At 30.7% G+C, this 59,692-nt stretch overlaps 3 protein-coding genes across 17 annotated transcripts; 2 read left to right on the top strand and 1 right to left on the bottom strand.

Moving 5' to 3' along the window:
* Nucleotides 1-10,044: 10,044 nt before the first annotated feature.
* On the top strand, nt 10,045-10,431 carry LOC148581870 (uncharacterized). Its single transcript, XM_088494225.1, has one exon. It carries the CDS (start codon nt 10,045-10,047, stop codon nt 10,429-10,431), a length of 387 nt encoding a protein of 128 aa, XP_088350351.1.
* Nucleotides 10,432-14,952: 4,521 nt separating this feature from the next.
* Nucleotides 14,953-32,079, top strand: LOC107622396 (paired amphipathic helix protein Sin3-like 2). 15 transcript variants are annotated; one of them, XM_021112843.2, is made up of 26 exons: nt 15,062-15,200; nt 15,331-15,421; nt 17,222-17,301; nt 17,434-17,509; nt 18,633-18,818; nt 18,922-19,102; nt 19,185-19,283; nt 19,412-19,585; nt 19,664-19,946; nt 20,155-20,291; nt 20,648-20,723; nt 20,822-20,851; nt 21,043-21,233; nt 21,322-21,476; nt 21,699-21,820; nt 21,925-22,179; nt 22,376-23,032; nt 23,174-23,256; nt 23,385-23,649; nt 24,560-24,921; nt 25,006-25,103; nt 25,240-25,378; nt 25,469-25,621; nt 25,734-25,897; nt 26,066-26,177; nt 31,557-32,079. In XM_021112843.2, exons 4-26 carry the CDS (start codon nt 17,436-17,438, stop codon nt 31,695-31,697), a joined length of 4,137 nt encoding a protein of 1,378 aa, XP_020968502.1. In that variant the 5' UTR covers nt 15,062-15,200; nt 15,331-15,421; nt 17,222-17,301; nt 17,434-17,435; the 3' UTR covers nt 31,698-32,079. The 15 variants fall into 15 exon arrangements, 12 of the variants coding, with proteins under 12 accessions (XP_020968504.1, XP_088340048.1, XP_020968502.1 ...); XM_021112844.2 differs by having other exon boundaries at nt 17,425-17,509; XM_021112845.2 differs by lacking the exon at nt 17,222-17,301 and having other exon boundaries at nt 14,953-15,200.
* A 9,036-nt stretch (nt 32,080-41,115) lies between these two features.
* On the bottom strand, nt 41,116-42,150 carry LOC148581869 (uncharacterized). Its single transcript, XM_088494218.1, has one exon. The coding sequence runs from the start codon at nt 42,148-42,150 to the stop codon at nt 41,116-41,118; it is 1,035 nt and encodes a 344-aa protein (XP_088350344.1).
* Between the last annotated feature and the right edge of the window lie 17,542 nt (nt 42,151-59,692).

Here is a 59,692-nt window from a genome sequence, read left to right as displayed (position 1 = left end):
CGGTAAAGAGTTTGAGCTCTATGATTATAATGACTGAGATGAATAAAACCTTGGCCAAGGGGATTGAATGAATGAAGAAATGAGTTTCTTAGGTCATTCACAGTTCATTATAATAATGGTAACAAGTTAGAGTTTGACAATTAAACCATACTCTAAGAGTTAAACAAGAGCTGAAAAGATGGAAGGAATTATACTTTGTTCTTCTAAGGTTCTTAGTAAAAATATATTACTTCATACTATCAGGTCGTTGAGGAGTATTGCTAGACGCCAACCTTGATTAGTAAATTTAGTATGACTAATTTACTACCCGCTTAGTATTGAACCTATGGGGTCACACACTAACGAGTGTTCTAATCTTTGCTATAGAATTATTTAATTATTATTTTGATTTGATCAAATAAATAATTATATTAATTCAAATAGAATTATTATATTCTTTGCTAGCACCAAGAATATAATAATAGTATGATAATTGAGAATATTAAATGAGATTTGAGAATAATTAGTTATTCTATTTCTAAATTTGGATGAGATCCTAACTGATTCTATTTTCAAATTGAGTTATGATATGATTCATAAATTTGAAGGATTCAGATTTAGAATTTCAAGATATGATTTAAATTTGAATTGAGATTCAAATTTAAAAATCAATAACAAATCTCATATGGTGTGCAAAGAGTTGCAAGAGGTTTCTCAATTTAGATCAGATATCTATTGGTCAAGGAGTTGCCAACAAAGGTTAGTCTCGGTGTGAATACGTATAGAGTCTTCGTACAATCGAAGAATAAAATTTTTACTAAAGCGTCTAAAGATATTTAGATCTGATCTATATATTAAATTATTAGAATAAAATTTAAACACAAAATAAATCTTTAAAATTACTTTTTTTCTTTCGCTGCGTGTTATGAAGATATGGTAATCCTTCGAATTCGATTTACATAAATTTGAGCTTTTGAACATAAACAGAATTTGTATTATTCGATTTATGGGTATATATGCAAGTTGAGTTTAGCTTATTCAATTTATAAAAAATTCAAATAGGACGGAAGTGTAATCAAATTACAGTAAAAGACATATGTGTCACTTTATTGGAATTTCTGTCATTTGTTAAGATAAATTACTCTTTATGCTTCATATGCACGTAGTTTTTTTAAAAACACGTTATCTTTGCGATGGATTTAGAATTTTGCTTCAAAGTTATTAAAAAAATTCATAATATAATTAAAATAAACTTCATAACAAAAAAAATCTTAAAAAATACAATACTAAATATACTATTTTATTTTGATCAAATATCAATGTCTCATTTCATTTCATTATAAAATTAATATCATAAAAAATTGTTAAATTAAAAGACTCGTCTTCCCACAATAAATATATAGTTCCGTTCTAATTTAATTCAAAAACTAAATCATCTATATTTTTTTTAAAGCATATGTAAATTCAACTGTATTACACGTATAATAAAATAAAAGAAATCATATATAAGAGTATATTTAACATTTTTTATAAAAAAAAAATAGATCTTACTTGTTATTAAATAAATGTAAAAAATATTTTTGTCCTATGCTTGTGTAACTAAAAAAAGATTAAAAAAAAACATTATAGTAAAAAGAAGAAAAATCTAAGAAGATTTTGAGAAATCTTATCGTTTTTGCTTTAGATTTGAAAAAAGAAACCATGAGTTTAAATAAATAATCCACATATCCATAGACAGCAGAGAATACATATACAAAGTGTTAAAAAAGAAACAATAAACGAAACCAAACCAATCCAACACAACAACAAAAGTAAGTTTTCATTCTAGTTTCGTACCTAGTTTCCTAAAAAATCTCCTTTTTTTTTACCGAGTAAATAGTCAAATTGGTCCCCGAAAGATAGCCCATTCTTCAAACGAGTCCCCGTAAAAAAAAGATAATAAAATTTGTCCCCGAAAAATTTAAAATTGGTAATGTTAATCCTTCCGTCAAATTTCCGTCAATTCCGTCAATGATGTCGTTAACTGTTGCTTAGGTGGCTGTCAGTGTGGCATATGAGCATGCCAACTTGGCGCAGAGTGGCTGGTGACAAGATATGTTTCCATATGTATGTCAAATTAGTCCTAGGTCTGTAAACCCTAATCCCCTCTTCGTTTAAAATTGCTATTGTTGCTGCAGCTTGAGATTGATTCTGCAGAGGCCGAAAATTCATGACCGATTGCACGATGGGTAGCGTAGGTGGGGTCGCAGTCGACAAGTGTCGCAATCACACGGAAGCCATGCCTCGAGCTCTTCGCTGCAGTGGCGGAGGAAGAACTCCGACCAAGTTTGCTTTTGTGGGCTAAAGACAGTGATCAAGAAGTCTGGGACAAGAGAAAATCCTGATAGATTGTTCCATGCTTGTCCAAGATACCGGGTGAGTTATCAATGTAGTCTTCTTGAAACTTCAAATTATTTGAGTTGGATTTTGATATTTTGGTACCCTGATGTTGTGCAAAAGGGCAGCCAATGCAATTACTTTAGGTGGGCTGAGGACGACGAGTATGAAGGATTAGAGCACTTAGGAGAAGTTAAAATTGATGCACAAATGGAGAGTGATGCTGCTTTGTTGAACCATAACATGTCTTGGAGAATGATGACGTTAGAAGCTGAAATAAAAACACTTAGGATGCAACTGTATTTTGGATTAATAGTTGTGATTGTGGTTTTTATGATTATGTGTATGTTCTTTAGTGGGAAGTGAAGCAATTACTGTGAAAAGGTGAAAAGGATGATGTTGTGAACCTTTACAATTTTCTGTTGTTGTGAAAATCTTGTATGTTCATGTTTCTTTACTAGTAAAAAGGTTATTTACATGCAACATTGTTGTTGATCATAACATAATGTAAGCAAATCAGAATAAGCAGAATTAAAATTAAGTGAACTAGGAATAGCATAACATCATAACATCACCAATGGTGAACTAGTTTCCATTGTGTCAGACTCAAATAAGAACATTGTTTTAACATGATAATAATCCAAAAGGTAGTAGCTGACAGTTGAAAGCAGTATACCATAAAGGGCTATACAAAAAACAGGGCTATTGAAGATACCACAACTACCACATTGTTTATAAATGGTAAAATTTAGCTCTGACAAAATAACAGATACTAATTGCCCTATATTTTATGTCTTCAAGTCTTGAAGTCATTCCATCTCTTTTTTTCTGGGAGGTTTGAAACCCGGAGTTGGAATAAATGTCATGAAGCTGGCAAGTTTCTTGGTTGTTGCGGAGCTGCTATCCTTGATGGTTTCAGCAGATACAGCATATGCTCCTGGAGAGGTATTTCCCTTTGCCCTGGCCCTGGTGACATGGAGTTTTGGAGGCCTTTCTCTTTTTCTAGTATGTATCAAACAGTTATCATCATTGTCTGAAATCAAAAATAGCTACAAGTAACCAATGCTAAAATTAAAAGTCATGGGCAAGATTACTTGAGTGACATTGGTTGAGGTTTGGGATTGTTGTGTCAGTGGAAGCTGAGCATGCTGAGTAACAGGAATTTCAGTCTGTTCATCTAGAGCAGCTACTGCTACTACAGGTGGTGTCTGTATGGGCTGAGTGTGATCTTCCTTTTCTGCTTCTGGACCAGGTGCATGTTGTGGTTGTTGAACAGCAGCAAGCTGCAGTTGCATCATCCTTGCTTTCTCCTGAGCATCGTCTTGCTTTTTCTCAACATGTCTGATATGAAACACAATTTCTTTGCCTCATATTCTCCCAGGTCTGATAAGAGCAGCTCCAAGAACCATTTCCAGTTCTCTTTGTTCTCAACATCAACAATTGCGTATGCAATCACAAAAATGTGATTGTTTGCATCCTGTTCGCATGCAGTGAGAAGCTGTCCTCCGTGTAATGTTTTCAGGAATGCCCCATATAGACCTATCAATGGTCTACAGCCTGCTTTGAAACCCTTCTTACAAGCATCTAGACAGACATAAAATCTCTCGAACTGAGGCAGATTATCAGTTATGGGAATCACACCCACCTGAACTGTGGAACCTGGGTTGGCAGTGAGCAATTCATGTGCATAATCCCATATCAACCCATATTGAGCAATCTCATTCCCTTCAACTATCTTCCTAGATGCCTTAAGAGCTCAGGTAATGCATGAACTATTCAGCTTCACGTTGCACTTCCTAACAAACCACTCATACACCTCCATATGCTTCATCTTAGGGTGCTTCCTAAGTTTTGGGTATAACTTGTTCACAGTCCATTCCAATGTAGCAGCTATATTTTTTCGCTTTCTTGCGCAAGTGTGATTGTCAACTAGTGTTTTTATCTGCCAGGAACCATCACTGGGATTGTGTCTACAATATACTACCCATAGACAGTCTTCACACTTACAAACCGCCCTTACTCTAACTTTGTCATTCTTACAGAACCTAATATTCCTACCCCATTGTATAGTGTAATCTCTAGTGGCAGCCATAAAATATTGCTTGGATTTGAAAACCATACTTACCTCAAACTTCAGATCACCAAATTTGGCCTTGTCATTATAATGTGGATACACAGCTGGCCCTTCATCTTCAGAGTCTAACTCATGGGCAGAATCTTCTGACTTCCATTCATCTCCATCTGGTGATTCTTCCCAATCAAATTCGTCATCTGACTCTGAAATTACATGAAAATATCATAAGATTTGTGTAGAAAAAATAAATTATTTGAATCAGATCTATTAATATATTAATACCTCCATCAGAGCATTCATCAGATTCAATGTCCTCATAGCTGGAGTCATCAGTGTCAATAGCTTTGTCCATTGTTCTGTCAGCAGCAGGCCTATGCTTCTCTCTGTGATCTACTTTCTTGGCCCAAGAAGACTCTACTCCATCAACTCCACTATCACTGTCACTACTGTATATGGAATCTCCTGCAACTTTTAGAGGCTTGTACAAACTGTCTTCAGCACTATCATAGGAATCATGAGATTGACTATCATCTGCAAGTGGAGTTGCCTTGACCTGCCTTCCAGATCTTGTACTGGTTGTGGATTTCACCTTCTTGCTGATCTTGTCGGCTGTTATAGCCTTGCCACTCCCTTTAGCAGCCTGGGGTTTAGTCCAAGGTTTGGGCTGCTGGACGGGCTTTTGCATGGCCTTGGTTTTGGGCTTTGGAGTGGGCTTAGGTGTGAGCGTACATGTGGGTTGGGGGTTGGGCTGAGGAGTAGGCTTAGGTGTGGGCTGAGGAGTGGGCTGAGGTGCGGGCTGGGGTGTGGGCTTAGGAGTGGGCTCAGGTGTGGCTTTAGGTGTGGGCTGAGGAGTAGGCTTAGGTGTGGGCTGAGGAGTGGGCTGAGTTTTGGCTCTTTTTGGCTTAGGTGATTTTTTGTTGTCTTACAGTAATCTTGGGACATTGCATCATTGTGGTCATTGTTCAGTTTCTCTGCTTCTTGAGGGATGGTTAGCAAACAAAGTACTTCATCATCATCCTCGCTCATGCAGTCAACCACGTGTGGCTTAGACACTACATGCTCAAAATAGATGTTGATGAGGTGATGATTCCTCCTGCAATCCTTAACCAATTCCAACAGATCAGTGTCATTTTCTAGCTTCCTCAACCCACTATCCAGCAGCGCTCCAGGAACTTTCCACAAGCAATTGTTCATCTCAGCATATCCCAGCTCCTTGTAGTATCCCTTCACAAAGAAAACATCTAGAGTGTCTGAATCTACACCCATAATACTTCAGTATTATCTGGTTCATAACACAGATAGCCTGATTCATCTGTTTAGAACTTCCCACCATGGTGAAATACAAAGGTCATTGGGGGACCTTCCATCTGAAACCAAAACAGCAACACACACAACTGATGCAAATTTATTTCATGGAGAGGCAATGCATATTCAACATCAACTCCCAAAATAAATCTAACACACACACATGCAGCTACACAGAGCACAAACAACGTTCTCAAGAATCCAAAAACAGGGTCATATAATGGATAATCAACAAAGCCCTAAGCCTGAACACATTCTCCTAAACCCTAACATTGCAAACAGTAACAATGGATTTCCAACGATAATACAACCACATTGATTAGGATATAAAACCACAACCACTCTCACAAAATAAGAAAAGAAAGCTAACCTACCTCTCACGCAAGGCGATGGAGTGTCCTTTTCGGTTGACCAACGTGGTCGCAAACTAGTCACCAACAACTCCAGCACACTGTCGTCGTCGGTCAAGCCTGGTCGTCACCGTTCAATGCTTCGTCTTCCTGGAGGAAACAACTAAGACGAAGGGATTGCAAGGGTTCTTTCTTTTCAGAAGAAGGATACAACTTGAGAGAGAATACGAAATAGGGATGAAAACCCAAACGTTGTAACGGGGAGCAAGGAAAACAACGCCGTTTCATCCTTCGCTGACGTGTCACACTAACGGCCAGGTCAGCATATGTTCACGCCGTTACTCAAACATTTGACAGAAGGACTAACGTTACCAATTTTAAATTTTTCGGGGACAAATTTTATTATCTTTTTCTTACAGGGACTCGTTTAAAGAATGGGCTATCTTTCGGGGACCAATTTGGCTATTTACTCTTTTTTTACCTCTTTCTTTTTTTTTTATTACTGTTTATTACGGTAAATTTTAGAAAGTTAAATTTAACAATGTTTGTATAGTTTTTTGAAGTGTTTGAAAATGTTCTAGATGGTTCTGGAATTTGTAGAATGTCCTACAAGGTCACGGAATACCCTAAAAGGTTCTAGAAGACTCTGGAAGATCATGGAGTATTCTAAAAGAATGTAGATGTATATAGAAGTATGAATAGTAGTATAGAATAATCTATAAATATTTAGAAGGTTGTGGTATGATAGATATTTGTAATAAAGGTTTTAGATGATTAATCTAAACCATTGATTAGATTTAATCCTAACCATCCATTGAGGAGGTGGATGGCTATCAATAGGAGATGATGGTTAGAGTTTGAGTGAATCATTTGTAATAAACACTTGAGTAATAAAGTATTCTTTCCACCAAAGCTTCCTTTCTCTTATGTTCTCTTGTATTCTTAGCTTTCTTGATAAATATTGAAGGTTGGGCTGACTTGGTCTTAGCTCAAGAGGTTTAGTAAGTCCGAGTGCCGACACGGTAGTGTTAGAGTGTGTCCAAGGCCGTGACAAATTTAGCATCAGAGCAAGGTTCGAGAGGGAGCACAAGTGGTTTGTGGATATGGCTTCTAGTATCACCACGGAGCATGTTGAGTCTCAAAGGGGAAGGAATGCTATTCCTTCTCAATGGGGAGCCAAGAAGACCCGTTCTTTAAGTGAGCCTAGAGGTAAGGACTCTAACTTCTTAGAAGAAAGAGTTTTTATGTTGGAGAATGTTCTATCCTCTATCGATGAGCATTTCCAAAGGATAGAACATGATAAGGAGACCCTTCAGGTGTTAGGAGAACTAGATGATTTCAAAGAAAGCATGCTCCAAATTGAAGAGAAGCTTGAGAATTCCTTGAAACTATTTGAGGAAGTTCGAGTTTAGTTTTATGAGGTAAAATCTCGACTAGCAATTATAAGAAAGATGACAAAGATTGATCTCCCAAATCCAAAGGAGTTCAAGAGCGTGAGGGACGCTCGAGAGGTGGAGAACTTTCTATGACAAATTGAGAGGTACTTTGAGGGCCAAGGGGTGGTCGAAGAAGCAATAAAGGTACGCACTGCAGCTCTCTACCTTTCTGATAATGCTACTTTGTGGTGGAGGAAAAAATTCGTAGATATGAAAAATGGTACTTGCAACATAGCCACATGGGAAGATTTCAAAAGAGAGTTGAAAAGACAATTCTTCCCTGAGAATGTGGTCTATGAAGCAAGAAAGAAGTTGAGGGGGTGAAACACAAGAGTACGATTAGCGACTATGTAAAGGAGTTCACTATTCTCACGCTTCAAATCCCTAACTTAGCATCAGATGATGCATTGTTCTTCTTCATTGATGGACTCCAACCTTGGGCAAAGCAAGAACTACAAAGAAGGAATGTTAAGGATGTCGATGAGGCCATCGTGGTGGCCGAATCACTCACTGAGTATCATAGGAGAGACTCTAAACCCAAGTCTTCCTCCAAACCTAGTTTTACTAAAGGTGGGGGAGATAAGGGGAAGAGTTTCTCAACCAAGAAGGAAGGAAAATACTCTTCAAAGAAAGAGTACGAGTAAAAGAAGAAGGCTTTCGTGCCCCAAGGAGGATACTTCGTGCACAAGGGACCACACCAAATGAAGGATTATCCCAAGTTAAGGACTCTGGCATCTATTGTTGAGGAACGAGAGGCTCAATTTCAAGTAACTGAGTGTGTTGGATCTATCCAACTCATGAATGCTGTGAAAGGCAAAGAGACAAGCAATGCAGAAAAGAAAGGCTTGATGTATGTAAAAGCCTTTATTATTGAAAAACCCGTCATGGCTATGATCGACACTGGTGCTACACACAACTTCATCACGCCTGATGAATCAAAGAGGATTGAGTTGAAGATCACCGAAAAGAATGGCTGGTTCAAACCCATGTATACCAAGGGCGGTGAACCCCTTAAGGGAGTAGCAAAAGGGGTTGAGATGACTTTTAGTTCTTGGAAGGGCCTTGTGGATTTCTCAGTAGCACCCATGGATGATTTTAAAATAGTCATCGGATTCGATTTATAAATGAAGGCAAATATAATACCTATGCCATACTACAACATAGTATACGTCATTGAGAAAGGGTCTCCATGCATGGTCCCTACAATCTCAAGAGCTGGAGGAATCCCGATACTTTTGACCATGCAACTCAAGAAAGGTTTCAAGAAGGGGGAGATGACGTCTTTGGCTCTACTACAAAAAGAGTCAACATCCGAAAGAGAAGTTGTTCTCCCTGAAATCAAAGAAGTCCTTGAAGAAAATAAGGATGTGATGCCTTTCAAGTTGCCAAAACAACTACCACCTAGGAGTAAGGTGGATCACAAGATTGAATTGGAGTTAGAAGCGAAACCACCTATCTCAGCACCATACAGGATGGTACCCATTTCCATGGTCGAAGGAGATATTGTGCATACCATCAAGGAAGGTTGCATCATGATCCATTAGCCAATAAGTTAGTGGAGTTGGCTAGAGAAGGTAAGACCAAAAGATTTTGGCTAGAAGATGACCTTCTTTACACCAAAGGAAGAAGACTATACGTCCCTAAATGGGAAAATCTAAGAAACAAATTAGTAAAAAAATGCCACGACATCAAGTGGGCTGGTCACCAAGGTCAGCGACGGACTTTGGCACTCATTGAATCTTCTTATTATTGGCCTCAAATGAGAGATGAAATGGACAACTATGTGAAGACTTGTCTTGTGTGCCAACAAGATAAGATTGAAAACAAGACACCAAGTGGATTGTTGGAACCTCTGCCTCTTTCAGAGTAACCGTGGAAAAGTGTCTCTCTAGATTTCATCTCTGCTTTACCGAAGTCCAAGGGGTTTGGATCTATTCTTGTGGTAGTGGATCGATTTTCGAAGTATGCTACTTTTATACCTGCCCCTACTGACTGCACTGCAGAAGAAGCAGCAGGACTATTCTTTAAGAATGTGGTGAAGTACTGGGGATTGTCTAAGACCATCATTAGTGATCGAGATCCACGCTTCATAGGACGACTTTGGACAGAGTTTTTCAAACTCCTTGGGTCGGAGCTTTATTTTTCAACAAGCTTCTATCCTCAAACTGATGGGCAGACTGAGAGAGTGAATGTCTTACTCGAGTGTTACTTGAGGCATTTTGTAAGTGCTAATCAGAAGGACTGGACAAAACTCCTCGACATTGCTTAGTTCTCATACAATTTGCAAAGGAGCGAGTCCACGGAAAAGAGTCCATTCGAGATTGTGACCGGACAACAACCGCTTACACCACACTCTCTTTCTTCCTTTTACTCAGGAAAGAACCCAGGAGTTTATCATATGATTCATTCATGGGAAGAATAAGCAGATGTCACTCGTTCTTACCCCAATAAAGCTACACAGAGGATGAAGAAATGAGCAGATAAAAAGAGGAGGCATGCAAGCTATCAAGTGGGAGACAAGGTAATGATTAAACTTCTTTCACAACAATTCAAAGCCTTTCGCAAGGTTCATAAGGGCTTAATCCGCAAATACGAAGGGCCATTTGAGATCATTGGACGTGTTGGGGAGGTTGTTTACAAAGTACAACTCCCTCCCTCTATGAAGATCCACCCGGTCTTTCATGTGAGTATGCTTAAACCATATCATGAAGACCAAGATGAACTGAGTATAGGTGACTCGATTCGTGCTCTGCCTGTGGTGATTAGATCCTTTGATAAAGAAATCAAAGAGATCTTAGCTAATCGCGTCGTGCGACGAAGAGGAGTACCACCAAGTATCCAATACTTGATCAAGTGGAAAAGACTCCTGATAACCGAAGCTAGCTGGGAAGCTCGTGAAGATCTGTGGTGATTCTAAGAACACGTAGAGCGCTATCATGAACAAAATACGACGAGGACGTCTGTGTGTTAGGTGGGGGCAGAGTATTACGGTAAATTTTAGAAAGTTAAATTTAATAGTGTTTGTATAGTTTTCTGGAGTGTTTGAGAATGCTTTAGATGGTTCCGGAACGTTGTAAAATATCCTAGAAGGTTCCGGAATGCCCTAAAAGGTTCTAGAAGACTCTGAAAGATCATGGAGTATTTTAGAAGAGTGTGGATATATATAGAAGTATGAATAGTAGCATAGAATAATATAGAAGTATTTAGAAGATTGTGGTATGATAGATATTTGTAATGAAGGTTATAGATGATTAATCTAGACCGTTGTTAGATTTAATCATAACCATCCATTGAGGAGGTGGATGGCTATAAATAGGAGGTGAGGGTTAGAGTTTGGGTGTGAGTCATGAGTGAATCATTTGTAACAAACACTTGAGTAATAAAGTGTTCTTTTCACCAAAGCTTCATTTCTCTTGTGTTCTCTTGTGTTCTTAGCTTTCTTACTAAATATTGAGGGTTAGACTGACTTGGTCTTAGCTCAAGAGGTTAAGTAAGTCCGAGTGCCGGCACAATAGCGTTGGAGTGTGTCAAAGGCCGTAACATGTTGCCCCTTCTCCTTCTTTCTCTATATCCCTCTCTCTAAAAAATTTTCGAGTTTCCATTTTTTTCTGTTCTCTTTTCTTTTTCACTTATTGTTCTTGTTGTTCTTGGTATTGCAACCTCCGATCAAATTGGTCACTATTGTTTTCCGCTTCAGAGATCTCTTCTCCTCGACTCGTGTTTTTCCAGCATAACTTCAATTTCCTGGGAAAATTGACAAAGTAACATTTTCTTTTCCTTTCACTTTCTTTTGTGTTCTTCTTCTCATGCTTTCAATGAATGTCTATTTTTATCTTGTCATTCACATTGACAATTTAATAGTATTCTTATAAGTAGTGTAAAATTTTATAATAGTAGTGTCCAAAGATTTAGCAGTGATATGAATATTTTATTTGGAGTATTTACTTCGTGGTGTTTGAAATTAAAAGATTTCTTCCCAAAATCAATTGAAGGTCTTAAATTGTGAAGTTAAATGAAAATAGAGTACAAGAATGTCTTATTGAAAAGAGATGGTTGAAGAAAAATAGAATCAGGCATATGATGGTAACCGAAACAGAAAAGATTGTGAAGAATAGGGTGTTTTCAAATTGAAATTTTTTTGTTTTGTTTTATGATATTTTAAAACTTTAAAAAAAAATTCTCATATTTTTTATATGTTAAGATAATATTTTTTCTATTGATTACTTAAACTACTATTTTATATAAATTATGTATCTTGTCAATTATATTTTATTTAAAATAATTAATTTTATATAAAATATAGCACTTTATTTATATTTCTCATTCAATTAAAAATTTTATTTTTATTATAATATTTATGACATAAAAATAAGTTTATTTTTCTGTCTTCCTTCTTTTAGAAAATTCATTTTTATTTTTGTTATAATATTAATTTTCTTTTTTCTTGGTTAAATACTCACACACATATATATTACGCCACATAACTATTAATTAAAAAACAAGATTCTGATAAAAAATTAAAACTTTTAAAAAAAATTAATCGAGATAATTCAATTCAGTTTAAATAATAACTATAACTATTTCAATCATATTATTGATATGTTTAAAATTAACTATATATTAAAATTAATTTATACATGTAAATAGTATCTAAAATATTTTCATATAAAAAAATTAAAATTTATTAAATACTTTAATATATTAAATTATTTGATATGATTAATACTTTTAAATATTTAAAGGATTTATTCAAATTTCTATAATTAGTGAAATGGTCCTAAGTCTTACTCTTCTCTTAGATGCTTTCAAGTTGAATCTTAAATAGGCAACGCAAGACTAAATCGAATTAAAGTGGTAATAATATAGACAAATTTTAGTAAATCAAATTGGGATAATTCAAATTACTATTATAAATTAAATTAGACTCTTTTGATTTTTCATGACCAAAATTCTAGATTTTTAAAAGCAAAGTACTATCTCTTTTACACTACTAAATTAAATTGACTTAATTCGATTTACATAGATACGAGCTTTTGAACATAAACAGAATTTGTATAATTTGATTTATGTGTATATGTGCAAATTGAGTTTAACTTATTCAATTTACAAAAAATTCAAATAGGACAGATGTGTAATCAAATTCAGTAAAAGACATATGTACAATTTTATTTAAATTCCAGTCATTTTTAAGACAAATTACCCTTTATGTTTCATATGCACGTAGCTTTTTTTAAGAGTAATACTAGGAGATCAGCAACTTTTATAATTGGTAGCCATTAAATAGCCATCAATGATGATTTAATGGTGTGAGATTGGTGTGAGATTTCATCTAATAATTCACCTTTCTCGACTGGTTACATGCGGGCCAAAATTCAATAAAATTGCTGACCCCCTAGATTTTTCATATTTTTAAAAACGCATTATCTTTGTGATGGATTTAGAATTTTGCTTCAGAGTTATTAAATTTTTTTTAATATAATTAAAATAAACTTTATAACAAAAAAAATCTAAAAAAAATACAATACTAAATATATTATTTTATCTTTATCAAGTATCAATGTCTTATCTCATTTCATTATAAAATTAATATCATAAAAAAATATTAAATTAAAAAACTCATTTTCTGCGAAAAAGTATATAGTTTCATTCCAACTTAATTCAAAAATTAAATTATCTGATATTTTTGTTCTTTTGAAGCATATGTAAATTTAATTGTATTACATATATATTAAAATTAAAAAAAATCATATATAAGAGTATATTTAACAATTTTTATAAAAAAATTGATTTTACTGGTTATTTATTTTATTTTTTTTGTCAGTATTTTACTGGTTATTAAATAAATGTAAAAAAATTTTTTGTTCGATACTTGTGTAACTGAGAAAAAGATTAAAAAAAAAAATCCATAATAGTAAAAAGAAGAAAAATCTAAGAAAATTTTGAGAAAACTTATCCTTTTTGCTTTAGATTTGAAAAAAAAAAAACCATGGGCTTAAATAATCCACAGAACCATAGGTAAAAGCATAGTTGTAAAAACCGAACCGGACCGGCTGGTTCGACCGGAAAACCGGTAAACCGGACCTTATACCGGTCCGGTCCAGTGTTTGGACCGCACAAGGAATTGAACCGGTCAAACTCGGTATAAACCGGTGCGAACCGGTCAAAATCGGTGAAGTGGTCTGACCGAACCGTTTGGAAGAAAATATTTCCAAAATGCTTGAGGTAGGGTTCGAACCCTTGTCCTCAAGGAAACCAAAATGCTCTACAACCACCAGACCATTATGTTTTCTATTAAAACATATGCAAATTATAATACATATAGATATCTTCTATCAAATAGTTTACTTTATTTAATTTATTTTAATTTTAATTATAAATTCACTCCTTCTTAAATTAATTATATTTTTATTTAACAATAATGATAAACTCACTTATTTTTTTATAATTATATAATATCTATTAATATTATTTTTTAATAAATACTTGTAGTATATAATAGTATAAAAGATATAAACTAATTAATAAATTATTAAAATTTAAAAATAATAGTTATTTTAATATAAAAACAAAATAAAAATATTTATGATAGAGTAAAAATAATAAAATATTTATTGTTCATGTTCCATATTGTTTTAAAATAACTTGATATTTTAAAATGTTAGTAAAAATATGTATTTTAAATTTTAATTTTAAACTTTTAACTATTTTTTATTTTTTATTTATATAGGACCGAGTCAACCGGTTCAACCAGTAACCCAGCGGTTGAACCAGTAACCCAGTGACCCAGTGACCTAACCGGTTCGATCACCGGGTCGGTTCTGACAACTATGGGTAAAAGAGAATACATATGTAGAGTCTTGAACAAAAAAAAAAAAAAAACAAGCAATAAATGAAACCGAACCAATCCAAAACAACAACAAACGTAAACTTTCCTTCTGTTTCGTACCTAGTTTCCTCAAAAATCCACTTTTTCGAACCTCTTTCTATCGATAGTCCATCAAGTTTTTTTAATTATTTAATGAATCAATAATTCATATATTTTTATTTTTAAATTAAATTTTTAAAGTTAAAATTTTTATTATATTTTTTTATTTATTTAAACGTTATTAAATTAATAACTTTTTTCAATAAAAAATATTTTTTTTTATTTTTTAATATATTTAATAAATTTTTAATAATAAAAATAAAAATATTAAAAAAAAAATTTTATTTTAAAAATTATTTTTACATAATAAATAAACATAAAAATATTTTTATTTTATTTTATTTAAATATTAAATATAATTAATAATTTTTTTATGAAATATTTAAATATAAAATTATTTTTATATTTATAAAAATTTTTTTAAGAAAATATCATTAAATTTTTTTTTTTCAAAAATGACTCGCCCCTTTATATTTATTATACCTCTTCGGCTTTAAACTAAAAAACACTTTATATGTGCCCTCTTTCTCAAATTTCTCTTGTAAGTTCTAATCACATCCATCATCGCGCCGTTCACCACCGTCACCGGCATCTCGTTCAACGTCGCATCTCCTTCATCATCTCCGTTAGACCACGTCGCCGTCTCGGAGCCACTTCGCCTCGCTGGCTTAGTGTCCCGCAGGCCGCAACTGTAGCCGCGTCGTGGCTATTTTCTCTTCACAGTGGTTACTCGCTGCTTATTTCTCCCCCGTAGTGTGAGTGGTGAATGCTAGGGCCTAGGAGGCTAAGTAGTGTTGAAATTCATTCCTGACACTTGTGTTTTAATTATTTCTTGCCTTTGAAGAATGTGTAAAGAGTCGTTATTCTTTTCATTTGTTGCCACAGAGAAAGTGGAGGTGGAGGTGTGGATTTTCTTGCCAGATTTCTTATGGGAGTTGCAATTCTTGGGACTGCAGCTTATATCTTTGTCCCCCAGGTGATTGTTTCCCCGAAATTTCAAATTTATTGTGTCTAGCAAGTGTGTGATCTATGAGCTTGGTTTATGTTATTCAAATGAATCCAGAAAAGATGTAGAGGAAGACGGATTAACTATATCCCCGATATCATTGATATTTAATTATTTTTAATTGCACAACTGTGATGTATGTCTTTCAAAGCACGATATTAAAAAATTTCGGTTTCCAAATCACTACTTTATGCTGGGTAATATCATACACGTCTCTTACAAAACCTTAGATGGTTAAGTTTGTGCTGTTCATGCTTCTTGTAGCATTTATTTTCTTTTCTTGTTTTTTAGCTGTATCATTGGTGATACTGTTGCATAAATGTTATTGTGCTTCTCTACTGGCGTTCTGCTTCTACTTTCCTTAGCCATGTTTTTCTTTTTTGGTTGTTCTGTTTAGTCTATCTTGAATCTGTTCTTTTATTTTGGATATGTTCTTGTTTTTGTTCTTCAAATTTTTATTTCAAATATAATGTTTTTAGAATGTTTTGGAATTTTTACCCCCTATTTTAATTGTTCTGTTATTCACTTATTCTATTCTGGATATTTTCCTAAGCTGTTATTCAATTTTTGCTCTTATTTTAATTGTTTTGCTCTTCTATTTTTGTTTTTATTTTAGTGTTTTAAATTAAAATTCAAAATTTTACTTTCTTAACTCATATAAGTGTTCTAATCCTAAAAGAATATCTTAATATTTAAACTTAATATTAAATAATATATTTGATTCTATTAATTAAATTCAAATTTACATTCCCATATTGTTTCTTTAATATTTGATAAATTAAAATTTAAAATTATGTTTTTTGATTCATTTAAACAAATTTAATTCTAAAATAACTTTTATTATTTAAATTTCTAATTTTTTGATGCATTTAAATAACATCAATACCAACAAAATATTTTTGTCTTTTTATTAATATTTAAATAAATATTTTAGAATTTTTAAATTAATATTTAAAAGAGATAATTTTATCTTTTAAAATTTAAATATAATTTTTTAGTTTTTAAAATAATTAAACAACTCTAATCCTAAATGGTATATTTTTGTCTTTTTTATAATTAAACTGAAATGAGTTTTACTCTCTTTAAAAATAAATTAAATTTCTAATTTAAATTAAATAACTTTAATCTTAAAAATATTTTGGTCTTTTAAAATTAATACAAAAAAATATGTTTGACTTTTCAGTTTTTTAAACCTTTTTTAATAATGTTATTATAATATTTTTTTTATTCAAAAATGTTATAATAGTTTAATATGATAATATTATTCCAAAAATATAATGGGCTTGAAATGGCCCAAATTAAAATAATAATTTAGCCCAAACAAATTTTAAATAAGAAAACCATAAAATAAAAGTAAATGTTAACTCTGTCCAAAAAAAAAATGTAAATGTTAACTATTTTCTAACTCTTTAAAAGGAGTTTTAATATTCTAAAGTTTCGAGGAGCATTGAATAGGATCCCATCTCTCTCTCTCTCAAAAACTCGAAAATTTTTGAGTTCCAAACTCTCTCTTCCCTTCTTCTATTGAACGTTCCACGGCTTCTTCTTCTTCTCTTCCCTCATTCACCCCCAAATTCATTCTTTCTCTTCTTTTCACTGTTCCTTTTTCTTAATTGTTCCTCTAACGTAGAAACGCGGGAGAGAGAGGCACACATAAAATTAACCTATTTTCCTTTTTTTTCTTACCCCTTTTTTCTGCTCTCTTTTTTTTTTTTCACTTATTGTTCTTCTTGTTCTTGCTGTTGCTGCCTCGGATCAAACCGGTCACAGTTGTTTTTCGCTTCAGAGATCTCTCTGCTCGACTTGTGTTTTTCCAGCAAAACTTCAATTTTCCCGTGAAAATCGACAAAGTAACATTCCCTTTTCCTTTTCACTTTCTTTCCTCCTCTTCTTCTCATGCTTTCAATGAATGTCTATGTTCATCTTGTTATTTATGATCGGATTGCGTTTTAATGGTTTGAATTTTTTTCAAGTTGTTGCAGAGATGAAGAGGACAAGGGATGATGCTTACTCTGGCTCTCAATTCAAACGGCCCTTTGCTTCCTCACGTGGTGATTCGTAAGTTCTTAACCCTATTTTTTTTAGTTGATATTATTTTTTATTCTCTATCTGGCAATATTTTTTTGTTTTACTGTGTCATGAATAACTTCTTGTTAACACTTTATTTTTCTTTATTTTTTTATTTTAATTTTTCTTGCTTCGTTGCTTCAAGAATTGAGCCTGTGTGTGTCTCTTTCTTCCATTATGAATAATTCAGTTGTGCATGTGTGTGTTTTTCCCCATTCGCGTTGGATTTTGTTAGGGTTTGCTTTAATTTAAACTAAATTGACCGTTGAATGGGTTTTATGGTGGGATCAATGGTTAAAAGGAAGGGGTGTGTGTAGATAGGACCAAGAGGTTGTGGTTTGTTAACGTTTTTTTTATATGAAACTATGAAACTTAGCAAGCAAGTAACATGAGTATATGTCTAATTCACCTAATGATTACCTTAGAAGAACGATAGAATAGAGGCGCTGTTTGCTTGTATATGTGTGGACATTAATCTTTTGGACTGATGATGTTCTAAAGTTCGGGTAGTACGAAATCAGTGAAACATTTGTTATCATGTAGAGATTAGCTTTGTATAATATTTAGGTTGTGTTTGGCTTAGCGTTTGGAGCATCAAACACACGTTTACTTTCTTGAAAGCTTCACTTGTTCTTTTGGCTATCTTTTTTCTTCCTCTAAACAAAAACGTGATTCTACCCTCCAACCAACCCACGTTTACTTAAAGCTAAAAATTCTACCTTTTGCGTCCATTTTTTCCGTTAGATTGAAATTTATTTCTTATCTACCAATTTTGTCCTTCATTGTTTATATGACGAATTTTGTTGCTTTTCTTAATAATTGTTTTTTTTTCTAATGCGCTTTCATGAAACATTATTATTTTTTTATAGAGTTTTTATTATTTTTTGTTTATATGAGTTTTTTTTACCGTTATTGTTATTTTTATTTTGTATGGACTAATTTTTTTGCTTTGTATTATAATTCTATTAATTCTATTAGAGTACTAAAGAATACCGAGAGTATTAGAAAAAAGAGTATTAAAATCTATTTACAAACTCCCATTTACAAACTTTAATCCAAACATACACTTAATATTGTGGGCATCTAAAGTCGTGGTTGCGTTCTGTGTATGAAGCTATGGCCAAACCCAAGGGGCTGGAGGAGGAAGTGGAGGAGGTGGTGGTGGAGGAGCAACCCCGTCTCAGAAATTGACAACCAATGATGCCTTAACTTATTTGAAGGAAGTGAAAGACATGTTTCAGGATCAGAGAGAAAAATATGACTTGTTCCTTGAGGTCATGAAAGATTTCAAGGCTCAGAGGTAGACTCTTAACCCCTTTTTATGCTTTGTACGGTATTTCTGGAAATTGGAGTTTTATGCTTAAAGGTTCATTGGCCTGTTTTTTTTTTTTTTTCCTTTTCAGGACTGACACTGCTGGTGTCATAGCAAGGGTGAAGGAGCTATTCAAAGGGCACAACAATTTGATATTTGGATTTAACACTTTCTTGCCTAAGGGATATGAGATAACACTTGATGAGGAAGAGGCTCCTCCGAAGAAAACAGTTGAATTTGAAGAAGCGATTAGTTTTGTGAACAAGATAAAGGTGAATGTGGTTTTCAGTTTGCGAGTTATTTTGGTTTTTTTTTTTGTTGGCTCTTAGGTCTAATTGATGAGCTTTTCCACAGAAACGATTCCAAAATGATGAGCATGTTTACAAATCATTCTTGGACATTTTGAACATGTACCGCAAAGAGCATAAGGACATTGGTGAGGTTTATAGTGAGGTAATTTTTCTTAACACATTTTATTGACTCTTGTTCTCTCTTTCTCTCACTCTCTCTCTCTCTCTCTCTCTCTCTACATAAGGCAAGGACTCTGTTGAAATGTATACTCTATTTTTTTTGTTCTCTAGGTTGCTACCCTTTTCAAGGACCATACAGATTTGCTCGATGAGTTCACTAGATTCTTACCAGATACTTCTCAAGCACCTTCTGCACAGCATGCTCCATATGGTCGAAGTTCATTGCAGCGATTCAATGAGCGGAGTTCTACAGCACCCATGATGCGACAAGTGCATGTAGACAAGGTAGTAAGTGTTAATCTTTCCCCCCTCTGAATTTGTAATCTGCTTATTAATTCTTGGGTTACAAATTTCATTCTACAGCAACGTTATCGACGAGACAGGATTCTTGGCTCTCATGATCGTGATCAGAGCGTTGATCGAGCTGATCTGGATGATGACAAAATAAACATGCACAAGGAGCAGAGGAAACGTGAGAATAGGGATAGAAGAGTCCGTGATCATGATGAGAGAGAACAAGATCTTGATAATGGCAGGGATTTGAACTTGCAACGCTTTCAAGACAAAAAGAAATCTGTCAAGAAGGCGGAAGGGTTTGCCATGGCTTCTGACTTTCCTTCATATGATGACAAAGATGCGTTAAAGAGTAAGCCATCATGCTAAGCTTTGGACAGATTGCATTCTTCTAAACATGATTTGTGTTTCTTACTTTCTTCTGACTTTTAGTCTTAGATTTATAAAGTCGATAACTTTGCCAAAAGGTGTAATGTAGGCACTGAAAGTGGAAAAATAGTATTGACGACCTATATATTTTTTCTAACCTTTTTTTATTGGAATTGTTTGCTTCCTACCAGCCATGTATGGTCAAGCATTCAGCTTCTGCGAGAAAGTTAAGGAGAAGTTGAGCAGTTCTGATGACTACCAAGCATTCTTGAAGTGCCTTCACATTTTCAGCAATGGGATAATAAAAAGGAACGATTTGCAAAATTTGGTATGTGCTTTCTTTCTTCTCTTTTTGCCTTTGCTCCTAATCTCCTATCCTGTAATTCAGTTTTGGGTATCTGTGCCGACATTCGACTTTTTCATTAATGTTAGTATGTTTGATGCTATGCATAAATAAAGTATGAACACCTTTTAGTTCTTTAGGAGTTTTCTAAATATTCATTGATTGAGGGTACCTGGTAGTATTTGTGTCTAAAGAATCCCATAAACAATCTACGAAACAATGCTTCAGATTATTGACTACCAAAAGCTTTCACGGATGGTATATGCTGCTTTAGACACAAAATAGTTGGACCTTTTTTGGTTCCTGCATTAATTTATGCCATTTTAAAATTCTTATTTCAGGTAACTGATTTACTTGGAAAACACTCTGATCTATTGCATGAATTCAATGATTTCCTGGAGCGTTGTGAAAATATTGGTAATTTTTCTTCCAACTATCTTCTTTATCTTGTTGGTAATATGTTGTCATTCATTTAGTCATACCTTAAGTGTGTGTCATGCTTATTTTTTTTGCAGACGGATTCCTTGCTGGTGTCATGAGTAAAAGTACGGCAACACATAACACCTCTCGTTTGACCTTTTTTGTTTCTTCTTTTCTTACTTGGGGATGAGGGATTCAAACTTATGCTGCTTTTCTTCAATGAAATAATCTAATGCTGATGAACATGCTGGTGATTTAAATAATATTAATTCTGTCCATATATTGATCAATTTTGATGCTGCAAACATGTTGGCAGAGTCTCTGTCTACCGATGGTCATATATCAAGATCATCAAAGTTGGAGGACAAAGATAAAGAGCACAAGCGTGAGATGGATGGACCTAAAGAGAAAGAAAGATACAGTAAATACTCGGGAAAATCCATTCAAGAACTCGATCTTAGTGACTGCAAACGTTGTACTCCAAGCTATAGGCTGCTGCCTGCAGATGTATGTAACTTCTTTTTGTTTTCTCACATGCTGGGTTTGTCAACATATGATGTCCTTGTGAACTCTGTTGTGCTGTCTAATTTTGCAGTATCCAATTCCTGTGGCTAGTCAGAGATCTGAACTTGGAGCTCAAGTATTGAATGACCACTGGGTATCTGTGACTTCAGGGAGTGAGGATTACTCTTTCAAACATATGCGCAGGAATCAGTATGAAGAAAGCTTGTTCAGATGCGAAGATGACAGGTATGTTTAGCTTCTCTTTTTGTTTTGGTTTATTCTATTCTTTTTTTTTTAAATTTTTTTATGTTTGTTCTTTTCATTTGTTGCACTTCTTTTCGGTAGTTTTAAATTTATGATTATTATCATTAATAATTATAATTTGGCTTCTGGATGATTTTTTATTTTGGAGTCAATGTTTTGTCAAAGGGATAATGATAGATAATGATATGGTTATTTCTTATGTAGATTTGAGATGGACATGCTATTAGAGTCAGTGAGTTCTGCTGCGAAACGTGTAGAGGAGTTGTCTAATAGCATTAATGAAAATAAGATGGAGAACCTGGGCCGTATTGAAGATCAATTTACTGGTTTGTATCTCAACGATGTCAATCTAAACTGTTATGTTTCTACAATTGTGATCTGTTGTTAGAGTATATCATGACCTGACTTTGTCTGAGTCTACGTATTGCAGCTTTAAATTTAAGGTGCATTGAACGTTTGTATGGTGACCATGGTCTCGATGTGATAGACATTTTGCGTAAAAATCCAACTCATGCTCTGCCTGTAATATTGACTCGACTTAAGCAGAAACAAGAGGAGTGGACTAAGTGTCGTGCAGATTTCAATAAAGTTTGGGCTGAAATTTATGCTAAGAACCACTACAAGTCACTCGATCACCGTAGCTTCTATTTCAAGCAACAAGATTCAAAGAACTTGCACACGAAATGTAAGTTGAGCTTAAATCATATGGTTGAATTGTTACATTATATGACCCCAGCTGAGCTTAAATCCCGTTCTTAAGTTTGTTTGGTAACAATCATACAAAAACTCATGCTATATCATAAAGTATTGAACGTCATTGCTAGTTTTTGTAGTATGATCCTTTTAACGTGTTCTAATTTTTTATGTTGAATAATATACAGATTTGGTGACCGAGATTAAAGAAATTAAAGAGAAGCAGCAAAAAGAGGATGATATTCTTCAGTCCATTGCTGCTGGAAGTAAACAGCCTCTAACTCCACATCTTGAGTTTGAATATCCTGATGCTGCAATTCATGAAGACTTGTATAAACTTATTCGGTATTCATGTGAGGAGATTTACTCTAGTAGGGAGTTGATGAATAAAACTATGAGGCTCTGGTGTACCTTTTTGGAACCGATGCTTGGTGTTCCTTCCCGATCTCATGGGACAGAAAAGGTGGAAGAGAGGAAAGCAGGGCCTAATGTTGGCAATGCAGGCAATGGAAGTCCTCATGGAGACTCCATTTCAATTAATTCAAGGTTACCAAAATCTGACAAGAATGAAGCAGATGGTAGAGTACCTGATGTAAAGAATGTTCACCGGACTAGTGCTGCAGCTAATGATAAAGAAAATGGATCTGTTGGTCGTGAAAATGTCTGTAGAGATGAACTCCCACTGGATAAAGGGCAGACAAATATAGAGTGCACCGATAAAGTCTCTGGGATTAATAAACAATTTTCTGCTGATGAACAAGGAGCTAAAAACAATGCATTAATTTCAGTTAGAGGAGAAAAATTAGAAGATAATCCTAGCAGGAACAACGAAGAATTGACTCCAGGTCTGTTTATAGCTGTGAAATTAATTTCTCATGCCTTAGGTTTTTCCAGTTTATGTGTTTTCAATGTTTAGTTCTTTTTTATTTGTGTTTGATAACTGGATTCCGTTCTTATAAAGAATAATGTTTTGTTTATATTAAAAGGCACTGTCACTACTCCTTCTCGACCTACTGACGCTGACGAATCCGTACCTAAACCTCAGGAAGTAAATGCTACTTTGGTAGAGGTGTGAATACTCTTAATTCGCAATTTGTGGCAAATTTCAAGTTTTACCTAGTTTCTTTCTGCTTTCTTCTGAATCAAGTGCTGTTTTCAATTGACTCTGATATGTTTCTCTTCCTATCATTGTCTCAGGGGTCTGATGTTACAGCTCCAGTTACAGTGGCCGATGGGGTACCAACTCAGAGCAGTAAAGTTAGAAGCCATGAAGAATCTGCTGGGCCTTGTAAAACTGAAAAGGAAGAGGGCGAGTTATCACCAAATGGTGATTCGGAGGAGGATAACTTTGTTGCTTATGGAGATTCAAATGTGCAGTCAATGTCTAAGTCAAAGCACACTATTGAGAGAAGAAAATATCAGTCCAGAATTGGAGAGGATGAGTCCTGCCCAGAGGCTGGAGGTATTGTTAGAAGTATCTATCTTTATCATTGTCATTTTGCTGTTGTAATGTGGATTCAAGTCCCAGTTCTAGCATTTTGTGTTTCTCATTTTAGATGTTATTCTTATACTTGTTGCTTGCCATCTAATATAATTATTTGTATTTTTATCAATAACAACATTAATATAACTTTACTAGTTTACTTGTTATTATCTATGTTAGTATTGTTTTTATACATTACTTATTTTTAAGAATAAAAGTTTATAAAGAATAGTATATTTAGTTTTATAAATTTTTAAATTAAATGTATTCTATTTGATTTATTGTTGATTTATTTTAAATTCGTATAATAATAGTGTGGGGATCTTATCTCTCTCTCTCTCTCTCTCTCTCTCTCTGAGACTAACCCACTTTTATAAGCTCACCTATTATTGCTCTGATTAATTGCTAGAGTTGTTTACTATTGTATATTATTATAATATCATAATAATATACGAAAAGAATGAGGCTATGTAGATTTCATACAAATTTGAGAATTTTTTTTTAATCATACATCACAAAAGTAATTTGATAGGCCATTAAAACTAGTCTAGTTGTAAGGAGTTTGGGTAGTATGTATGAAATTTTTGGTCCCCTATAATATGATTTCCGGATTTGCCAGACCTCCTTTTTGTCTTATCTCCATTTCCTGTCTGTGTATTTTAAGATCGAAGGCACCTACTAGTCATAACCTTAAGAGTGGTTTCCGATATTTTCTATTATGATTATTATTTTATGATTATTTCCTTATTTGATAAAGGTTAGGGTTTCCAATTATTATGATTGCTTAATGTCTTATCTCGTGTAAAGTACAACATAATGATTATAGTATTATGTCATGCTATCTTATATCTTCTTTTCTTCTCTTATTCTCGTTATCCCACATTCTCAGCAGGCGATAATGATGCAGATGCAGATGATGAGGACAGTGAAAATGTGTCTGAAGCTGGTGAAGATGTCTCGGGCAGTGAATCTGCTGGTGATGAATGCTTCCGAGAGGACCACGAGGATGAGGAAGATATAGAGCATGATGATGTTGATGGTAAGGCTGAGAGTGAAGGTGAAGCAGAGGGTACATGTGATGCACAATCTGCTGGAGGAGATGGTTCATCTCAGCCACATTCAGAAAGGTTTCTTTCGTCTGTGAAACCTCTGACAAAGCATGTTTCAGCAGTGTCATATGTTGAAGACATGAAGGATTCAAGGGTGTTTTACGGAAATGATGATTTCTATGCACTTTTTAGGCTTCATCAAGTAAGGATGATCTTAATAGTTGGTGTTTGATGTTGAACTTTGTTCCCTTAGTATTGAATTCATTACCTCATTTTGAACTTGCAGCTTCTTTATGAAAGGATCTTGTCTGCAAAAACCAATGCCACGAATTCAGAAATGAAATGGAAAGCCAAGGATGCCAGCTCCCCAGATCCTTATTTGAAGTATGTTTTTGCGATATATACACCCCTTCCCTTTCTCTTTCTCCTCTCTTCTTCCCATTCCCTTTCCTTCTGTTCTGCTGGTCTCCCATGAGAGTGCCGAGTGATGTTTTGGATCCTATTGTTGCTATGCTTTCAGATTTATGGATGCATTGTACAGCCTTCTTGATGGATCTTTTGAGAATGCAAAGTTTGAAGATGAATGCCGAGCAATTATTGGCAACCAGTCATATGTGTTATTCACATTGGACAAATTAATATATAAACTAGTTAGACATGTAAGTTGGTTTAGTTATCTGTATTAGTTTCTAGTTATGACACCTTTTTTCTTCTTGGGTTGGTTTGAAGGTTCTTTTTTTTTATTGTAGCTTCAAAATGTTGCAACAGATGATATGGCCAATAAGCTTCTCCAATTGTATGAGTACGAAAAGTCTCGGAAACCTGGGAAACTAAACGATTCAGTATATCATGCAAATGCACATGTTATCCTTAATGAGGACAATATATATCGATTGCAATGTGTAGGTTTTATTGAACCATTTCCTTCACCTAAAACTAAAAATTCCAGAAGGAAGCACAGACTTAATAACTTATTGTTCTCTCTTTCTAACAATTTTCCTGACCTTATTACAGTCCTCACCACCCTCTCGGCTATCCATCCAGCTCATGGACAATATGAATGAAAAGCCTGAGATGTTTGCTGTTTCTATTGATCCAAATTTTTCTTTTTACCTTCACAATGATTTTCTCTCCGTCCTTCCTTCTAAAAAGGAACCCCATGGCATTTTACTTCAAAGGTACCCTGAAATGGTTTTGCTACATTTCTGTTGATGATGAGTATTTTTTTGTCTTGTTTTTTTTTTTTTTTGGGTGGGGGTGGGGTGTTGATACTTAAGCTACATGAGTATATTGCCAATCAATGTCAAATGGTGCATCAGTTCCTGTTTTTTGTTGGATCTATGCAGAAACAAACGCAAATTTGGAGATATTGATGAGCTTTCTGGAATAACTTCTGCTATGGAAGGTGTCAAACTAATTAATGGATTGGAATGTAAGATAGCTTGCAGCTCGTCCAAGGTATGCTGCTATTCATCTGTTTAGGCATTTAATTGCATGTGTAGACTAGCCCTGTGTTATTTTTTTTTTCTAGTCTGGAGTTTAAACTTCATTTGAGGGTTGGGATTGTGAAAATTGATGAAAAACATAGCTACTCGTTTGTGGCTGTGTGGCAGTTGTAAGGATCTTCAACACTACGTGCAACATACAATCGTATTCCACCTTAACAAAAATCCAAAAAGAAAGTCTATAGTAATAACCATGATGAAGAAGAGGAACATAGACACAAACAAATTGATTATCTATTTCATTTCAAAAATAATTAATTAAATACAGATGCTTCTATTTCTAATCATTAAGTTATTAATTGCATCATTTTATTTACATATGAACTGTGGTGCTATGCATGCAATCGTGGCATAGTGGAGTGGAGAGAATGCTAAGAGCAAGATACATCTTGTTGCAGATTGTTTTTGTCGTCATGTTTTGCTGCCACTGTTGTGGCATTTTGCAACCGCGTTAGTGGCCAATGCCACTATTCTGGCTCGAGGATGAAAAACTCAGTCTGTTACTTCCTAGCCCTCTCCTTCCTCAATTATGTCCCTTGTTTGCCACCTTGAAGACTACTCCCAATTTAGAACCCTATTCCACCTTTGAAAAAAATCTAGACAGAATTGCTCTAGTAATAGAACACAGTGAAAGGAGGCATATACATTGAACTGTCTATTATCTATATGGTTGCAAAATTAATACACTAGTTCCTTCTCGAATCATTATTAAGATATTAATTTTGTCATTTTATTTAGGGTGAATTACATTGACCTCACCCATACTGTCATGGAGGTCTCGTGTGCGATCGAAGCAGAGCAAAGTGTAGTGGAGGTAGGGTTGGAATGACCTTATTGAGTGGAGTTTTTTTATTTGGTAGCGGAGTTTTGCAATTGCGATGTAGTGGCCATCTTTGGCTTGAGACGGAAATACCCAATCCATTGGCCACCTAACTTTATCTTTATCTGATCATGCCCCTCCTTTTTTCCTTGCCTCAGTCCACTCTCTTCTTCTCTGCCTCAATCTCTCTGATCTATCATGGTTAGAACTATTGAAGAAACAAAGACAACTAACAACGATGTCATACCAGGATCCAGTTGCAATGCAACTACAGTCACATTATTAGAATATCTCATTTTTTAATGTTTTGGCATATTTTTATTTTTATTTTTTAATGCAACTACAGTCACCTTATTTTGGGTAGGTGCCTTTGTAAGTCATTATTTTGGGTAGGTTCCTTTGTGTAAGTCACATTATTTTGGATAGGTTCCTTTGTAAGTCACATTATTCATTGATGAAATAAAATTTACATTTTCTTAGACTCTCACTTAAACATTTGATTGTTGACAAGTTCCCTTTTATTTTCCCTTTATGTAATGGGATATGATTTTTTATATGAATTTAATATAATTTCTTTTTAAAGATTTATTTGGATTTAATCTAATTGCATAATTTTTTCCGTAGTTTTTAAGAATAGCGGTATTCCCAATGCACAAATTATTTGAAATAAATTATAAAGCATCCTGATATTTTGTTAACAATTGTTTTTCTGGTTTTTTTTTTTTTTGGCTCAAGTGTCAACAACAAATAGACTGACAATGTCTGAGTGAAACGAATCTTGAGTCTCTGTTTTTTACACTTTCTGACAATTTAATTTGTATGATAGCTTCCTTCTGACATTTAGAAAATATTTTGGATTTTGGATTTGGGGTGGTTACTAGAAGTAACAAGGACTTCACGTTTAAATTGTGTTTCAGAATCAAACCCTTATTGTTTTAACATATTTCTTCTAATTTTTTTTTAAGTTTTCTAACAGAGAGAAAACTCATGTAGAAGAGAAAATTGGCAAGGTGCCTGTGGCAAAGAGAAAAAACTGAATTAAAACTAGAAAAAATGTATTCCAAGTGTTGAGTTCAGGGGAGTGAGTATATGGAGTGAAAGTTCAGCAAGCAATGCTGCAATGTGTGAACTCAAACATAGTAGTGAAAATTGGAGAAGACTCCATAGCTTTGTATGGGGAGTGTTGGGCGGGTAGAAAAGGGTGAAGATGATGATAAGCTTAATGTGGCTGAGACGTGTGATGAGGATGCTTAGGTGGATGAGTGTACATACTCAAATAGATGAGATAAGGAGCGAAAGCATGAAAGAGATCAATTGACACCTATTGTTAAAAAATGATGGAATTTCACCTTTGATAGTTTGGACATTTTGGGAGGACAAAAAATGCATCTACTCAGGAGGGTAGACTAGATGAGGGATAAATCGGTGGTTAGGGTCAGTCACAGGAAGACCCATGTGATCATGAATGAGGTGTCAGAAGAGATCTAAGCATAAATGGGTTGATTCTAGATATGATTCACGATAGGATGCAACAGTGTTGTTTAATCAATGTATATACGACCTCGTTTAGTAGGATAAGGTTTTGTTGTTTTGACTTGGTGTTATGAATTCCATGAAATTACTCTAATTTATAGTTTAATTTTATTGCTAGAGTGGCGGAGTGTGTTTTGGGGTTTACGAATTTGCATCCGAGTCTGAGCATGTTGAAAATCTGTCCCAAGGCCTTATTTATAGATTAACTTGTGTACTAAAATCTTGACACCTCTGACCATTAACAGTTCCTCGCATGACAGCCCAAGAGAGAGCAATTACTTCTTGCTGGCTAATGAATGATTTATTTGCTTGTAGCATTCAAAAACGTTTATTTATGCCTTCAAATATGCCCCATACCCGCCCAGCCCCAAATAAGACCCCTGATTTATAGTTTTCCTCTTTAAAAAAAAAAAATCTATAACATGAAAATAAACAATTTGAACGGAATTAATCAATAAATTTCATATACGATTAAGTTCTTCAGAAATATGATTAAGCACAAAGATAATCCTAAATCGTTTACTACAACACATAGCACTCAAATAGACTTACAACACATCAAAATAACCCTAAAACATCAGAAGACTTAAACTAAAGGTAATTTAAATGCATCACAGCACACAGAATAACCTATCTACACCACTAATCTTTATCAGACATTCATTACTGGGCATCCATTTAGAGCAATTATTGTGCTTGAACACTTCTTATTTATAAAGTACATAAATTAATAGGTAACATAATTGATGCCTATAGAAGGTTTTCTTTTTTTAAAAATATTGTGTTTAAAATTATAGCAAGTGCAAGAGGTGGTGGATCTTAGGAGAGCAATTGCTTTCAAAATTATAGCAAGTGCAACATAAAAAACAATTGATACGCAGCAAATTGACATTGTATTTGTGGCAAAAGAACTGCACCACAAAAGCAGCTGAATCATTTAATTCAACAGATGGTAGCGACAGTAATCAGTTAATTACACAAGTTAGAGCTGGACAGCAACAGGGAGAATCAGGAATTGTACAAGGCTGGGCAGGTTTTGTCACACCATCATGCCGCAGCCGGAGGAAGAGGAGTGAAGGTTGGGTGGGCTGGGGAGTAAAAGCATCATGACTGTGTTTGAGAGTGCTTGGTAGTATAAATTCTAAACCTGTGCGTGCTATGGTGTCTATACAACTTTGGCAACACTTTTTAAGTATTGCTAAAATTAAAGTGATATTTTTTTTTACTATTTAATTTGAAAAATAAAAGTAAAAAGTGTTACCACAATGTAAAAAAAGTGTGACTTTAATTTTAACAATATTTAAAAAGTATTGCTAAACTTATATAGTCACCATAGCCACCATAACCATGACACTATAGACTCTACCTTCTAAACTACATACCCCTGGTTGCCTTTGGATACTGAGACAGTGGACATATAAATTCGTTTGGTAAGGGGAGACACGGACAAATATGCATTTTCTTTATTTTCTGCACTTACTTTAACCAGGGAACAGAAAATATCCGCCCTGTCTCTGTCTCCTCCTTGATCATAAAGACGGAATCCAAATGGTTCCTCTCTCTCCACTACCATACACATCTCAAACAAAAGTTCACCCACTTCACTAACGTCCAAACTCTCAGTGCCTTCTTCCCTTTGCTTCTCACGTCACACGGCATCTCAGCCTTAATTCATTCCAAAAAGTGTGTAGTCACACGGCATCTCAGCCTTAATTCATTCCAAAAAGTGTGTAGTCCCACTTTGCCGACATCATCTCCCCTGCATCCTCACTTGCAAAAGTCTCCCTTTATGCTCAACCTCCTCCTGTGTCTTCTCTTCTCCAACTAGCAATTGGTACTCAGCAGTTGTTTATTGCTGCTTCTGATTGTGAAGACACACTCTAGCAAGGTTTGAGTGTGTTCTTATTGAATGGCAAATTGGCATTGTCTTGTTGGATACTTGCGCTGTGTCTGGCGTTGGTTGTTTTGAAGAGGTGGTTTTTCGCGGAGGTGGTTTTTCGCGGACTATTTTGTTGCGTTTTTGTTGTGTTGGATGAATTGCATATCCAGCTGTACACAAGAGTGGCATTTTTATTTATTTTTTTATTTTGCAGAACAAAGAGGATAATTTGGACAAATTGAATACATCTTAGATGGAGTTAAGTTCGGTTAGATATAAAGGTGGTCAATGTAATATATGTAAATAGAGGGGTGACTTACACTGAACCTTCACCTTTTCTCAAGGTTTGGTAATTCACCCTTTTGTTTATTATTAAAGTAATTTATTGACTTGACTTAATTTCCTGTAAACATTTAGCTGACAAATATTCTGAAACGGAGAGGGTACCATCTATGGTTGTTTTATTTTAAGTTAATTAGTTGGATAAGTGCCTATTTTTATGTTTTAGTTGGAGAATGCTAGGGGGTTAGCTTTTTTAGTGGGAAAAAAAAATCAGAAGAGTTAGTTAGTGTTGGTTTAAATGTAATGCAAATGTAAGGGAAAAATGTTGGTCACCGAACATTTGTTATTTTTCACCTTTCCGAGTCTACGCAATGAGGGTTTTAGTTCTCTTTTCTGAAACTTGTACCACACACCATGATGTGTTTGGAGCTTTATTGGTGAATGTTTTTGTATTTATTTCTATAAAAAAATGTTTTTTGGTTTTGTAATATATGCCAAAGAAATCTTCTGGTTTTGTATTTATTTCTATAAAAAAATGTTTTTTGGCACACCAAAAGTTGGTGTCCATTTAGACACCTACCCTTTTCAAATCGTAGGGTGGAGAAACGAGTGAGGAATGAATAGGGTCTGTGATTCAATCTAATCATAGTAGAGCTGGTGTCTAAATGGACACCAATATTTTTGGTGTGCAGGTAAGATGGTCATTTCTTTAAGGCCGGCTCGCCCATAGAATATGCTTTCTTTTTGTTTCTTTTCGGCCAAGGGTAATGTTTGGCCATTTGAGCACTGTTTTCCTTATTAACCAATTTCATCCGCAGATCTCCTATGTTCTCGACACACAAGATTTCTTTTTCCGGCCGAAAAGGAGAAGGCAAGCGTCACCGGAAACCAGATCTTGTCGACACCGGAGGGACAGAGAGGAAAGATACCGCAGGTTGATGGCGACCGTGTCTCAATGACTTGTATCTTAATAACATTGACTGGAACCCCATTAGGTAACAAGAAGCAGCTTCCAGAATTGTTCTCTTGACAATCTATTGAACACATGGAAGACTCACTCACATTATACTTTATGAGTCTTGGTGTAGCAACAAAGAAACAAAAAAAAAAAAAAACCTAGGAATCTTGAGGTTCTTGATTTTTAATTTTTTTTTATTGTCATAATGCACTTGAATTTTTCATGTGAATGTAGGGGAGGGGAATGTACATGTAAAGTGTGCTACTTGATTATGTTTATGAGGGTCTCATACATGGGTTTCACTCCTTTGTAAATAGTCTCTGTTGCATAATATATTTGTAGATTATTGTTTACCATAATGAATATTGTTCTTATTTGCCAAACCCTTTTGTGGATTCTTCCATATCATTCATATTCATATTTGCTTATCAATTTTAAGTAGTGTTGCCATTGACAACAGCTTCTGTTGGTTCATACTTGGGAGTGGTTATATAAATGATTAAATTGTAAAGCTTTGTAATGTAGGGTTTTTCTCATTTGTTTACCCTTTTTTTGGTAATAAAGTTTAGGAAGAGTTTCAGATATACCAGAAATACTGGTGTTGTTTTAATCGTTAATTTAAATTATAGAAAATATATATAATATATATTAATTATAGAAAATATATATAATATAATTAATTAAAATCAATAGTTAAAACGATTGGAATACTGATATTCTCGATATACCTGGTAACTTTTCTAAAGTTTAATATATTTGATTTTGCTTTGTTTGATAAGCTTTCATGCTTTGTTGTATTAGCATGTAGCCAAAACAATAGTCACATCCAAATACTTCAGTTTGACCGTTTGAATGAATTTGGTTTTATAAAATTGACTTTGGTAATATGATTTATGTTTAGTAATTTTATACTAAAATTAATTTTGATAGAATGAATATTGTTTGGATAATATTAGATAAAATTATTTTTAAATAGATAATTACTAAAAGGAATATCATATAAATTATGTTATTTTTCAAGCATGTTTAATTTTTTAATATTTTTTTTTCTAGTATTTTTTTATAGTATTTTTAGTATTCTTTTGAGTGAACTACTAAGGGTTTGTTTGGGTGAGCTTCTAAAAAAAGATCTTTTTTCAAGTTATCTTTTTTTAAAAGATCTTATGGAGAAGTAAAAGTAATTTTATGTTTGGATATCTCATGCAAAAATACCTTTTTATTTATCAATTATGTTTGGGTATAACAATATAAAAGTACTTTTTTGTTTATTTATTACATGAAAAACATCTTTTTTTTAAGAAAAAAAGATCTTTTAAAAAAAGATATAAATTACAACTTCTCAAAAAAGATCTTTTTTTTTTTATTTTTCTAGTCCTTTTACTTTTACTACTAGAAATTTGCTAAACACGCTAAAAAATAAAAAAAAGATATTTTTTCATTGAAAAAAGATCTTTTTTTAACAGAATAATGGCACCCAAACAAGCACTAATCCGACCTCTGTCTATTTCTTAAAATGACAACTCGACCTTTAACAATAAAAGTGATCCACTTCGGTTTTTATTCTCTACTTTCATGACGCAACACAATTCCTGTGGGTATTTGTGGGTATTTGTTCATCAACTCTGAACGGAAAGGTATTTTTTCATCAACTTTGAACGAAAAATGCTGACGTGTTAGGTTTAGAAATGGACAGGGTCTAATTGTTTTAAATTCAAATTGGTTAGGAGTTTATTTGTCCTTATTCTTTAAACAATATTTTTTTATTTTTTAATTATTTTATTAATATTTTTTTCAATAAATTATTAAATATATGGTATAATAAGTACAAACTAATTAATAAATTATTCAAATTTAAAAATATTATTTATTATGAATAATTTTCAAATATAATTTTTAAATATATATAAATAATAACTCTATGATCAGGGACGGATCCAGAAATTTCAATATGGAGGGCCGAAATTTAGATAATTTTTTTCATTTCATAAAAATAATTAACATATAGTTATTAGAGCTAATTTTTTAAATATTTATCAAAAAATAAATATATAATTATAATTTTTTTCACAATATTATTTTTAATATGATAATTACATAAAAAAATATAATAATATCAATAATACATTATAAAATTATAAAATACCAATAATTTATAGAATGTTTAGTTAAAAATTATCACATATCTTATTAATTAAAATTAATTCTTTCAAAAATTTTAAAAAATTTGAAAAAAATTATAAATTATTAATTATTTAAAAGACACAGTACCTTTATTAGATATAAGATATTTTTATAAAATTTTTTCTTTTAACAACGTAAATTTAAAAGAAAAATTAGTATTTTTTACAAGAAAATAATATTTAAAGTACATAATGTGATTACCAAAATATAATTATATAAGTCATTATTAATATAATAATATAAATATTAAATATATTAATATAAAAATAAATAATTTTTTAAAAATAAATATAGAGATTATTATATAAAAACTAATTTAAAAGATACAAAGACTTGAGGGTAGGGTATGATATTAAATTAGTTAAATAAAAATGCTAGTGAATTAAACAATTAAAACATAAATTCATCACATAGTAAAAAATAATACATATAAAACTATTAAATTTCATAATATTTTTTTATTTTTTAAACACATATCTCATACATATATAAATATAGTTTCTTAAAATTTTGGGGGGCCGAGGCCACTATTCGCCCCCTCTAGGTCCGTTCCTGTCTATGATATACTATTAGTATTATGATCAAGATATTTTTCACAATAAAATAAAAATTAATGAACACATTATTTGATATATAGTAAAATTTTTTTACTAACAAATTTATTTTTTTATCTTTTTAAACTAAATTAATAATTCTATTTAATATATTTAATTTGCACTAAAATACACTATGAGTAGGCTACTAATACTAAATGAAATAAAACATAATATATATATATATATATATATATATATATATATATATATATATATATATATATATATTATGAAAATCATTTATAAACTCAACAAACTCAAAATATCAATAATATTAGTAATCTATTAATAATATTTTGAGTAAAATAAATATAAATTTAATTGAATTTTAATATACATAAAATTTTAGTTAATCCACATTATTCTTATATTGATAAATCTTTATCGATCTGTACCTTATGAGAATATGTACTATTAATAGATTAATAATATTGTTGATGTTTTGAGTTTGTTGAGTTTATAAATGATCTTAACCTCAGACCAATCAATCGAATATTGATTAATACGTAATCGATCGAACACTACTTGAAAACGGCTATTCTGCTCAGAACTGAGAAGTTCATATATATATATATATATATATATATATATATATATATATATATATTCATAGTGTATTTTAGTGCAAAGATATCAAATAGAATTATTAATTTAGTTTAAAGAGAGAAAAAAAATTAAATTTGTTATTACTCAAAATTTTTTTACTATATATCAAATAATATGTTTATTATTTTTTATTTTATTGTAAAAATTATCTAGATCATAATACTAATATTATATCATAGAATTATTATTATTAATGTATTAATCGTATTTTAATATTTATTATTTATATATTTAAAAATTATATTTGAAAATTATTTATTTAGTTTCATAATAAATAATTTTTTAAATTTGAATAATTTATTAATTAGTTTGTACTTATTATACCATATATTCAATAAAATATTAAAAAAATAATATAATAATAAAAAAGTAATTTAAAAAGATATTGTTTAAAAAATAAGGACAAAAAAATCCCTAACCAATATGAATTTAGAGACAATTAGACTTTTGTCCATTTCTAAACCTGACATGTCAGCGTTTTTTGTTTAGAGTTGACGGAGAAACACCCATAGGCGTTGTGTTACGGAAATAGAGGATAGGGACCAAAGTGGATCGTTTTTATTGTAAGGGATTATGTTGTCATTCTAAAAAATGGATAGGGGTCGAGTTGGTAGTTCACTCTATTTTTTTTGAGAGTATTATTATTATTATTATTATTATTATTATTATTATTATTATTATTATTATTTATGATCAATTTTTTATTTAATTTGTTCTATTTAATGGGATTAATAATTTATATTATAAAAAGATAATAATAATATACAAGAACCATAATTATAAAATTATACAATGTCAAACAAAAAAAATTAATAAAAAATAGTAAATAAAAAAAGAGTTTATATAAACAAAAATAACATGTATAAAAGGTTGAGTTGGTACAAAAAAAACAAAATATTTTTAGTTAATGATTCAATACTAATAAGTAAAAGTAAAAGCTAATAATTTTTGCTTCATGAGAACCGTTGGTTAGAGTATAGAATTTTTTATATTTGGGTTGACAAGAAGAAAAAAAAATCAAATATAAAATTGAAGTGTTTAAGAGATTTAAATCTGCTTTTTTATGTTTCAAACATAAAATTAAACACACCTTTAAAAGATAGGCACACTCTATTTCAATAATATTGTGTTATTTTTATTAGTATATTTTTTGTCATACGGATGAATTTTAAGATAATAATTAATATTGGTGAACACAATTAATTCAAATATTCTTTTTCATGATTATCACCAACATAAATTTCAATTCGTATAAATCGAAACAAGAAAAAGATAAATAAGTCTTTGATTTTTTTTTTATTATAAAGATAAATCTTTCACTAAATTAATTTTTTATATATTTTTGTTTAAAAATATTAGAAATTTATTTGTAATTAAATTTGACGAAGAACTTATTTATCTTGGAGATAAAAAAGGAGAGACTTATTTATCATTTTCGTAATTAATAGAGTCATATAATATGGTTTCAGAACTTGGTCAATCTAAACATTAAAACGTAAGCTGCCTTCAAATATCAGAGCTCGTGTATTTTGGTATTCAAAGTTAAAAAAAGTTAAATGTAATTTCATGAATCTTGCGGATTTGAGACTTTATATTACAAATCTTGTCAAAATTTAATGAGTTTGACAAAGAGCTATTTAGTTCTAAATACAAATCAAATAAAATTTTATTTGTATTCATTTCAAACAAAATTCAATACAATTTATATATAAGAATTTATTGATTTCTAAATAATTTCAAATCCTATTCTTCTGTAATCTTTCAAAAGATTCTCGGGTAGACATTTTAATACTATCTTGGAGATCCCCTCCTCCTCCCAACAAATACCATCTCGGTTTCTCATTGCATTTCTATTGTTAGATAAAGATAAACAAAAATGTCATGTACCAATTTACTTTGTTCTTTTCAAATGTGTATGAAAAGTTGAAAACAAGCCTCTCTTTTTTCTTTTTTTTTTTAAAGGGTCGTGAACATGTAATTTAGATTATGATAAGGGTTTTCATGATCACGTTTCTTAAAAATATATTTAAAGAGTATTATACACAAATATTTAACTAACGGTATAATTTTTTTTTTTACATTTTTAATACTTTGACCATATTAAAAATTTTAAGAACATTTATTATTATATTTTAAACCTGTGTTATTAAGATATATTTGGCTAAATGTGTTTTATAAAAAAATTACTATATATACATAAAAAATAAATTATTAAATCAGTAGTCATTATATATTTATTTATAAATATATATGATATTTTTTAATTTATTTTTAATTTATATTTTATATTTTAATATATATTTTATATTAATAATTAACTTTTATTTTAGCCTTAACATAATTCTTGGTAACAAAAGAAAATCAGTCAAAAACAGCCATAACTTACTTTATTTAGCATTCATTAATTGTTACGATAATTAATTAATGTAAATAAAGTAAGTTCTGGTTGTTTTTTTTTTCTACCTAGCATTACTCAGACAAAATTAGGTCATGATATACTCTAACAACAGATCACAATTATAGAAACATAACAGTTTAAATTAACATTGTTGAGATACAAATCAGTAAATTGATCTTCAATACAATATGGCCATATTCTACATCTTAATTTCATTAATGCTATTATATAACTCCTCTACACGTTTAGCAGCAGAACTCACTTTAGGTCCATCCATCTCATGCTTGTGCTCTTTTAGGTAGGATTATCTGGCATAGTAGAAATAGAAAATTTTTTTAAAATAAAGTGTCTGATATTAATAGTAGTTGACAGCATGTTAATGTACTTGTAAATCAATGGAATGTAATAAAAGAGAAGAAATATGATGGATTCAGGTTAGTAAGGATTGAGAAAGTTAATGGAATGTAATTTTGGTGGGTATGTGAAATATATATTCCTACTTATAATAATTTTGTTGTTGGTGGTTACTTTGAAGATTCCCTGATATGAAAAAATGTTATTGAAAAATCTGATGCTAAAGTATGGAATTAGTGCTTCAATTTTTACTGAAGGCTAAAGAAGAAGAAATATTGTGATCTATATTGACAACAAGAGTATAGTAAAATAGTTAAATGGGGAGCAAAATATGTGTTGAGAATAATGGAACTTAAGAAATAAAGCTAATGGAATAAACCATTTGGTACAAAATATTGGGGTAAAGTATAGGAACACTGGGAATTTTAAGGTAAGAAAAGAATGAGAGAGTGTGACTCAGACGGTCAGTGACGGTGATTCAATGACTGTGACAAATAATAACTATTAGGTGAAATGAAACACATAAATATAAGTGTATGGTAATGAAAATGGAATGAAAAAATGAGTCGGTAAAATGAGAATGATATGAGTGGTTAGTATGGTAAAATCATTTAGAAAAAAAACAAAACAAGATAAATACAATATTTAGAATGCTCAACAATAAACATAATGAGATTTATTTGTGTTTTGTTATATAATGTTACTCATTATTTCTTTGTTTGAAGGTCTGTTATATTTTGGTTGTTAATTTCTAAATATTTTTAGTGTGATGTATAATTTGTATAATTTGGATTTATCCTAGTGTTGCAATTGACAACAGCTGCTGTTGGTTCATACTTGGGAGTGGATTATACAAATGATTAAATTGTAAAGCTTTGTAACGTAGGGTTTTTCTCATTTGTTTACCCTTTTTTTGGCAATAAAGTTTAATATATTTGATTTTGCTTTGTTTGATAAGCTTTTGTTTTGTTGTATTAGCATGTAGCCAAATCAATAGTCACATCCAAATACTTCAGTTTGACCGTTTAAATGAATTTGATTTTATAAAATTAATTTTAGATAAAATGATTTTGTACTGATATGATTTATGTTTAGTAGTTTTATAATAAAATTAATTTTGATAAAATAAATATTGTTTGGATAATATTAGATAAAATTAATTTTAAATAGATAATTACTAAAAGGAAAATGATATAAATTATAATGTTATTTTTCAAGCATGTTTAATTTTTTAAAATATTTTTTAGTATTTTATTTTGAATATGCTATAAATTTTTTCATTATTATTTATGGTTAATTTTTTGTTTACTTTGTTCTATTTAATTGGATCAACAATTTATATTATAAAAAAAAAATAATAATATACATAATATACAAGAATCATAATTATAAAATTATACAATGCCAAACAAAAAAATTAATTAAAAAATAGTAAATAAAAAAAGAATTTATATAAAAAAATATAATATGTATAAAAGGTAGGGTTTGTACAAAAAAAAATTTTTGGTTAATGATTTAACACTAATAAGTAAACACAAAAGCTAATACTTTTTGCTTCATGAATCTTGGTTAGAGTACAGAATTTTTTATATCTGTGTTTACAAGAAGAAAAAAAAAATAATCAAATAAAAAATTGAAGTGTCTAAGAGATTTAAATCTGTTTTTTATGTTTCAAATGTCAAATTAAACAGACTCTTAAAAGATAGGCACACTCTATTTTAATAATATAATATTGTATTATTTTTACTACTATATTTTTGGTCATACGGATGAATTTTAAGATAATAATTAATATCATATGTTTGGTAAACACAATTAATTCAAATATTCTTTTTCATGATTATCACAAACATAAATTTTAATAAAATTGTGAAAGAATAGGAAAATAAAAGAATTGTGAAAGAAAAAGATGAAGAAATTTTATTGATTGTTGATTGAATGAATTGTAAACTATGAAGGTAAAATTAAGTATATATAAAGTATTGGCATATGAAAGATAAAAGTAGATAAAGATAAGATATAGATAAAGATAAAGATAACTATAAGATAAGATAAAGACTAAATTATCATTTAATTTGTGTATTCTGTTGGGCTGAATTTGTGGGCCGTGAGACGTCTTTATTGTTGTCATGGGCTAAGGTGGAAGAGTGGTTTAATACGCCCCCGCAAGCTGAAGGATAAAAGATGTCAAGAACACTAAGCTTATTCAGATTAAGATGGAAGGGTTGAGGAGACAAAGACTTGGTGAAGATGTCAGCTAGTTGCCCAGAAGAGGAAATTGGGAGAAGTTTCATCACTCCAGCTTGAGCTTTTTGTCGAACCAAGTGACAATCAACCTCTAAATGTTTGGTCCGTTCATGAAAAACCGGGTTAGCAGCAATATGAAGAGCACTCTGATTATCACAATATAAAACTGGTGGGCGGATAGGAGAGATGCGTAAAAATTGTAACACATTTAGTATCCATTGAAGTTCACAAGTTGTGTTGGCAAGTACACGATATTCTGCTTCCGTGGAAGAGCGGGCAACGATGGTTTGTTTCTTGGTCTTCCAAGAGACTAAAGAACTGCCTAAGAAGAAACAATAACCTGTTAAAGATCGTCGAGTGTCAGGACATCCGGCCCAATCAGAGTCACTGAAGCCGAGAAGCTGAATTTTTGATTCCCTTGGAAAGAAAAGTCCTTTGCCGGGACTAGTTTTCAGATATCGTAACACATGCTTGGCAGCTTGAAGATGAGATTCAGTAGGAGATGCCATGAATTGACTTAATTGTTGAGTGGCATACATGATGTCCGGTCGAGTAGTGGTGAGATAGAAAAGACGGCCAACCAAACGACGATATACAAAAGGGTCGGATAGCAAGGGACTTTTGTCTTGATATAGTCTTGTGGTACTATCCATTGGAATAGAGGCAGGTTTAGCACCTAATAAACCAGAATCCTCCAAAAGATCAAGACAATATTTTCTCTGAGATAAGCAAATTTCCTTTTCTGATTGAGCAACTTCAATACCCAAAAAATATTTTAATGGGCCCAAGTCTTTAATGCGGAAGTGTTGGTGTAAAATAGACTTAATGGCAGCAAGCTCAGAAATGGAATTACCAGTGAGAACAATGTCGTCAACATAGACTAAAAGGATAGAAATTTGATCACCGATGAATTTGACAAATAAACTATAATCAGATGAGGTCTGCTGATATCCATGAGATAGCAAAAGATGAGAAAGTTTGTCATACCACATACGACTAGATTGTCGTAAACCATACAGTGACTTTAATAGCTTACATCATTGATTCGGTTGAGGAGATATAAATCCGGGTGGCAGAGTCATATAAACATCCTCAGAAAGATCCCCATGTAAGAAAGCATTATTGACATCCAAATGATGTATAGGCCAATGCTTCATAGAGGCCAATGCCAAAACTAATCTGATAGTGGCAGGCTTGACAACAGGGGAGAAAGTTTCCAAAAAATCAACACCTTCAATTTGAGTGAACCCTTTAGCCACAAGGCGTGCTTTATATCGATCAACTGAACCACCAGGCTTGCGTTTGATGCGATAGACCCATTTACAGCCAACCGGCTTAACCCCTGCAGGACAATCAACAAGACGCCAAGTTTTGTTCAGCTCAAGAGCATCCAACTCATCTTTCATAGCACTACGCCAATTAGAGTGTTGATTGGCGTCCTTAAAAGACTTTGGCTCAACGTCAGAATGTAGAGATAAAAGAAACTTTTTATGTGAAGATGAAAGAGAAGAAAAAGACATGACTGAAGATAAAGGATACTTGCACTTTGAGGGAGATTGATTTGTAGAGATGAGAGAGGAATTACACAAGTAATCAGAGAGATATGCTGGAGGTCGGTGAGGCCGGTCGGAATGACGAGAATGGGGTTGCTCAGGTGGTGAAGAAGGTGACGGGGGATGAGAAGGTGATGGTGGACTGGTGTCTAGTGTTGAAAGTGATTCGGTGGTCATGGGTTCAACTTGGTTAGGAAACGATAGTGAGGAAGAAGGAGAGGTTGTTGGAGAAAATAAAGAACTAGGTGGAGTTGGGTCAATGGGTATAGGTGAGGGTTCAACTGGAAAACTAACTGAATCTTGTTTTTGAGAAGGTGTGTTTGGCAATGTTGGGACGAGTGTCTGGAATTGGACATTTTTTGTGACTAAGGGCAAGATCTTTTCATAAAAAATCACGTTTCTAGAAATCTCAATTCTTTTATCTTCTAAAACATAAACAATATACCCTTTAAAATCAGATTGAAAGCCAATAAATACAGCCTTTTTGGCTCTTGGATCAAATTTTGATCTATTTGCCATTTGGGTAGAAACAAAACATAAGCATCTAAAAACTTTAATGTCATGATAATTTGGTGGATGATTGAATAAAATCTCAAATGGTGTTTTAAAATTAATTGCAGATGATGGAACTCTATTAAGTAAATAAACAGCATGTCTAACAGCATAAGACCAAAAAGATGATGGTAAATTAGATTGAAACATAAGAGCACGAGCTATATTCAAAATATGTTGATGCTTGCGTTCTACCCTTCCATTTTGTTGAGGAGTTTCAACACAACTACGTTGATGAATAATGCCATTTGAAGCATAAAAATCAGGTAAAATAAATTCTGGTCCATTATCAGAACGAATAGTTTTGACTTTGGAGTTGAATTGTGTTTCAATTAAAGTAATAAAATTTTTTATTTGATTCTGTACTTCTCCTTTTGATTTTAATAAAGTAACCCATGTAAAACGGCTAAAATCATCAACAATAGTAAAAAAATATTTATGATTATGAATAGAATTTTGTCGAAACGGACCCCAAATATCAAAGTGTAATAAATCAAAACTTGCATTGGCTTTTTTAAAACTTTGAGAAAATGAAAGTTTCTTTTGTTTAGAAAGATGACAAATGTCACAAGCCTCATCATGATGCATAGAGATAAAAGGAAATTGTTTATATAAATGATTAAGTCTTTGCCCAGAAAGGTGTCCTAAACGAAAATGCCATATATTGGAAGGTGTAATGGGTGGAGATTGGATGGAATTTATGGAGTGTGTAGTGGATGAATTTTTACCGAAATTGGGTTCAAAGACATATAATTCCTCTCTCATTCTGGCAAAATCAATTGTCCCCAAATTGTTGCTCTGTAGAGTGCAAGAAGAAGATGAAAAAGTGAGTTCACATATGAGTGCTGAAGTAATTTTTGAAACAGAGATAATATTAAAGTTGAAATGAGGTAAATAAAGAACATCATGAAGAACCAAGGATGGTGAAAATTGAACGATGCCTTTATAAGAAACAGTAGTTCGAGAACCATTTGGTAAATGAACAATAATAGGAGAAATTTGTGTGTAAGAAATAAACCAAGACAAATTTGATGCAATGTGATCTGTGGCACCAGAATCAATGATCCAAGTATTCAAGAATGAATCTCGATTTGAAGAATTGTTAACAGTAGAAAAAGTATGGAAAGAACAAAGATAATGAGTAGTTGGACTTGGCAGAAGTTCAAGTTGGTTTGAAGGACGAGCTTCTTCATTGAAAGGAAGTGCCATGAAAGAAAAGTGTTGGGCTGACGAAAGGTCCAAAAGAGACTCCGGATGAAGTTGCTGGTGTACCCTTTCTCCTTGATCCATGGATGTCAGCAGAGCTCAAGAGGAGCTCTGATACCATAATAAAATTGTGAAAGAATAGGAAAATAAAAGAATTGTGAAAGAAAAAGACGAAGAAATTTTATTGATTGTTGATTGAATGAATTGTAAACTATAAAGGTAAAATTAAGTATATATAGAGTATTGGCCTATGAAAGATAAAAGTAGATAAAGATAAGATATAGATAAAGATAAAGATAACTATAAGATAAGATAAAGACTAAATTATCATTTAATTTGTGTATTCTATTGGGCTGAATTTGTGGGCCGTGAGACGTCTTTATTGTTGTCATGGGTTAAGGTGGAAGAGTGGTTTAATAAATTTTAATTCGAATAAATCAAAATAAAAAAAAGATAAATAAGTTTTTGATTTTTTTATTATAAAAATAAATAAATCTTTCACTAAATTAAATTTTTATATATTTTCGTTTAGAAATGTTAGAAATTTATTTGTAATTAAATTTGGCGAAGAACTTATTTATCTTGAAAATAAAAAAGGAGAGACCTATATATTTATCATTTTTGTAATTAATACAGTCATATAATATCGTTTTCAAAACTTGGTCAATCCAAACACAAACGTAAAGTTTATGCTTGTTTGGAATGTAATGAACATTTTATGCTACCTTCAAATATCAGAGCTTGTATATTTGAGTATTCAAAGTTTAATGTAATTTCATGAATCTCGCGGATTTGAAACCTTTATATTTTATTTTTAATTTTGTCAAAATTTAATGAATTTGGCAATTGGCAAAGAGCGATTTGGTTCTAAATACAAATTCAATAAAATTTTTATTTGTATTCATTTCAAACACAATTCAATGCATTTTATATATAAAAATTTATTGATTTTTAAATAATTTAAAATCCTATTTTTCTGTAATCTTTCAAAAGATTCTCAGGTAGACATTATGTCACTATCTTGGAGAGCCCCTCCTCCTCACAAGTCACAACAAATACCATCTCGGTTTCTCATTGCATTTCTATTGTTAGATGAAAATAAACAAAAATGTCATGTACCAATTTTCTTTGTTCTTTTCAAATGTGTGTGAAAACAAGCCTTTCTTTTTTCTTTTTTATTTTTTTTAAAAGGGTCGTGAACCTGTAATTTAGATTATGACAAGGGTTTTCATGATCACATGTCTTAAAAATATATTTAAAGAGTATTATACAAAAATATTTAACTAACGTTATAATTTCTTTTTTACATTTTTAATACTTTGACCATATTAAAAATTTTAAGAACATTTATTATTATATTTTTAACTTGTGTTATTAAAATATATTTGGTTAAATGTGTCTTAAAAAAATTATTATATATTTATTTATAAATATATATAATATTTTTTAATTTTTTTAATTTATATTTTATATTTTAATATATATTTTATATTAATAACTCATTTTTATTATAACCTTAACATAATTCTTCTTGTACATGAGTTGATTTTTACGCAAAATGTTTATCACATTGGTCACTGTACAAACGTTCAATCAACCTTAAATTTAAAGCTGCAATATGTAGACTCGGACAATCAGGTTATGATATACTCTAACAACAGATCACAATTGTAAAAACATAACAGTTTAGATTGACATTGTTGAGATACAAACCAGAAAATTGATCTTTAATATGGTTCAGGTTTTCCATCTTATTTTCATTAAGGCTATTATACAACTCCTCTATACGTTTAGCAGCACTGACTCTAATAACATGTCAATCTCAAATCTATCACAGATATCCGGTAGTTATTCAATACTTGAGCTCCAAGTTCAGATCTCTAACTAGCCACATGAATTGGATAATCTGCAAACAGCAGCCTGTAACTTGGAGTACAAAATATGCAGTCACTAAGATGAGTTCTTGAATATTGTATCTCATTTTCTCTTTAGGTCCATCCATCTCAAGCTTGTGCTCTTTAGGTAGGATTATTTGGCATAGTAAAAATATAAAATTTTTTGAAAATAAAGTGTATAATATTAATAGCAGTTAGCAGCATGTTAATGTTCTTATAAATCAATGGAGTGTAATAAAAGAGAAAAAATATGATGGATTCAGGTTAGCAAGGAACGAAGACGTTGATGGGATGTGGTTTTGGTGGGTATTTAAAATATATATTCCTACCAATAATAATTTTGTTGTTCGTGGTTACTTTGAAGATTGTCATGGTATGATAAAGTGTTTTATAAGAGAGAATGTTATTGAAAAATTTGATGATAAAGTATGGAATTAGTGCTTCAATTTTTACTGGAAGAATTACAGGCCAAAGAAAAAGACATTGTGATCTTTATTGACAACAAGAGTATAGTAAAGTGGTTAAATGGAGAAGAGAGAAGAAAGTACGTCTTAGGAATAATGGAATTTAAGAAATAAAGCTAATGGAATAAAGTATTTGGTACAAAATATGAGTAAAGTATAAGGGTTTAGGGTTTAGAATACTGAAAATTTTTAGGCAAAAAAAGAATGGGAGAGTGTGGCTGTGACAAACAATAACTATTGGGTGAAATGAATCACATAAATATAAGTGTAGGACAATGAAGGTGGAATGAAAAAAGTGAGTTGGCGAAATTAGAATGATATGAGTGGTTAGCATGGTGAAATCATTTGGTAGAAAATAAAATAAGACAAATATAACATTTGGAGTGCTCAACAACAGAAATGAATAGATTTATTTGTATTTTGTCGTATAATGTTACAAATTATTTGTTTGTTTTGAAGGTCTGTTATGTCTTATTTGTTGATTTCTAGATGTTTTTTGTGTGATATATATTTTGTTTAATTTGAGTTTATCCTATTGTTGCAATTGACATCAGTTGCTGCTGTTGGTTCATACTTGGGAGTGGTTATATAAATGATTAAATTGTAAAGTTTATACTTGTTTAGAATGTAATAGACATGTTATGCTGCCTTCAAATATCAGAGCTCGTGTATTTGGGTTTTTAAAATTAAAATAAGTTAAATGTAATTTTATGAATCTCACGGATTTGAGACCTTTATATTTTAAATCTGGTCAAAGTTTAATTAATTCGGCAAAGAGCGGATTTGGTTCTAAATACAAATCAAATAAAATTTTATTTGTATTCATTTTAAATACAATTCAATACATTTTATATATAAGAATTTAGAATAATTCTCCACATACAAGCGTTTTTTATACAAGTTTTTACAAATCATTTATATTAACGCGCTTCGAACTGTTACTGCACGTTTTCACTGCACTTTCTTCTTCTTCTTCTTGCTTCTTGCTGCACATTATTCTTCCTCTTTCTCTTCTTCTTCTTCTTTTCTTTCGTTTCTTGCCTTCTCTTTCTCCTTCTTCATTTACGTGCTTTTTTCTCTGTTTTCTTTCTTCGTTATTCTCGATTTCCATTGTTTTTTGACATCAAGCTCTGAAATCGTTTTTGAAGAAGAAGAAGCAGCAGAAGATGAGGAGGAGAAAGAGAAATAGTTCTGAATTATGCATAAAGTGCACTTCAACGAATTTTGGGTGTATTTCTTAAATCCTTTGGGTGTAGTTTTGTAAGTGTATTTCTGTAATCCTTTGGGTGTATTTCTATAATCGTTTGGGTGAATTCCTGTAACCGTTTGGGTGTATTTCTGTAATCGTTTGGCTGTATTTCTGAAGTTCCATTATTTTCAAATTTGGCAAGAAACTCGTTTTCATGGAGTAGGAAGAAGAAGAAGAGTCGTTCATAATGCATGGTGAGTAGCGCGCTTTGAAAACAGGAAGTGGTTGAATAAGGTGCGTTTATTTACTCTTAAATGTGGGAGTGTAATGCGTGTGTTTTTGTTGGGCTTGTGCCAACTTATAAGACTTGTAAGGCAAAAAGACTTGTATGTGTAGCAGGCCTCAAGAATTTATTAATTTTTAAATAATTTCAAATCCTATTTTTCTGTAATCTTACGAAAGATTCTTAGGTAAACATTCTATCACTATCTTGGAGATCCCTCCTCTTCACAACAAATGCCATCTCAGTTTCTCGTTGCATTTCTATTGTTAGATGAAGATAAACAAAAATGTCATATACCAATTTACTTTGTTCCTTTTAAATGTGTATGAAACCAAGCCTCTCTCTTTTTTTTTTTTTTTTAAAGGGTCGTGAACATGTAATTTAGATTATGATAAAGGTTTTCTTGATCACATGTCTTAAAAATATATTTAAAGAGTATTATACAAAAATATTTAACTATTGTTTTAATTTCTCTTTTACATTTTTAATACTTTGACTAGGGGTGTGCATGGCCTGACCCGACCCGAAGATTTGGCCTGACTCTGAACACTTTAGGGGCTATTTTGGTGTGATTTCATCGGGTCTATAGCCGGGTAAGGGTTTCAAAAGTAGACGCGGTCATTATTTTGGGTCGGATCCGGCCATGGCTCGGGTCACCCGAAGTCGGCCCGGTGGCCCCGTCATCATACACAATTAATATTTTGTGTTATTAGTGATGGATGATGGCTATTTTTATGTGGAATTTAAGTTTTGTAAACCTTAATATTTTGTGTTATTAGTTATTATAAGACTATAAGTTAATGTTTTATGTTTAAAATGTATAAGATTTTAGACTAATGCATAATATTGTGTTATTTGTATTGATTTAAATATTTGGTGTTATTAGACAATATTAGTATTGATTATGGTTATGCTTTAATTTTAGAGAAGAATTGGTTCTTATTATATTTTTCTAAGTAAATTTTACCATGTCAAATAATGGTTGGAGTCTTGAAAATTTGGATATTTTCACATGCTAGCTTATAAGAAGGTATCAAGGTAATGTAATGTTAACGGCCCGGTTTTCACCCAATTTTTACTTGGTATAATTGTGGTCCAAAAGTATATAGATTTCATCGGGTTTAGGACCGGATTCGAGTCTAATAAATAGGCCCGCTATATATTTCGGATCGGGTCTGGACATAAAACCCGATTTCACTCAGCATACTCCTAACTTTGACCATATAAAAAATTTTAAGGACATTTATTATTATATTTTTAACCTGTATTATTAAGATATATTTGGCTAAATGTGCCTTATAAAAAAAATTACTATATATACATAAAAATAAATTATTAAATGAGTCATTATTTATTTATTTATTTATAAATATATATGATATTTTTAATTTATTTTAAATTTATATTTTATATTTTAATATATATTTTATATTAATAATTAATTTTTGTTATAGCCTTAACATAATTCTTCTTGTACATGAGTTGAATTTTTAGGCAAAATATCTGTCACATGGAAATAGTGGTCACGTACAAACATTCAATACACCTTAAATTTAAAGCTGCAATATGTATACTCAAAGTCAGGTCATGATATACTCTAATAACAGATCACAATTGTAAAAACATAACAGTTTAGATTGACATTGTTGAGATACAAACCAATAAATTGATCTTCAATACGGTTCAGGTTCTCTATCTTATTTTCATTAATGCTATTATACAACTTCTCTACACGTTTAACAGCAGCACTCACTGACTCTAATAACATGTCCATCTCAAATATGTCACACTCACAGATACCCAGTGGTCATTCAATACTTGAGCTCCAAGTTCAGATCTCTGACTAGCCACAGGAGTTGGATACTGTAGCTTGGAGTACAACGCTTGCAGTCACTAAGATCGAGTTGTTGAATGGATTTTCCTGAGTATTTACTGTATCTTTATTTCTCTTTAGGTCCATCTATCTCGCGCTATTTAGGTTGGAATATTTGGTATAGTAGAAATAAGAAAATTTTGTAAAATAAAGGGTCTGATATTAAATTAGTAGCATGTTAATGCACTTGTAAATCAATGGAGTGTAATAAAAGAAAAAAAATATAATGGATTCAAATTAGTAAGGATCGAGAAAGTTAATGGGATGTGGTTTTAGTGGGTATGTAAAATATATATTCTTATCTATAATAATTTTGTTGTTCATGGTTACCTTGAAGATTCTCATGGTATGATAAACTATTTTATGGTAGAGAATATTATTGAAAAATCTGATGATAAAATATGGAATTAGTGCTTCAATTTTTATTGGAGGAATCACAGGCCAAAGAAAAAGACATTATAAGAGTAACGTCTGAGGGATAAGATGATTACATGATTACAGGTCTGGCTATAGAGATTGGTGATGGACGAAGGACTCGATTTTGGGAAGATGTTTGGTTGCACTGTGGTTTCTTGAAAGATTGATTCCCTAGGCTCTTCTCTATTTCAAACCAATATGGTTCGGTTATTAAGGACTGTGGATTTTGGGATGGACTAGAGTGAGTTTGGAACTTCCAATGGAGGCGTGAGCTCTTTCAGTGGGAGTTAGACCTTCTGAGTCAGCTACATGAGGCTTTGAGACCTGTGAAACTAGCGAATAATAGGGAGGATAGAGTTGTATGGAAATATGATAGACTTGGTATTTTTTCGACTAACTCTTTTGTACAGGTGCTACAAGAAGGAATGCTATCAGAGGATGTAACTAGTTACAGTTTCACAAAGTCCATATGGAAATGTTTGGTTCCACCAAGTTGAACAGATGAGCCGCGAAGAAAAGAAAATCGAAAGCAGCGTTTGAGGTGTTTTTGTGCGAGCATTTGGCACATTTGGATGGAGCGAAATAGGAGGATATTTTAGAATAAAAGGAAGGGCGTAGAAGATATCATTACAATGACCATCCTTAGCTACGACGAGTGGAGAGGTGTGCATCTCTAGGGTTGTTGATGGCTATGCCGGAGATGACCTGGGGGTGTTGTTTCTTTGGTTTAGGAGTTTTGTTAGTTGCCTGTCTTTTAGTGTTGTTTGATGTTGTATGCTCCACCTTAGTGTGTTGAGCTCTTTTACTTAAAAAAAATCTTTATTGACAAAAGAGTATAGTAAAGTGGTTAAATGGAGAGAAAAGTATGTCTTGGGAATATGGAACTTAAGAAATAATACTAATGGAATAAAGTATTTGGTACAAAATATTTGGGTAAAGTATAGAAACACGGGAGATTTTAAGGCAATAAAAGAATATGCAAGATTGTGGCTATGACAAACAATAACTATTGAGTGAAGTTGATCACATAAATATAAGTGGAATGCTCCCATAAAGACACAGAAAACGTCTTTTTTTAAAGATATTTTTAATAATTAAAATTTAAGACATATAATCACTTAAATTATGTTATTTTTGTCAAAATTAGGTCAGACAAATTAATTTGACCGAAAAATAGTGAATCAAATTTTGAATCCGTCTAAATTAATATTATTTTTTATAAAAAATGACTACAATACCCCTATTATATAAAATGAGTAAAATACTCTTATTATATATATTAATTTTGAAAATTCTAAATTCTAACCCTTTTCTTCCCTATCGTTATAGGGTTAGAATGTAAAGTTTTCAAAATTAATATATATATATATATATATATATATGGGATATTGTAGTAATTTTTTATAAAAATATTAATTTATACCGGTTTAAAAATTTAATTTATTAAATTTTTTGCTAAACTGATTTGTCCAGTCTAATTTTAATAAAAATAATACAATTTAATTGATTATATGTGTTAAATTTTAATTTTTAAAAAATATCTTTAAAAAAAGACATTTTTAACATCTTTGACTTTCAAATATAAGTGTATGACAAAGAAGGTAGAATGAAAAAAGTGAGTTGGCAAAATTATATGAGTGGTTAGCATGGTGTCATTTGAGAGAAAATCAAAACAAGATAAATACAACATTTAGACTTCTCAACAATAAACATGAAAAATTTATTTGTGTTTTGTAATATAATATTACTCATTATTTATTTATTTAAAGGTCTTTTATGTTTTGATTGTTAGTTTCTAGACTTTTTTAGTGTGATGCATGTATATTTTGTTTAATTTAAATTTATCCTTGTGTTGCCATTGACAACCGCTGCTGTTGGTTCATACTTGGGAGTGGTTATATAAATGATTAAATTGTAAAGCTTTGTAACGTAGGGTTTTTCTCAGTTGTTTACCTTTTTTTAGGCAATAAAGTTTAATATATTTGATGAGGAAGGTTAGAGGGCAGTAATTTTGGTGTTTTGTAATTATCAATTGGTCATCAATAGTGTTTTTAATGGTGTGAGATTATATCTAATGGTTTGAAATCACTCACTTTTATTTTGATAGTTAAGTGCTGGCCAAAAAACACAAAAGTTGTTGGCCCTGGACTTTTCCATATTTGATTTTGCTTTGTTTGATGAGCTTTCATGTTTTGTTGTATTACCATATAGCCAAAACAATAGCCACATCCAAATACTTCAGTTGGACTGTTTGAATGAATTTGATTTTATAGAATTGGTTTTAAATAGAAATAAGTTTGTACTAATATGATTTATGTTTAATAATTTTATACAAAAAGAAATTTTGATAGAATAAATATTGTTTGGATAATATTAGATAAAATTATTTTTAAATAAATAATTATTAAAAGGAACATGATATAAATTATAATGTAAGTTTTTCAAGCATGTTTAATTTTTTAAAACTTTTTCTAGTATTTTTTATAGTTTTTTTAGTATTCTTTTTGAGTATGCTATAATTTTTTTATTATTATTTATGGTTAATTTTTTGTTTAATTTGTTTTATTTATTGGATCAATAATTTATATTATAAAAAAATAACAATAATATACGTAATATACAAGAACGATAATTATAAAATTATACAATGCTAAAAAAAATAAAAAATAGTAAATAAAAAAAGAATTTATATAAACAAAAATAATATGTATAAAAAGTAGGGTTGGTACAAAAAAAATATTTTTAGTTAATGATTCAATACTAATAAATAAACCCATAAGCTAATACTTTTTGCTTCATGAGAACGTTGGTTAGAGTATAGAATTTTTTATATCTGTGTTTACAAGAAGGAAAAAAAAATCAAATATAAAATTGAAGTGTTTAAGAGATTTAAATCTACTTTTTATGTTTCAAACTTCAAATAAAACACACCCTTCAAAGATAGGCACACTCTATTTAAATAATAGTGCGTTATTTTCACTATTATATTTTTGGTCGTACGGATGAATTTTAAGATAATTATTAATATCATATGTTTGGTGAACACAATTAATTCAAATATTTTTTTATGATTATTACAAACATAAATTTCAATTCGTATAAATCTAAACGAGAAAAAGATAAATAAGTGTTTGATTTTATTTATTATAATAACAGATAAATCTTTCACTAAATTAAATTTTTATATATTTTCATTTAGAAATATTAGAAATTTATTTGTATTTAAATTTGACGAAGAACTTATTTATCTCGGAGATAAAATGGGAGAGACTTATTTCACATTTTTGCAATTAATACAGTCATATAATATCATTTTTAGAATTGACCAAATTCCAAACACTAAAACGTAAAGTTTATGCTTTGATTGGAATGTAATGGACATTTTATGCTGCCTTCAAATAACAAAGCTTGTGTTTGGGTATTCAAAAATGAAAAATTTTTTTTTTTAAACAAAGGAAGCTCAACACGTTAAAATGGAGCATACAAAAAAAAAGAAGAAACATAACGAACTATCAACAAATAAACCAACCCCTAGTATTCCCATTACTGCCATCAGCCTCCCCAGAATCACCACCACACTATTCTGTGTAGCTCATCACCGTCCTTGTGTGAATGACCTCTAGACTTGCTCTTTTATTCTTGAAGATTCGTGCATTCTGTTTCAACCAGATGTTCCAAATCACTGCAAAGAACGCTGTCATCCACATCTTCTGTCCTTGTTGTCTATTGTGCATGCCGTGCCAACTCTCAAACAGTTCTCTAATGGTTCCGGGAATCACTCACTCTCTACTCAGTGACCTCAACCACTTGCACCACACCTGCCATGTTACCTCACACCGAAGGAATAAATGCTCAGCATATTCTAATTCCTTGGTACACAGTACACACATACTATCACCCAGAATGTTGACTCCTAATTTAGTCAACCTCTCCTTAGTGTTAACTCTACCAACTAGCACAAACCACCCAAAGAGCTCAATTCTCGGAGGTACGAAACCTTTTCAAATGAAACTCGTGAAGCTATAACTCGTTATCTCGGCCGACAGCGTCTCCGCTTGTATGGCCTGTATCATAGAACTAGTAGAGAAAACACCTTTATTTTCAAATTTCCACACCACATTGTCCTCCTGACCTGATGACAACCTCACCGGCCTTAACCTCTCATGGAGCTGATGGACAAGTTCCAGCTCCCATTGGAACAACTCCCTCCATTGAAAGTTCCATATCCAATCAAGCCCATCCCAAAAAATCACAGTCCCCAATGACAAGTCCTTGCTGGCTTGAGATAGAGTAGAGTCTTGGAAAACTTCCTTTGAGAACATCACCTTAAATCCAGTTATCTTCCCAAAATCCGGTTTGCATACCATTGCCTACTTCCATTGCCAGGCCACTAACCACTTTATCTTGAATCCGTAGTTCTTTTATATTCAGCTGACATATGTCTTTCCATCCAAGGCCCACCTTTTACTGGTAAAGGCTGAGTTGCTAACATTATATCCGGGTTCAACTTGTTACACGAACAAACAATCTTTTTCCAAGGCGGACAATCCTCCTTTGAAAACCGCCACCACTACTTAAACAGGAGCGCTGTGTTTCTCAGCACTGCATCACCAACCTCAAGCCCCCAACCTTTTTTGGAGCCTGGACTAGCTCCCACTTAACCATAGGAGCACTGTGTTTCTGGCGAATTTGAGACCTTTATATTTTAAACCTAGTCAAAGTTTAATGAATTTGGCAAAGAGCGATTTGGTTCTAAATACAAATCAAATAAAATTTTATTTGTATTCATTTCAAACACAATTCAATGCATTTTATACATAAGAATTTATTGATTTCAAAATAATTTCAAATCCTATTTTTCTGTAATCTTTCAAAAGATTTTCAGGTAGACATTCTATCACTATCTTGGAGATCCCCTCCTCCTCACAACAAATACCATCTCGATTTTTCATTGCATTTCTATTGTTAGATGAAGATAAACAAAAATATCATGTACCAATTTACTTTGTTCTTTTCAAATGGGTATGAAAACAAGCCTCTCTTTTTTCTTTTTTATTTTTTTTTAAAAGGGTCCTGAACATGTAATTTAGATTTTTTTTTGGGTGACTTTGTAATTTAGATTATGATAAGGGTTTTCATGATCACATAATTCACATGTCTTAAAAATATATTTAAAGGGTATTATACAAAAATATTTAACTAACATTATAATTTTTTTTTTACATTTTTAATACTTTGACCATATTAAAAATTTTAAGGACATTTATTATTATATTTTTAACCTGTGTTATTAATATATATTTGGCTAAATGTGTCTTAAAAAAATTAATATATATATATATATTAAAAATAAATTATTAAATTAGTTATTATGTATTTATTTATAAATATATATAATATTTTTAATTTATTTTTAATTTATATTTTATATTTTAATATATATTTTATATTAATAACTAATTTTTATCATAGCTTTAACATAATTCTTCTTATACATGAATTTGATTTTTAAGCAAAATATTTATCACATCGAAACCTTGGTCACAATGCACCTTAAAATTAAAGCTGCAATATGTAGACTTAGACAAAGTCAGGTCATAATATACTCTATAACAACATATCACAATTGTAAAAACATAACAGTATAGATGGACATTGTTGAGATACAAACCAGTAAATTGATCTTCAATTCTCCATCTTATTTTCATTAAAGCTATTATACAACTCCTCTACACGTTTAGCAGAAGAACTCACTGACTCTAATAATATGTTCATCTCAAATAGATACTCGATTGTTATTCAATACTTGAGCTCCAAGTTCAATACTTGATTTGATAATATTTTTTAATTTATTTTTTTTAATATTTTGTTAGTATTTTTTAATTTATTTTTTAATCTGTTAAATCAAATTAATTATACTAATTATATGTATTAATTAATTAATTAATCATTAAAATAATAAATTTATGCATAAAATAGGTTCTCAATATATTTTTCACTAATAATTAAATCAAACCAAATCATATATATTGAACTAAATTTAAATCATGTGAATTAAGGACTAAAAGAAAATAAGATGATTTTTTACTTATTCAAATTAAATGCAATAAATAAAATTAATTTTGTTAGATAATCATAGTCTTCTGGTCTTCTATATATAGATAGCCACACAAAATTATAAAAATCATCATTTTTATCACTTTTGCTATTTCAACTTTTTTTTATGTATAAATATACTCAAAATGAGAAGATATGGATGAGTGTTTCATTAATTGTTTGTTTGATAAATATTATAGTCTAAAAATGTCTCAATTTAGACATTTTACCACTGTCGATGGAAGTTGAACCTGTAGTAATTCAGGATGACCATGATATTTTTTATAATATTATATAAAAAATATTTTTTAAAATAAATATACTCATTGTAATTAATTTTTTTGGTCAATCTGTTATCTTTTACCTAACAAACAATATCCATGTTGAATATATTATTTTCATCAGAAGCCATACATAATTGATTGATAATTCTATATATAAAAATACTCATGTGGTAACTAAATACCATATTGTTATATCGCTAAAATTAATTCTCCTATGATTATGCGAATGTATAGCATTATCAGATGAAAATTGATTGGATTACATTTATGTCCAACAACGAGGAAGGTGATCTTTTAGGCCTAATCACGATCAGAGTTGAGGAAGGTTTGAAAAATGCTAACAATACAAATACTTTTTATTTTAATACCCAATAATAAATATATAAATTAAAATTAATATTGTTCCGTACAAAATCATAAAATGTATAGCATACTCAAAATATATCCGATCGGTATTAACTGTCATTGTTTATCAGTTACATTATGACAAATCTGATTACTAAAAAAGATTAAAATTAACTTAAATATACACAACATTATTTTATGCTTTTCATTTTTTATTTTATTATCATAACAAGTCATACATATTATAAGAGAATCTCATCTTCTTACTAACGGTTCTTCCATTCAATGGTTTCTATGAAAAAAAGGCATAATAATATTGTGTTTGGCAAGAACATATGGAATTTTGAAAGGTTGAAGCATAAGTTTAATCCTTAACATATTCGTAGATGAAGTGTAGAGTAAATAAAAAGATATCTATAAATGGTTAAAGCTTTTTCAATACTAACCGTTGTAGTGTAATGATAGGTGTTTTATAATTTTTTTGGATTTGATTGTTTCTTTATTATTATCTGTTGTTCTATTTAATTTATGCTAAAAAGACTTATGATAATCATCTTATCGTAGTAGTGTAAAAGTTGTAAGTATTATATTTACTTTGTATACTCTTAAATCTGATGTCCTTGATGGATATTTGTGACTGAGTAATTATTAAAAGAAATAATTGATTTAATATCTATCTTATATTCTATTTAAATTATAATAATGATTAAATATTTTTTTTCAAAATAAATAATGTGATTTTTCATAAAAATAATATTTAAATAATTATAAAATTAGATTATACCACAGATGATGATAAATATCTTGATATTATTAGATCTGCTATAAAACAAATTTTTAGAAATATTATGTTGTATTATATAATTTAGTTATATTTTTTTTATCTTCAATCTATATTATTTATATTGGCATATTTCTAAAATGGGTTTTTCAAATTTTTTTAAATTATTAAATCAAATCAGTTACAATTTATATTATGGTTAAACTCAAACTTTTATTTATTTTGTCATATTATTATATATATAAATATTAAATTCTTTGATTAAACACTTATTTGATTACGAAATGATATTATATGTTACTTTTATATTGGCAATTAAATTTCAATTACTACACAAATATTATATTTTAAGTAATTATATATTTTATTATTATTTTAAAAATTATTATATAATTTTAAGATTATTTAATTATGTTTATTTTTAAAAGCATTGTCATTATTGGAGAGTAACTAATGTTTGTGATAGTCTAAAATTAAAAAAATACAAATACAAAATATTAATATACTGAGTTTTTAAAGTATAAATCTTGAAGTAAATATATGTAATTATAATTAATGATCATAATTAAAGTCTTTATTTTATTTCATTTTGTTCAGGACATGTTTATCTTAAATTTTATTTTTTTATTAATTAGTATTTTTTTATACATTTAATTATCATTAATCTATATAAATTAAAATGTATAACTTAAAAAACTAGATACGTGTCTAAAAAATAAAAAATATATTTTTTTTGTTAGTGAAAAATTTATGTCGCTTTAGCTTTTTTTTTTTTGGCATCATATCTTACATTTTTACTATAATTAAAAGTTAGAGGTAAATTATTAAATATAAATTAGTAAAAAAATATAATACTTAATGAATTATCATAATCACATTTAAAAGTATTTAAGTTATTTTTATATAATAAAAATGATATACTTCAAAAAATATTTGTATATAATTTACTAACAAATATATAAGATATTTATGATAATTTTTATTTTTAATAAAAATATTATTGTATTAAAGTAATGCATTTTAAAGATGTATAAATAAAATTTTTATTAAAAAAATTCAAGATATCAAATGAAATTTTTTAAAATAGGAGTGAGGGATGGGAAGGGGCTTTTCACGCTCCTCTGAGTACTCATTACCATATCTAACTAGCAACAGAGATCCAATTTGAGTCGATTTAAGAGGGGACGCGTAAACTTTATCTGCATTGGGCCTTTAAGGTAATGAACGTAAGTCGAATTTGGGATCCTAACAATAGATTTTAGTTGATCTTGCTTGCATTGAGGTCTTACTAGGCCGAAATATATCTTGGATTAATATTCTGAGTCATTGTTATAGCAAATACTATACTATTTAATATTATAACACTTAGTATATGTAAAAGTAGAATATATTTACAAGACATTTTTTTAATTCAAATTAAAAAAATTTAATTATCTCTTTTTTAGTTTTAAATATTATTTTTTAATATAACGAAAAATAAAATTAACAATAATAACTCACATAATTAAAATAGATAATTTTAATATATACATGACACTATATATATTAAGGATTATTATATATGATATATAATTTTTTTCTATAATGACTATTTATATAATTTATTGAATAATTTTTTTATTTTAATATTTAATAAATTAACATACAAAATATTATTTAACATACAAAATAAGTAACTTAAGTCATCATCTAGGACAATAAATATAATAGTGCAAATATTTATTTATTTATTTATTAGTAGTGAAAAATATGTAAATAGTATAAACTGATCTTTTTAAGTATAAAAGCAATAATAAAGGTCATTAATTAAGTTAATTATCTAATTAAAAATTATAAAAATTTGTTTAAATAATAATAACAAATAAGATCACTATTTTTACATATTACAAAGTTTATGAAAAAAATTCTGGATAATAAATCAATCTTTAATAGATTATACATTAATTCTGTCAAAAAAAAAAAATTAATACATTAGATATTATTATTTACGTACTAATATAATATATATTATCAATTATTAAGTTTATAATTAATTTTTAATATAATTTTTGGTAATTAAAATTTAAATGACTGAAATTATTAAATGCTAAATATTTTACATCTAACCAATTTATTTTTTATTAAAATTAAAAAAAGTCATTAATCAATTCTAAATTTAAATAAAATTTGAGTAAGAATATAAAAAATATTTTAAATTTTATCTCACTAACCAGAATTAATTTCAAAACAAAAAAATTATTTTGCACATCATATATATATATATATATATATATATATATATATATATTTATCGTGGGATAGTATGGTTATTTACTATTTTTTAATAGTAAATATTGTCAAATAAAATGGTGTAGGAAATTAGAAGAAAATATATTTATAAATTTAGGAAATATTAATTTATTTTTCAATAGAATAAATTATATATTAAATAACAAAAGTTATTATTGGTTTCTCTTCACACTAACTAATATTCAACGATGGTGTTTCGGTACACTATGTTATCAAGAAATATTAATCGATCTAATAATTTTTGTAATGACATAAGTTTATGAATTTGAAAATTTAAAAATCATTCATAACATGTGAAGTTTTAACAAACAACAATGTTGATCATATTATTTTGACTTTAAGAATAAATACGATACTAACAAATAAAATTATCCTAAGTAAATTTTA

This window comes from Arachis ipaensis, chromosome B10 (genome assembly GCF_059453495.1).
Source record: "Arachis ipaensis isolate K30076 ecotype BB chromosome B10, ASM5945349v1, whole genome shotgun sequence".
NCBI classification, from domain to species: Eukaryota; Viridiplantae; Streptophyta; class Magnoliopsida; order Fabales; family Fabaceae; genus Arachis; species Arachis ipaensis.
This window is presented reverse-complemented; position numbering and strand designations above follow the sequence as displayed.

Bases quoted from the DNA above. Each gene is read 5' to 3' on its own strand.
- LOC148581870 (XM_088494225.1), top strand. From the start codon at position 10,045: ATGATTAAACTTCTTTCACAACAATTCAAAGCCTTTCGCAAGGTTCAT.
- LOC107622396 (XM_021112845.2), top strand. From the start codon at position 17,436: ATGAAGAGGACAAGGGATGATGCTTACTCTGGCTCTCAATTCAAACGG. The intron at 21,477-21,698 runs GTATGTTTAGCT...TTTCTTATGTAG, and splicing joins TTCAGATGCGAAGATGACAG to ATTTGAGATGGACATGCTAT. The intron at 24,922-25,005 runs GTAAGGATGATC...TTGAACTTGCAG, and splicing joins CACTTTTTAGGCTTCATCAA to CTTCTTTATGAAAGGATCTT.
- LOC148581869 (XM_088494218.1), bottom strand. From the start codon at position 42,150: ATGGCAAATAGATCAAAATTTGATCCAAGAGCCAAAAAGGCTGTATTT.